The sequence below is a fragment of the Silene latifolia genome, chromosome 8 (genome assembly GCF_048544455.1).
Source record: "Silene latifolia isolate original U9 population chromosome 8, ASM4854445v1, whole genome shotgun sequence".
Taxonomy (NCBI): domain Eukaryota; kingdom Viridiplantae; phylum Streptophyta; class Magnoliopsida; order Caryophyllales; family Caryophyllaceae; genus Silene; species Silene latifolia.
In genome coordinates, this window is record NC_133533.1 from 69,532,141 (window position 1) to 69,603,809 (window position 71,669).

A 71,669-nucleotide genomic window follows, 5' to 3' on the forward strand; every position below is an offset into this window, starting at 1 on the left:
TTTGTGACTCGATTTCATGAAAGAGCATCCTAATGTGAGGAGGGATGATGTTTGGAATAAACACGAGGAGCAATTTCCATCATGGTTTAAGAAGCATGTTATTGAGTTGAATATCGAAGATGATTTGATAAGGAGTTTAGCCTCTGGTCCTTCACGAATGGTTAGAACTTGGAATCGATACCTAGTTAATGGATTCAATTTTCATACATTCAACTATGGTAAAAATAAGGCTAGATGCAATTATGGTGTCACTATTTCTTCTCTTGATGACAATGACTATTATGGTATAGTAGAGGAAATATTTGAGATGTGCTATAATGGGCGTGAGCGTGCTTATAAGACTGTCTTATTCAAGGTTGAATGGAAGGACAATTCTATAGCCGGAACAAGAGTACATGAATGTTACAAACTCGTAGAAGTGAATCATACTAGAACATATTCTAAGTATGACCCTTTTATACTCTCACATCAAGCTCATCAAGTGTATTTCTCTTCTTATCCATGCACGAGGAATGATAGAAATCAAAAGCAATGGTGGGCAGTCTTTAAGACAAAGGCAAGATCAAAAATAGATACCTCTTTTTCCAAGAAGAAGTAGTATCAAGTAGCACCATTTTGTCTCCAATTGAAGAAATCGATTCGAGAATGGGAATGAAGAGGGTGAAGAGTTGGAAGATGAGGAAGAGGAGGAAGAGAATGGAGAAGATATAGAGTTGGAGGAGTGGGAGGAGGAAATAGATAATGATAATGATGATGATGATGAAGAAGTTGATGATGATGATGATGAGGAGGAGGATGAAAATGAGGATGAGGATGAGGATGAAACTGATGAAGAAGATGATGAGGATTAGTGTTAGTTATTTTGGTAAATTTACTAACAACATTGTTTAATTTTATTTTATATTTTATTGCAATTATGTTTTTATTTTACTAACAACATTGTTTAATATTTTTTTTTTTTTGCAATTGTAGATGGCGGGGAGGTCGCGCAGACGAGGTAGACGGCGAGGCGGGGTAGTCGCGTCGTAGTACGTCTTCTTTAGAGGAAGAGGAGACGGAGATTGAGCGGGCGTCGGTCGAGGAATCGACCAATGATGACTCATCAGATCAGGGACCCGAGATTGATGGACTAATGATGGGAAGATGATACTTGATCCATTTGGTCTTTGGTAAGATATATGTTACTCATATGTTCATTTCATATACTCCATTAAAGTTACAATATTCATTCTTTGTTTAATATAAACTCGTACTTGTATTTAACATATTGTATTTCAGGTTTAACTGCAGAACGGTTGTTAGTGGTTGTTCAAGTACGAAGCAGAGAAGATGACGAGGGGATGTTCCTACTTGTTGGCGTGACGCTACGCCCAACAAAAGAAGAATGGTTCAACATCTTTCGGGTATATTTTTGTATATAATTAATTTGTTAATTTATATCTAAATTTCAATTAGTAATTTATACTAATAAAAACTTTTTATAGAAATCCTTTGATTGGCCGGCGGGATTGGAGTATATGGTCCGTGAAAGGTACAATCATATTTGTACTAAAAGATACAGAGATGTCATCTATAAGTAGTGAAGAGGAAAAAGGAGCCCGAGCATTTGAAAGGTGTGTATTATTTTATTAGTTTGATTACTTGTATTTAGTTATAATAAATTTACGTAACCATTTTATTTTTTCTAACACTATTTTGAATTTTAGGTGACGCATATGAAGGTCTAATGAAGAAACGTGAAACCCCGGAATTTAAGATAAAGTCGGAGCGAGGTTCACTCAACAAAAGAGGAGGAAAGAAAGAAGGCATTGTGGAGGCTACACACTACGGGGGATCTCGTTCTTTCTTTGATCGTGTTTTGGGAGTAAGTATACATAACAACACCTTAGATTATTATTAAAAAAAAATTAACCGTGAAAACCATGAATTTATGCTTTGTTTGTTTTTAGAAGGGGAAGAGAAAAGGTAAGGTAGAGATGACGGCTCCCGAGCTCTTTGCAGACACGCATAGCAAGGTTGATGATAAGGGTATTAGGCATTGGATTAAGGCGAAAGATAAGGAACTATATGTATGTTTCATTTAATTAGTCAATTTCCTTTGATAACATTATATATTATAGGTAAATTTTTCATGAAAAAATAACCTTTAATGATATTTGGTTTCACTTGTAGGATGCTTATTTGCGTGAAAAAGAGAACACCCCCGATAGGCCCGATAATGATATTTGGTTTGACTTGATTGAGGGGTACAAAAAGGGCTCGGTATATGGGCAGGAGAAGCTCATGGAGTTTTCTTCAAGGCGCCAAAAGCAAGGACTTCTTCAAAGTCCAAACAAACTTATGAGCCGGGAATTGTAAGTGTCTTACAATCACAACTTGATGAAGAAAGTCGCAAAAATGCCGAAGAAAGGCGCCTAAACGCCGAAAGGGATCAACAAATGCGGGAAATGAAAGCAAAGTTCGATCAAATGGAAGCCTTCTTCGGTTCGTGCAACTCCGGTCCTCGTCCCCATTGGCAAGATCCTAATGATCCATCCGGAGGAGGTGGATTTCGCGCGGGTGCTTTTTTTCCTGTTGCTTGACTTATGTGCCCCTTTCCCAAAACTTAAGAACATGGTAGTGGGTAGTGTTAGTTAGACTTGTGACGGATTTGGTTTGTTGAGGATTTGTTGGTAACTTGGTTTATTCTCATTTTATATATGAGATTTGGTTATTGGTGTTCCATTTGTGTTGTGTTGTGAGTTTGGTTTGCTCAAGTTGGTCTTTGTAGTAATAGAAATGCAGGTACGAGCAATGAAAAGGATAGGGTAGTATGAAAAACCGAATTTTCATACCAAAATTACAGTGGAATTGGCGACTACTTTCAGTCGCCAAAACAGAGTATCCAAAACAAAACCTCCTGATATGCCAGTACCATTGGCGATCATCTTTGGCGATCGAAAGTAGTCGCCAATTTGGCGATCGATAGTAACGTAGTCGCCAAATTGGCGATCGAAAATCAACAATGGCGATCGATTTGATCGCCAATTTGCGACTACGTTGCCTATCAGTCGCCAAATTGGCGACTACTTTTAGTCGCCAATTTGGCTATTTGGCGACTACTTTGTCAGTCGCCAATTTTAGCGACTGACTTCAGTCGCCCGATTTCCAATTGGCGACTAAGGTTTGCTACTGTGCTCTGGCGACCAATTTCAGTCGCCATTTTTCTTTTCGCGACTGATTTCAGTCGCCAATCGTAGTCGCCCGAAACAGGATTTCTTGTAGTGGATTACGGCACTGACCGTGGCCGAGGTAACTGATAAGTATAGATATAGCGTCTCCCCCAGCGTCGGCCTGGACAGGGTCGGTAGTGTCAGAAGGTGGGCTTTCAGTTGCTTGAAAGCCGTGCTCTGTTCCTCCCCTCAGCTAAAGTCTTTATTCCCTTTCAGCACTTTAAAGAACGGAGTGCCCTTGTCGGCCGGCCGAGAGATGAAACGGGCGAGAGCCGCCATCCTTCCGGTCAGCATCATAACCTATTTTCGATTTCTCGGCTCTGGTAGGTCTAGTATTGCTTGGACTTTCTCTGGATTGGCATCAATTCCCCTAGCGCTGACAAGCACGCCGAGGAACTTGCCGGCCCGGACACCGAAGTTACATTTCTTTGGGTTAAGCTTCATCTTATATTTCCTTAGTGAACAAAATGTCTCGCTCAAACCGGCTAAGTGCTCGCTGTCAGACTTGCTTTTTACAATAGTATCGTCGACGTAAGCCTCGATGTTTCGCCCTTTTTGATTTTGGAACACTTTGTCCACCAACCTAGTGTAAGTTGCGCCAACGTTCTTCAAACCGAACGGCATCATTTTATACATGTATGTGCCGTGAATGGTGATGAATGCGCACTTAGGCATGTCTTCCTCGGCCATGAATACCTGATGATACCCTGAGAAGGCGTCTAGCAGGCTTAGCATAGTGTATCCTGCCGTGGCGTCAATTAAACTATCTATTCGAGGCAAGGGATAACAATCTTTAGGGCACGCTTTATTAAGATTGGTAAAATCAACACACATCCTCCACGCCCCTGATGACTTCCTCACCATTACAACATTTGCTAGCCACTCAGGGTAAGTACAAGGCATGATAAAGCCCGCCGCTAATAATTTGTCTACTTCAGCTTTGATGGCCTCATCCTTCTCGGCCGAGGAGTTCCTCATCTTATGCTTGACCGGCCGAGCGGTGGAGAGTACGTTCAGCTTGTGAACGATCACCTCCCGGCTCACGCCGACATCTCGGTGAGTATGCGAAGACATCTTTGTTCTTCCTCGGCGGATCTAGGAGATCGGCTCGAATTTTGGCTCAGGTCGACAAGCGATTCACGGTGCGCCGGGTCAATTTCCACTTCCTCGGTCTCGGCTCCTTCGACCATGCCGATATTAGTGTTCATCGGATCGCCCTCCTGCTGCAAGGATGGGCTATTCCCTTTCTCCGACTTCTTCGCCACTTTGAGGGATTGCATGTTGCACCCCCTGGCAGACACTTGGATATTGACTACTTCATCTCTCTCGTCCTTTGAGACGAGCTTTTGTGCTTCCCCCCGGTCCGAGACGTACATTAATGTCAGGGCCCGGATGGACATCACTGCATCGGCCTCGCTCAAAGTGACTCGGCCTATGAGAACATTGTAGGCAGACGAACCGTCGATAACCACGAACTCAGATAAAACATTTTTAGCCGCATCCGCTTGACCGAACATCACCGGCAGTTCGATTGACCCCAGGGGTACCAGGCCGGCCCCAGAGAAGCTGTATAGCGGGTTAGCGCAGGGGCTCAGGTCTCCAATCTTCAGACCGAGATTAAGAAAGCACTCCCTAAACACGATGTTCGTGTAGGCGCCTGTGTCAATTAGGCACCTTTTGACCAAGTGGTTGGCTATATCTAGGTGGACTACGAGCGGGTCGCTGTGCGGGGCGACGACTCCCTCGTAGTCCTTCTTTCCAATGGTTATATCGGGGATGGTGGAAGCGGGGATCGCTGTTTTGGGTACAAAGTTGATGGCTTGGTATAACTCATTCAGGTGCCGTTTGTGCCCATTAGCTGACCCACCGTTCTCGTTTCCCACGAATACTGATTTTCTATTCGCCCCGTCGGCACTTGCTCCCGGGCCTCTAGCTACATACTTGCTGAGGCTCCCCTTTCGGATTAGCTCTTCGATGGCGTTCCTTAGATGTCGACAGTTGTCAGTTTTGTGGCCGGTGTGGCCGTGGTATTCGCAAAACTGGCTCGTGTCACCGTCCCCCCTCGCCTTGGGGGGCCTTGCCCACTTCTGTCCATCATTCTTGCTTAGGGTGAAGACCTCGGCCGGAGAGGCGACCAGGGGGTGAGACTGCTGTACCGCTTCTGGTTGTATGGTCCCGAACTCCCTCCGGCGCCCGCCAAGTGTTGTTTCCTATTAAATCTCTCAGGCCGTGACCTATTCCCGTCACGACGACTTTCATCTATGTTGTCCCGGCGGCTCTTCCTCTCTGGGTGCCCAGCTTCACTGTGGCCTACCCAGGTTTTGTGATAGTCCTCCACCTTTACGGCTCGGTCGGCCATCTTTCTGGCGGAGTCTAGGTTGAGGTCTTCGCATTTGATCAGCTCGTTTTTGAACTCGCCTTTCGGGAGGCCTTTCATCAGCGCGAAGGCCGCCAGTTTAGTGTTCAGCTCACGGATCTGCTGAACTTTTGCGTCGAATCTCTTCACGTAGCTTCGGAGGGACTCGTCCTCCCCCTGTCGGATAGTGAGGAGATCTGATGTTTCCACGACCCTTCTCTTGTTGCAAGCATACTGGGCTATGAAATTGTCTCTCGTGTCGGCATAACAAAGATACCGAGCCATTAGGTAGCCCCTTGTACCAACTCTGAGCCATCCCATGCAGGGTCGTTGGGAAGACTCGGCACCACACCTCATCAGGCTGCTCCCATACCGACATGTACGACTCGAAAGCCTCGGCATGGTCGGTTGGGTCACTATCTCCTTTGTATGATAAGGACGGCAGCTTCAGCTTAGTTGGCACAGGGATCTCGAGGACATAGGTACTGAGGGGCTGTCTGACCACGTGTCGAATGACACGCGGCGATCGGCTCCTCGCAACCTTAGTCCGGCTTCTCTCCCTCTGGCGGGAAGGGCTTCTTGTTGTCCGAATTTGGTGAGTCGGACTTCTTTCATTCCTTCGGGGGTGGCCTCGTTGTTGCCGCGGCGACGCTGTCCTTCCGCGAGTGGGGGAAGGACTCAGATCTGCCACTGGCACCACGGGCTCTGCTGGCGTTTTAGCATGGCCAGCTCCTTGTATCGCTCCGGACAAGTTGTTCGGAGTCACTTTATGGGCCCTGGTCACCTGTGGATGCGCTGCCGTCACCGTCGTCGTGATAGGGGTGATCGGCGTAGTACCCATCAGGTCCATGAATAGCTTTAATTTGGCCGCATCGACCACATGTCCCATGACAGTGACTTGGCCGGTAGGCAGCGGTGTTTTTGGCTCTTTTGGCATCCCGTACGCCGGTTCAGTGACTCGGCCGGTGGAGGACTGCCCGATCTCAGAATTACGGAACGTGTCATCCTGGAAGAATGCAGTTCCTTCACTCACAGTTTCTTGTTGCTTTGACATCTTCTTAGCTCGCTGAATGGTTTTTTTTTTGTAAGGTAGGTGACTAGCTTTTAGTATCTTCTCCCCACAGACGGTGCCAATTGTTCCGGGTGTAATTCCGGAGCAGGATTGTGACCACTTAAGCTTGTAGAATGATGTCGTTACTTGTCTCTTCCTTTCACTTTTTCCTGTCAAGATGAACAAACTGAGGGCTCGGCTTGGGGCCGAACGTACTCACTCCAACGCTCAAGTCAGTAAACTTAGAGAGATAAGTTGTATGTTAACTTGGCAAAGTATATTGTAGAGAGATAAGGGAGTTTTTACCAGATTATTTCAGTTAGTTTCTCAATGAGAGGTGATGAGTATTTATAGAGTTTCACCTTTTGTCACGTAGTGGCCAAGTGGCTAGCAGGTGGAAAGACTATCTTACCCTCGGCCGAGGGACCCATGACAGGCTGGCAGACCTGGTTGACTCCATGCCGAGGGGACTGGATGTGAGTACGCGGATATGCCTCTCGGCCGGCTAGTTCGAGCCGAGACCAGTGACAGAGCCGACTGAGGCTTTGTCGTTAAATTTTGTTAATATGTTGACTTGCTGTCTTTTATCTTTGACCTTGCTCAATATGTTGACTCGGTCAGCGGGTGCAGAATATGCCCCATCAATAGGTAATTAAAATATGAATAGAAGATAGGAATAAGAATTGAGTTGAGAAGAGAGGGTAATTAAATAGAATAGAAAACATGGAGGGACCCACATGTAGAAACTCAACCGCCAATCAGAAGCCAAGAAAAAACTTGAATTTTATTAGAACTAGTTTTACACCCGTGCAGAAATTGCACGGGATGCTTCTAAAATTTTAATATTAAAAGTAAATTAATTTGTCAGGTGTATGAATAAGATCAAAATAAACACAAATATAAGCATGTGATGAAACTCGTCTTATTTTACATCTCATTTCAATTAATATACTCTCTCAATCTAATTTTTACAGTCCCCATTTTCTCTAAATTGACTAAATTTTTAAACAAAAATGCATGAGTTTGCTATCTAAGTCCTAACCCTCCACCACCATTCCCCGCCCCTAACCTCACCATTTCAATGACAACCCACAACCACCACAAGTCCACAACCACTCCCTTCAAGTCTACCCAACATTCAACAATCTTAGTGTTAAAAATAATGTTAAATAAGAAATGTCTAAGTTAAATATATTTCATTTATTTCAAATGGATATTTATGTTTCATTGGTAATCCTTATGACCTTGTAAAATATCCGATTTGATAAGCTTGGGCTAAGAATATAAATTATACAACTTATAAATGATCTAAAACATGTATGATACAACCCAACCCAGTCACGACCTGAAATACCCGTAACCACTTATCCTTGTTTAGATTTTTTTTGTCAAATAAATAGTCAAACGAACTCGTTTTGATTATGGAGTAATAAATTTTTTGGGCTACGTACGAAGACAAACTGGGGTAATTGACTTAAATACAGTAACAATTAGTAATCAATAATGTTTGTCATAATAATGCATGTATATATTATAACAAATTAGAAGCAAGTCGACCAACAGATTCGATGATAAGTAGTGTCTTGCATTTACTATAACAAACTCGTACACTTACTAACCGTAGATCTACAGAAATTAAAGCCAACATCAATGAGTCAAACATTCATTAAATTCATATTTTTATTGTTACAAAAATTAAAATGATAGCTTCAAAATTAAAAACCTTAATAATGCCTCAAATTGAAGTACTTAAGGTTTCCACCACTTTGCTCCGATAATATATTTTGTCCGCTCGTTTAATTTAGTGTACTTCTCCAACCCGACTTTTTACTCCCCTTAATAACACAATCACATATTGAATTTAAACCTTTGATAATATATTATTCCGTATTAAATATATATTATTCTGTATTAAATATTAATCTAAAAATATTTCAAATATGGAAATTATGCTGATTATACGGATATCGAATACTTAATTCGCAAATGACACGTGGCAGAAGCCATCTGCCGATGACACGTGACAGATGGTTTCTGCTTTAATATAATATATAATTATTAAAAATGCATAATTAGAATAGGTTATATATAAGACATGGATTTTTAATTTGTCTTTTTTTGTTTGTTCATTTTCTATTATTAATATTTATGCAAAAAAAATATATACCGACTATAATATATGGTTACTATAAAAGACAAAAAATAGGAGAGTGATTTAGAAAGAGAGTAATTAAATCTAAAATGAACATGGAGGACCCCATATTTGAAAAAAAAAAGTGTTTCAATTTGCTAAAAAGTAGCAACCAATAGAAATTGTCTAAAAAACTTAGCTTTTATTACTGGTAGATTATATTAAAAGTATTTGACATGTTAGACCCGTTGAATGTATGTAAATTGCAATATTTTATGTAAATTTTGACATTTTAACTTAACATAAGTAATTAAAATATGAATAGGAATTGAGTTGAGGAGAAAAGGTAATTAAATAGAATAGAAAACATGGAGTGACCCACATGTATAAACTCAACCGCCAATCATAAACCAAGAAACAACTTGGCTTTTATACTATGTAGATATCAAAAAATTATTGCAGACGGTTTTTTAAGAGACATGTTAAAAGTTCAGCGGTTAGTTCGATTCCGACACGAAGACGTTTGTTGTGAAGGTTCAACTAGTGGGGTTTAATGATAGTGTTAATAAGGGGAGTAGAGGTTCTCGCATGAAAGGTGCGGGGGAGTCTCCGTCAGCTGCCGACCACGATGGTGAGGTGGTGAAGATTTGGTGTCAGAGTCGGTGGTTTAGTTGGTGAATGGAGAAGCGAGATGTCAGTGTTATGTCTATTATTATACTATGTACAAAGTAAAAAAGTTAACAAATTTTTTCTAGGGTTTCTTCTCCTATGGTTTCGGTCTAGGGTAGGTCTTAGTTTCTCCTCCTTTTTTTGAGGCTTTCTCACGTATTTTCACGGAAGATTGGCTTCGTTTTTGCTTTTGTTGTTTGTTTTCTTGCGCAGGGTCAGAGAACAGTTTGATTTTATGGCTTCGACGTCGAGCAAGGGCAAGGGTATCATGATTGACGATGCATGAGAGAGCATGAATGCGGTTATGTGGGATGAGGGCACAAATGAGGAGGCTGAGAAAGGAAAACTGATGTTGGTAGGGCGCATCTGGGCACAAAAATCCATCAATGTTAAGGAGGCAATCGAAACCATGATTAAGTTGTGGAACCCTATAAAACCGATAATAGGCAATGTAGTGGACGCAAAGGAGAAAACTTTCGTGTTCCGATTTGGGACTTTACGTGACAAGGAGAAGGTGCTTGACAATCAACCGTGGCATTTCGACAAATTTTTATAGTGCTTCAATGAACCCAATCCATCGGGTAAGATTACTGATATCCCTCTTCATCATATTCTTCTGTGGGCAAGAGTTTATGACTTGCCTATATTAGGTCGGTCAAATGAGACGAATGCTAAGAAAATTGGGTCGGCTCTTGGGACATACATTGGGATAGAATTGGGACCTAATCCGGAGATGGATAGGGCGATAAGAATTCGCATTTTACATGATGTTCGTCACTCGCTGAAGGCCACAATCCCGATTGCTATGTCGAAGGGTAGGGTTGTTTTGTTTGATGTCAAGTATGAAAGGTTGCCAACCTTTTGTTACGGCTGTGGTCAACTCGGGCATGGGGAAAGGACTGTGAATACGGTCCGTATGATGAGAAAGAGCTTCAATTTGGAGAGTGGCTTCGAGCGTCACCATGGAAAATCATAAAAACAGTTAAAGAAGGGGTGGGGAAGGCTGCAAGGTCGCTTCAAGCGGACTTTGAGAACCAGGGAAAACGAGATGAGGAAGACGCAGTGGCTAATATTATTGCAAAACTTCAAAATATTGCGGTGGGATTGCGGAATAAGAAGGGTGCTGAACAGTTGAAGGGAGCAGGGGGAGTGGGACAAGACATGGGTTTATGCGTTGAAGAGGTGGATTGTAATAAGCAGGGAGAGATGGTGGTGGTAAGGGAGAATGAGGTGGCCACAAAAAAGGGGGAAGCAGGATTGACGGGGGAGGAGACAGTGTGGGAGGGGGGAGTGGCAGGGGCAGGGATGATGAAAAAGGGAGGTGATGATGCGTTGTGGGTGGCAAGGGAGGAAAGTATGGAGGTGGAGGAGGGGGGAGCTGGTGAATGCGGGGAAGGGAGAGGGGGTGTGAGAGATAGACAGGAGACCAGGAGTAAGAAGTGGGTGCGTGTTCCAAGGGAGAAGAGTTGTGGGGAGCAGAAAGAGACGGTGGGGGAGCTAACAAGCAAAAGAGGGAGGGAGGAGATAACGGGTACGGTGTTGGGGGGAAAGAAGTTTAAGGTTACAACAGACGGGGGCGTCATTCTACCCGAGGCGGAGGTTGAGGGTTCTCAACCCCGCCGGGCCCAATGAATATCTTAAGCTTTAACTGCCGAGGTTTGGGCCACCCCAATGCAGTTGGTGGCCTTCGTCATTTAATACGAAGGGAGGCCCCGACCATGATGTTTCTTAGCGAGACGAAACTAAGTGGTCGTGAATTACGGACCGTCCGAGCGAAGTTTGAGGGCTTTGAGGGGTTGGAGGTTGATAGCGTGGGTCGGTCTGGAGGGCTCGCTTTTTGGTGGAAGAAAAAGGTTAACTGTGAGTTTGTGTCGGCTTCAGTTCATCACATGGATTTTATTATACATGAGAAAACTGGAGATTGGAGAGTGACGGGTTTCTACGGGTGGCCGGTTGTAGCGGATAGACATCTTTCGTGGAAACTTTTGCGAATTCTTAGCAGCCAATCTTCTTTGCCATGGATGCGCATTGGTGACTACAACGAGATTCTTTTCGCGGATGAGATGAAGGGTGGACAGAGGGAGCAGTGGCAGATGAATAATTTTCGCGAAGTTGTTGATGATTGTGGCTTGGCTGATATTCCTTTTGAAGGGTATAAAGTCACATGTGATAATGGGCAGGCTGGGGAGGATAATAGACAGAGTAGAATTGACCAGGCTATGGGTACTCTGGAGCGGAGAGAGAGGTTCCCTTATGCGAGGTTTATACATCTTGGTCGTGACTGGTCTGATCATTCCCCTCTTAAACTTGTCTTGGATAGAAGGGATCACACGGGTGGGGGCAAAAGACGGTTCAGCTTTGAACAGGTGTGGGTAGGGGAGGACGGGAGTGAGGATGCGGTGAGGAGAGGATTTGAGCGTGGGGGTGACATTGTGACGGCGTTAGAGGAGAGTGCATCTCAGCTTCAGGCGTGGAAAAGAGTGAATATTGGGAAAATTGTCAAGGCCATTGCTACTAAAAGGAGACAGATTGAGCGGCTAAATGAGGGGGACCGGACTGTCGAGGAGGTTACGAGGAGGAGGAAATTGGTGAGGGAGGTGGCTGATCTTAGTCGACAAGAGGAGCAGTTTTGGAGGCAGCGATCGAGGGCTCTGTGGCTTAAAGAGGGGGACCGCAACACGAGTTATTTTCATAGGCAAGCTGGATAGCGGAGGGCAAAAAACTATATTAGCAAGCTTGTGGACGATGAGGGTATTATTCGGTCTGGGGATGAGGCTGTGTCTCGGGTTGCTACGTCTTACTTTATGGAGCTGTTTCGTGCCACACCTGAGAGAGATTTTGGTGATGTTTTCAACGGGTTGGAAGGGCGTGTGAGTGAAAGCATGAATGGATTCTTCGGTAGGAGTATAGGGAGGAGGAAGTGGTGGAGGCTTTGAACCAAATGCACCCGCTTAAGGTGCCTGGTCCGGATGGTATGAATGGGCTTTTATATCAGACTTATTGGCATATAGTTGGGCCGCTTGTGTTGCATACGGTGTTGGGAATTTTGAACGGTGCCCCTATGCCGAGTGAGATCAATCATACTCGCCTATTAGTTTATGCAATGTTGTGTATAAATTGGTGTCAAAAGTGCTAGCCAATCGACTTAAGCAATTCTTGTCTGAAATTGTGTCGGAAAATCAGAGTGCCTTCACGCCGGGGAGACTGATAACGGATAATGTTCTTATAGCTTTTGAATTGTTTCACTATATTAAGAACTCGAGGAATGGGGATGGGCATATGGCACTCAAACTCGACATGGCAAAGGCATATGACCGGGTTGAATGAGATTTTCTTGAGGGTGTGCTTCGCATTATGGGTTTCGAGGAGCGGTGGATAAATAGGGTTATGACTTGCGTCTCCACGGTGTCTTCGGCTGTACTGATCAACGGTAATGTGAAGGAGGTTTTCCGTCCTGAGCGAGGTTTCCAGCAAGGTGACCCGTTGTCTCCGTATTTATTCATCCTTTGTGCGGAGGTGCTGTCAAATTTATTGAGAAGAGCGGTCGAGCATAACTCGCTTCATGGGTTAAGGATTGCGAGTCAGGCGCCTACTATTTCCCACTTACTTTTTGCAGACGATAATATCTTTTTCTTAAAGGCAAGTGAGGAGGAGGCGGATATGGTGAGCTCTATTCTTCGGAAATACGAATATACCTTGGGGCAATTAGTTAATTTGAAAAAGACAACGGTCTCATTTAGCCGTGGGGTTCCTCAACCTCGTAGAGTAACGGTTGCAGGACGGTTGGGAGTGGGAATTGTGGAGGAGCAGGAGAAGTATTTAAGGCTGCCCACGGTTGTGGGGCGGTCGAAGAAGCCGATAACTGACATTGTGCGGAAGAAGCTCAATAATAGATTACAAGGGTGGCGTGGGAAAATATTGTCGAGGGCTGGTAGGGAGGTTCTTATAAAGGTCGTTGTCAATTCACTCCCTACCTATGTGATGAGTGTGTTTAAACTTCCCGCTAGTTTTTGTGATGAGCTGAGGTCGATGGTGTCAAGGTTTTGGTGGGGAAATGATGGAGATAAGAGGAAGATCTTGTGGGTCTCGTGGAAGCTAATGTGTCGGCCAAAGTGTACGGGGGGGGGGATGGGGTTTCGGGATTTCACATGTTCCAATCAAGCTCTCTTTGGGAAGCAGGCATGGAGGCTCATTACCATGCCGGAATGTCTATGGGCACAACTTATGCAAGGTAAATACTACAACGGTGCTTCGTTCCTTAATGCGGAGTTGGGACATAACCCAAGTTATGCATGGCGTGGTATTGTGGGAGCACGAGAGGTGGTAATGCAGGGTCTTCGCAGGTACATTGGAGACGGTAAGGGAACATACATTTGGCGAGACGCATGGATTCCTAGAACCCATACAGGTAGGGTGGTGTCACCGTGTTTTGGGGATGGGACTGTCGAGAAGGTGGCGGATTTAATGACGGCTGATGGGCGTGACTGGGATGGGCAGAAATTGGACACCTACTTGTTACCTTTTGAAAGAGATCGAGTGCGCAATATACGGCTGGGTCGCGAAAGGAGGGAGGACTCATGGTTCTGGATTTGGGAAAGGGATGGTGAGTATACCGTCAAATCGGCCTATCGCCTTATTACGGGGAATTAGCAGATTGAGTCTGAGCCATCGAGTTGGGAGCAGAGTAAGTGGCTGTGGAACAATTTGTGGAAGGTGGACGTGTGGCCTCGAATCAAACTGTTCTTCTGGCAGCTGTGCAATGAGGCGTTAGCGACAAAGGTAAATTTATCTCATCGTGTCAGTAGTGTCGATGTCTTGTGTCCTTTGTGTCAGAGTCGTGTCGAGTCAAGTGTCCATTTGTATCGGGACTGTTGGGTTTCTATGGGTGTGTGGGAGGAGCTGCAATTAGTTAAGGAGGAGGTGGCCAATATGATGGGAATTAGGGTTGAGGGATGTTGGAGAGTTATGGACAAGAGGGAGTATGGGCTTATGATGGTAGCTTGCTGGGCGATTTGGGAGGCACGAAACATGGTAGTGTTTGAAGGGGGAAGGGCGGAAGTCAGTGATATTTTGCGTCGTGTTTGGAGAGTTATGGAAGAGGTAGAGGGAGCGAGAATGGATGGGGATAAGGGTTGTTGTGGAAGGAGTGCGGGTGTGAGTTCTGTTGTTGGAAAAGACGTAGGTGGGAGGGATTGGCAAGCACCGGAAGTGGGATGGGTAAAAGTTAACGTGGATGCCGGAGTGAAGGAAGGAATAGGGGTTGGGGTTGGTGCGGTGTGTAGGGATGATACGGGGAAGGTGTTATGGAGCTTGGCGCATAGTAGGAGCGAGGTGTGGGAGCCTCATGTGGCGGAAGCTGTGGTGATTCTCGATGGTCTCGATGAAGCGGCAAAGGCAGGACACACATCGGTGGTGGTGGAGAGTGATTGCTCTCAGGTTATCGATGCTCTCAGACGGAAGAAGACGGGACAAGGCATCTTTTCTTTTGTTTTAGTTGATATTTTAAATATTTGTAATTCGTTCAGTTCTATTATGTGGTCGTTTACGAGTAGGGCTAACAATGTGATAGCTCACGAGCTTGCACATGTGTTACCAGCTGGCACGGGTAAAGTTGTTTGGTACGAGAAGTTACCCGAGTCTGTCGAACGCTTACTCGCTTTGAATCAATGATTATATCTACCCCGTTGGGTTTCAAAAAAAAAAAAAGTAAAAAAGTTGAGTTTATTATAGAATAAATCTTAGTTGGGATTATTTTGAGGAGGACAATAGTTTGGATTATTACCGTCAAATAACCCTTTATACTCCATTCGTTCCGGTCAATTGTTGTCCATTGATTTTGGCACAAAGACCAAGGAAAGAGGAGAGGGTCAATTACTAAATGACAAGTGGATCAAATGGTGTGTGAATGTTCAAATTGCTCATCAAGTTCATTCTTAAAATAGAAAGGACAACAATTGACTAAGACACTCCAATATGGAAAAGGCCAACAAATGACCGGGATAGAGGGAGTATTAAATAACCCTTGAAACAAATAGACATCAGAACTCAGAAGGTAAAACTCAGTAAGACCATCCGCATCCATCATCATATATTTTTCATCACTTTACTCTTTTTTATCATTTATCTATCCTAATAACCTATCCACCTCAACTTTTCTCCCATCACCAAATTTTACTCATTCTCTCCCACATCAATTAACCATCAAATTTTCCATTTTCTTACTTTATCTTACCCCAAAAAAAAAAATAACACAAAAAACTAACATAAATCTCATCCTACCCCACACATTCTTTGGTTTTCTTGCTATTAATTAAATAGCGGGCTCCACATAATGCATCAACTTATTCTTCGCTTTTACGATGGCCATCACCTTCATTTCATAAAATGATGGCTGATGTGGAAAATGAAACCATCAAGTTTCATCTTTTGCATCACTTTTTCCAAAGTGATGGACCGATGCAGATGGTCTAACATGCTCACGCTCATGAATCGTAGGGTAGGGAAGGTTTCATAAAGCATGTACTATGAGGGCAAACAAACACAAACATGTTCACTGCATAAATCATGTAATCTATAATCAACAGTAATTAAAACTCGACTTTGAAGAAATAAGCTTGTCTCACGTCAAATTCACATATACCGGGATATAGTGATATACAATAGTATTACTCGTAGTATTTATATATATCACATTACACATTTTCTCACTTTTTTACTTCCACAAAGAACTATACAAAGAGTAATGCAAACATGTTTTGAACCTACGTCTTCTTGTAATCAATTTTTCATGTTCTTGGCTCCACCACCTCCGTGTAGCTTAACAGGTTTGCTCTTGACAACCTGAAGCACTCCAGGATGTTCTGCGGAAAAATGGGAGAGAAATCATGTCAACTATTCTTGTATATAAATACAATCCAATTAATCACGGATTTGCCAGAAACAAAAAAGTCGAATAACCAAAACTAAAACCAGTGAGAATCTCATGCACAACACCCCATATGTCGGAGTTATGGACTTATGGCTGCTCGGCTAAAATGGAGATATAAGAAGTTTAAAACAGCAAAAACAAAATCTGGTCCAATGCATGAATGAAAAAAATACAAGCAACCCCATCAATAAAGACATGAAGTATACATTCAAGGAATTTGAGAGATTAAAAATGCTTCTGGAAGATGATTATATAAATGAAGATGATCAGAACAGAACAGGTTGTTAAAACTACTTAAAATGTAAATGTTCAAAAAAAGGACACATATTGTAGAAATTGCAAGCGTACAAAGATTATCTTTTCTCATTGAAAGTTGGGCTCTGCGTTCCCATTTCCAATAGAGCTAAAGACTCGCTGTCCTTAGATTCTTGGATATGATGGAATAAAGAAAATGGCCCACTAAAATGGTTGTGCTTCTTTCTATTGTGAAGTATCAGTCATTCAATGCAATTCACAACGCAATTTACGGGAGCCAATGAAGGCTTTGAGACATTGGAGTAATGTTGATATTGGAAATTGGTCACTGCATTTAAAACTTATATTTCCATGCAAAGCATAGTAGGACAGAAATATTCTTTCAGGCCACATTTTGCCTACTAGAGATATCGATAACAATATCAAAGAATATTAGTCAGTTTTCATACTTTCAAGCTGTGATACTTGCTCAGGAGTCAACTTGGCCGAGAACCCAGTGGCTGCATTCTTGTAGACATAAATCAAGGAATTCTTTGCAGCCTCCTCACTGCAGAAAGGGATGTAGTCAGAATTTTAATTTGTTGTATGGTTGATAAGTTGAGTCGTTAATAACAAGTACAAAAAGAACGAACCAGTTATAACATTATGTCAGCCAATAAGTGAAGAAAACATGAGCTGCAGAGTCATACACATGTGAGACACAAGCGTTGCATGGTTCAGATTTAGCCTGGGTAACGGGCGTGAGTTCGTAGAACAATATACTAGGTTCACATATACAGAAATCAGACAATCTAGTTCAGAAATGAACTTGTTCTACTATGACAATTTGGTTTGAGGATTAGCCAGCCAACCAAATCCTCAACATTTCAAATTAGAACTTGGGCTGAAAACGCAAAAGAAAAGAAGCCACACAGAACTAGATACTAAATGGCTCACTGGGTGAGCCTTGCATTAATGTTTGAAACTTCCTGCTTTTACATTACAGATTTACAGGATTATTCAGCAAAACTGGAACTTATATTGCTTGCTAACAACTTCTAACCGCCTCATGACAGAGGAAAACAGATAGGACAGATACACATTTTTAAAAATATTTTAACTATTTTCTCCTTTTGCAAGAACTTAGCAACTTTAATTCATCCATATTAGGGAAAAAGAGATTATAATCCTACAAAGAAAAGACTACTTAGTATTTACTACGAGGGATTAAGCATTGAAGATGCCGATAATATCCTCCTCTATACATTTTCCTATCCAAGCCCCACTATCCTAATTCTAACTAGGAGTTTGGTTTTGATACACTCCAGTTGCTTTCGTTCTCTATGCCTAAAACATGTAAGCATCCTGCATTCCGCCTGATCCAAATCAGTTAGCAGAGATGTAAAATTTCAGGAATCTTCTTTCCTTACAAGACAGATACTTCTACATCTGTTCCCTCTTCTCATTCCATTACATCGCCTGCTAAAGTTTCTCCTGTTGATGAGAATGATACTTCTATTCCTCCTCAGTTGTCTCCCTCACCTGATCCTCATCAAGACACTGATAATTCAGAGTCTGATCATAATCCTTCTACTTACTCCCATATTGATAATATTACACAAGAAAATACTACATCACATATACCAAATACAAATAACAAACTACCAGCTGTTATATTCCGATAGTTAGACAGTAGAATTTAATTTATGCAGCACCATGCCCAATGATGCTTTCAATTTGACGTCTCAATTTCATATTTAGAACATAGCCTCTAAATATTAAATTGAGGTCTCTGATTGCAAGAAACTCATATTACATATAACAATAGGAGTTAATTCGTTACTCACACAGTCACACTTGACGCATCAATTTTCAAAATTCCCACCTTTTCTAAATACTTCTAATCTAAAACTCCCGCCAAAATCCCTTTTCTGGACAAAATTACCACTTTTTCAGCAATATAACTATATAAGCCATGAATGATCTTTCCACTATATCAAACATATGATTCATATCCTAGAAATAAAGTCTTTTATCTCGATGAAAATCGACTTGAAAATGTTTAGAGAAGGCCAGAGTTCTGGAAATGAAGCTGGCACATTTCTGAATCATAATAATCCCCAAATTTCCTTCAAAACAAGAACCTTAAGATATAAACGATCCAAATCACAACCCCAGTTCAATAATCCATCTAAAAATAAAAGAAAAACAGAAATAGAAACCCAAATGAAAATAATCAACAACAAACAAGTACCCAAAACAAATAACACCAAAATTAAAACAAAATAGAAGAAAGAAGGAAAGAAAAAAGACCAGCCAAGAAGAGAAGATAAGGTAGAAAGATGGAAGGAATTGGGGTCAGCGCCACCTGCTGGTTCCTCCGTGTACACGATGTAAACAGCAGTAGATGATGTTGATGATGATGATGAAGATTGTGTGTTTTCCGCCATGATCACAGATATCACGCTAATTGTTGCAATTGAAAAGATTACAAGTGATATGATTATCAGTTTTGAACATGGACTTCTCTTCATTTGTGTTTCTAATATGGCTTCTTCAAGGTTTTGTAGATTCAGTCGTCAGTCCTCACTCGTCCGTCACTGCTTTTGGAAATTCTCTCGTGTACCCCCGAACTTTTCCGTTTCCTATGGTGTACCCTCGTTTTTTGCAAAAAATAACTTTGACCGACAATAATTCTCTGTTACGAGTTCAGAAAACGGTAATTTTTTTTTCAAACCAATTATCTCGTCCAGGCCTTCAATTTGAAAAAAAAATTCACCGCTTTTTGAACTCGTAGCCAGTAGTTAGGGTTGGTCAAACATTTTTTAACGAATAAACTTTGACCGACCGTAATTCCCGACTACAAGTTGAGACGTCGGTGAATTTTTTTTCAAACGAAAGACCTCTTAAAGACAGTCAGTTTGAAAAAAAAGTTTATCGTATTCTGAACTTGTAGCCAAGTGTTATTGACAGTCAAAGTTTTTTTGCATGAAAAGAAGGGTATATCATAGAAAATGAAAAAGCTGAGGGGTACACGAGAGAATACTAAACATAATTAACTCATTTTTTAAATTAAAAACTGATGCTCATAAAAAAATGTGCTTCCATGACTTAGTTGTATCACTTGTATGTGGCAAATGGGTTAGCCGGGTCAACTTAAATCGATTATTTCAAACGTCAAGTTGTCAGATAATTTTAATGATTAACGATTATTTTTGGTCTAGTGATTTTGGACAGCGGGTTAAAGTTATGAGATAAATTTCTCAAATTCTCATTATAGATGGGAGATATCCGTTTATAGTTATAGACGGACCAAATATCCACCAACTTTAACTATAAGCCAAGTAACAAGTTGCATGGTAGGCCCAAAAATATTATCACTTTAAATTTAGACGGATATACTAGTGAAACTAACTGTTAATTTTATGCCATAAACTACATCAAACCGACTACATAGATGGATCTCAATATCTTAAATCTAACACGTTAATTTCATATCGGATTCCTGTCATTTTCTGGGATTGATCAATTATTGTCATTTGCCACCTCAAAAATTCCGAGTGTTATCCCAAAATATTAAGCAGGTGAAAAGAAGGGAGTGATAATCTACGTGAGCACAACTAATGATTCCAGATTTCACACAAAGCAGTGAAAGCACACAGTATTAATTTTGTTAATTAAATACTCACCTTCATTGATAACCATCGTTTTCTTCACAAAAATACCAGGACTCCTTCATACTATACCCTTCACATTTTGCAGATGGAATTTGATGTCTCTATCCAAATAAAATCAATGATTTTAGGTCAACTTTAGGGTTTCTCTTTTTGGGTTGTAAATTTTTTTGCTAGGTACATGGGAGCTCACTAACTAATGTCTTATACTGCTGATTTCAAGACTTAGCTTTCTGGGTATTCTGATTACAAACCCCCAAATTTTAGACAAGATCTGGGTGTTGTTTTGATTGAATGAGATCTGATATGGGTAATGGAATTTGGAGTATAATTTTGTTGTTTTGTTCATGTTTGATCATGATGGTTAGTTCATCCTTTGCTCTTGTTGACTTGGAGGGTGGTGATTTTCAATACACTTTTGATGATGTTGAAGCTAACTTTGGTGAGTCCTAATACTTGTTCTTTCGAATTGAAATACTCCGTATTAGTAGTTCCTCCGTCCCAATCATTTGTTTATCTTTTATATTATTCGTGATGGGTATGTTAATCAAATGTGACAAATGGGGTATGTTTTAATGGCCACACTTCAACTCCATTGAATGACTTATGCAATTGTACCATTAATAATCTGCCAATGAATCCCAACTATCCAAGTATGAATTGATTTTGATTTGTTGTCATGTTAGTGTAATGCAAGTGAAAATCTTCGGAATTTAATAGTTGTATGGTTGTACCTTGCAATTTGCGGGAACCCTTGAGGTGCTGGGCATGTTTGTTTGATGTAGTCTATTGTTCCAAAAGTCTATAGCCGTATGCCTGTAGTCCTGTACAAGGGTTGGTTTGAGCTTCATTTTAAAGTTATGTTATCTGGGTCGTCTATTCTTATTCCAACTCTCGGAGTTCAAATGTAACGCTCGAGTAGCTCGCTCACCTCCTCTTTGTCTGCTATATGTTAAAGTGGTGGATATCTGGTTGATAATCTTTTTAAAGGGCATAACTTGATTGCTGTAAGTACAATTTAGACTTGATTATGAAGGTATGTTTTATTGGTAAAGATTGAGGTCGGGTTTTATCGAGTGAGATATGATACAGTCATACAGGTAGAGAAGTGGGGACAATCACTTTTGATGGGAGAATCATTCAAGGATCTGTGTTTTTTCTATATTTAGGGTCTATAATTTGAAAAGATATATAATTAGTTGGGGATGTGAGTCACAGGATTAAAGCAGGGTGGTTGAAGTGGAAGAGTAACACATGGTTTTTATGTGACCCCCACATACCTCGTAGACTAGAGGGTAAATTCTACCGCATGACACTTAGACCTGCACTGTCATATGGCTTTGAATGTTGGGTTGTTAACACTATCACGTTCAAAAGATGAATGTGGCTGAAGTGTGTATGCTACGATGGATGTGTGGCCATAGAAGGAACGACCGACTTAGAAATGAGGTGGTTAGGGAGAAGGTGAGAGTTACCCTGATGGAGGATAAGATGATGAAGACAGATTAAGATGGTTTTGGCATGTGAGACGATGGTTGATTAATGTCCCAGTAAGGAGGTTCGAAAGTTGTGGGGTATAGGAAAACCTAAGAAAACTTGAATAAAGATGATTAAGAATGATATGATCTTTGGAATATGGGATTGAAGAAGATATGGTGATAGAGAGAAAACTATGGAGAGAAATGATACGGGTGAACGATGGAGTTTGATTCTTACATGTTTTAAGTATTATATGTACTTTTAATTTTACTCTTTCATTTTTTATTTTGTACTTTTATTTTATATAATTTGATTTTCTTAATTATTTTTTTGCCATTATTATCATTATTTTTTGCTATATACTATTTGTTCCTATTGGATGTCCTGGACGTTTTCAAATGATAATTCATGTCAGCTGACTCAAAATCATTTTGGGACTAACGCTCTGATGTTTTGTTGTAGATATGAGTCATATAACATGGGTAATAGAACTCACAGTATAATTTTGCTGTTTAGTTTATATTTGATTATGGTGTCGGCTCCTGTGCTTTTGTGGATTTTGAGGGTGGCAATTTTCATTACACTTTTGAAGATATTGAAGCTAACTTTGGCAGGTTCTTATATCTTGTGTTTTGGTTGAACATTTCAGCACCACCAGTGAAAACTGGCGGTATATGCGGGAAACTGTACATAGCTGAGCCTCTTGATGCATGTTCTCCATTGACAAATATAGTTGATCATGGTGGTAATTATAGTGCTCCATTTGCGTTAATAATAAGAGGTGGTTGTGGCTTTGAGGACAAAGTTAGAAAAGCACAGAAGGCCGGGTTTGAAGCTGCAATTATCTATGACAATGAGGATGATGGTATATTAATTGCGAGTAATGCTCTATCCTTGTGTAGATGAACTCTTTTTTCCCCCCTTTTATTATATTGGAAATCTTACTCCATACATCCAATCCCCTCTTACCCCGAAATTTGTGGGAGCCATTGATTCGCTGGGGTAATGTTATTATATTGCAAACCTTACCTCCTTACCCCGCATTAGGGTGTGAGGCTTTGACGTATTGGTCTAATGTTCTTGTCTTCCCCCTCCCCACCTCCACCTCGTGGGAGGCATTTAAAAAAAAAAAAAGAGTTTAGGATAATAATAATAATAATAATTCTTTGATCATGTTCACAGCTTCAATAATCAATATGTCAAGATCTTTTACCTTGGAGTCTGAAATTACACATGTGAGTATGTGACAATTAGTACATCCTGTTGTGTGCTATGTTACTAAGACCGGCTGTTGGATGTGGAGTGCATGTTGGAGTGTCGGATACGACTTCTTTGTAAGATATTCAATTTTCGACCGAACATGAAGTGTTAAAAGTGTAGTATCAGAATGGATGAGTGGCTCGGCGACACGTTTGGAATGTCGAAGTAACATGGCATCTATATGCTAAATTTAAGAAACTTGCCAATTATACAAAATTAGTTGCGTTCTCAGTTGGATGAATTGGAAAAATAACTAATGATAGTCTCCCTTCTATGTCGTACTATTAGGTTGGATCAGATAGGCAAGAATCTTCAGCAAATTGACATGTCTTCCACATGTACTTGTGTTCACCTTCCTGTGTGTTATTTCAGAGATCATTACCTAGTACTTGTCAGAGAAAGATCAAATTACTTGAATTTTAAAATTAGATTGTTATTGTAGATGACTTTACTGCTAGCAATATGAAAATAAGCAGATACTATCTTTCCAGGGTTACAATGCTATCTTGACTTATGTTTGAGTGTTTGACCAGTTGTGTAACCATTGTGTTCTTGATTTTAATTGTTACTCCATTCACATGGATTCACTGTATTTCCATATATCACAAGCTTCGAAATATGGGCAAGTGTGAAGGGTATATATTTCAAATAGATTTGGAGTGAAAGTAAAAGCAAGTGGATTGACTACGCCACAGGCTTTTGAGATGATAGCTATGATCTTTCTGCAACCAAATTTTTTTCAGAATCGGAATTGTAGTGAACTTGTTTGAATGGTCAAAAGAGGAATAGTTCTGGAGTGGTGAATGCGAGTAAATGGAGGGGGAACTTTATGTCTTGTCTGCATTTATGATTTAATTGCTGTTTTACTTTATAACGCCAGTTTTTTTTTTTGTTACAGTGGCAGGAAATTCTGCTGGAATAAGGATCCATGCCATATTTGTTTCCAAAGCAACTGGAGAAACCCTAAAGACCTATGCTGGCCTTGATTACGAATTGTGGATAATACCAAATGAAAGTTCTGCATGGTCGATAATGGTAATTTCATTCATATCTCTACTGGCGATGTCTGCAGCGCTGGCCGTTTATTTCTTTGTTAAGCGGTTGCGCGTAAGACGTGAGAGGCCTGAAGCCCGTATTCGAGAATTTCATGGAATGAGTGATCGTTTGGTTAAAGCTATGCCAAGTTTAATATTCACAACAGTAACAGAGGACTATTGTACATCATCAACATGTGCCATATGCCTTGAGGATTACGTTGTTGGGGACAGGCTTAGGGTTCTGCCGTGCCGTCACAGTAAGTTACATTTCAGATCTACTCTTGTTCTATTTGCCTTTTTATTTTATTTCTCGTGTCTCCGGCATTTGTGGAAAGTTGGCAGCGAGGATGTCTCGTGTTACAGTCTAATGCCAATAACTTGCGGTGAAACTGTCACATTTGAAACTAAAATGGTTATTTACACTTGTCAATATTGTCACTGGTGATTTAAAATGGGCCCCCAAGTACAACTGATCATTTTCGATGATAAATGGTTACTAATAGGACATCGGCGCAAAGGGTCATTGGTGATGATAAAAGAGTTACTGTTAATGCATACAAGGTCAATATAATTTCCAAGTGAAGTGGTTTCTAAAAATAATTTTATCATGTCTCCTAAGAATTTGTTATTTCTAAACATGCTTTATATCGCAATCGACTGCCAATCGTCATGACGTCATGTCGGAGCATTGCACTCTAGTGATGTTATTATATTGTACAGTTGTAGTACTGAGTATCTGTTTTCACAAAATTTCTCATTAAAATCACCCTTTTTGCATAGTGTCCTATATCTAACCCAATAATATTAAATTTGGTTCTGATGGCAATCTCCCCTTTTGTTTTTCACTTTTTCTTTTCTATTTTTTCGCATTTTGAGGTGTGCGTTCACCCATGGACGGTTCTAAAGGATGATTCATGTCAACCGACCCCAAATCATTTTGGGATTAAGGCTCTGATGTTGTTGTGATGGCAATCTCATAGCTGACAATTATGTCTACTGCATTTTCTAATTTCTTGTTCTACTTTTGACGACTTGAATTCTTGCAGAATTTCATGCACAATGTGTGGACTTTTGGCTTTGTACATGGAGAACATTTTGTCCCGTCTGCAAGCGTGATGCAAAATCTAGCAATGATGAACCTCCAGCTTCTGAATCCACACCATTACTATCATCCAACCCATCATCTATTGCTTCTTCTCCATCGTCTTCATTTAGATCTCGTTCCTCAGCCATTCGAATAAACTCACCAAGTCCACGAACCCATGCAACTCCCCTTAATCACTCTATCCCAAGTAGTCCCCAAATCCCCCGTCATTCAGACCCATTACATCATCAACATTTCCCCTCAATGAGTGTGAGTCGAAGCTCTATGGATCTTAGGAATTTGTCTTCTCAAAGATTGCTAGCTTCTCAATTTTTCTCTCCTAATTCTCTTTCAAGAAGTCCTCTAGTCCCCGGCCCTTTACGTTCATTTCATCATCAAAATCCCCCTTCGATGAGCGTGAGTAGAAGCTCAACAGATCTTAGGAATATGTCTTCTCAAAGATCACTAGCTTCTCAGCTTATATCTCCTCATTCTATGGGCTACCCGTCTGCATCACCTTTCCAAACTCGATACATGTCACCATATATTCCAAGTCCTAGTGTTGGTTCGCCGGCAAGTTATCTTGGGTCTTCTGTAAGACACCAAAATGCATTACACCATAGTGAATCGGCAACAAGTTTCTCTCCATATGCTTCTGCACAATCACTTCCTGGGTGTGATTGAATAGTAGTATATGATTATAAATGGTGTCTTGACTTCTGTGCAGCTCTGTCACCTCTTCGAAGGCTTTAACATGACTTTTTTTGATAGTTTTAGTGCCAGCTTTCTCTGTATATTGTAGTGCAACTGCTGGAGTGCTCGAGGTAGGGATTTTTTTTTGAGGTAGTCTTCAATTTGATATAACCTTCTCTTTTGGTTTTCTAATGTTAACCTTCGTACAGTTGAGTGCTTTAGTTGCAAAATTATTTGTGAGTACAAGAATTCATGGTTTTGCAACTTCCTTTGGTGAATATAGTAATAAAAAACGAAGAAATACAGGCCCAATTTTTTTTGCTGTCTCGGTTTTTAGAATAGAAATCAGGGAAGAGAAACCTCAGAAGAAAAGGGGTGGTTTCATCTCTCAAGTAAGGGTACTATTGGCGTAAGAACAGCTTTTGAGACGTGTGTAATGTTTTTGAAGTCCAAGTATTTGATCGGTTTTTCCTTTCCTAGTGCTTTATGCAAGGGGAATGGGCCACTGGGGAGCCATCGTCAGGCTTTAATCTTGCCTCTCACTCTTACGAGCTGCAGCCTGCAGCATGGCATCATGACAAAGGGGTTACTGCGACCGCATTATGACAATGCGGGGGGCCTTAATGGCTGAGATCAGTTCAGTTGGCGCCTCAAATTTTAACGGATTTTGCTGAAGATTAGGAGAAACGATTGGGATCAGTTTAGTTTTGGGCCAACTGAACTGATGCTTTCAGCTAAATATACTCATTAAGATTTGTGGATGTGTACAACGGTTTTCAACAAGCATTATAAAGGTCTTTTGTAATGATAGGTAGCGTACCACAAAATGACCTTACACGAGACTAACTACCCTTTACGAGACGAGTTTCTGGACCAAATCCACCAAATCCTTCTCCGTTTTGTTTAGAGTTAATCATATCTTATATAGAGACAAAGTTTATGGAAAATTTTGCCTTCACCGAAGAAAAAAAAAAAAAAAAAAAAAAAAAAAAAGTAATTTATGGAAGTAGAAGACTGTTGTTACATTAATTGTTGCCTCAAGTTCAGCTCACCTTGACCTAATTACCCTTTACAAAACTCCAAAAATCTATGTCTCGAGGAATTAATGTCATGGTTTACAAGACTTTTGGGTCTGGACGGCCCCAATAAATTAACACCAAACCAGAAGAGAATAACTTTGGGTAACATCTCGCTCAGTCAAGTCCGTCAGAGGGTCGACATTTGAGTAACCAGGGAACAGCTTGGTCTACTCAGTACACCTAGTCTTCTTTGTCTCCTGGCCTCTCAACCTCACTACTAACAGGCCTGGAGGGTGGTCTATTAGGACGATCCTCCTCGTTGTTACCGACAAATTGAATCATCATCATAAGGGCAATTGCAAAGACAATTACGATGATCAATTTAAAACCGACCATGGAATTTAGGAACTGCATGAATGATGGCCCACTGATCTTCTTCAACACTGTTCTTCCATCTTTATATCCTTCAAGGAAATGTGTTACTTGGGAACCTTGATCATCTTCACCAATTCTATCAGAATCGATTACCTGGCCACAAACAAATGTGATGCATTAGTATTTGAAACTATGTCAACTAGCTAAGATGAGTGAGCTAGGTAAAGTTACTCAGTGGTGTCATTCATGAACTGCGCTCAAAACACTTCAACATTAAAACTATCCTTATCGCTTTCCTTTTAAAACAACATCAAACTCTGGTTTCACATAGCATGGGTATTCTAAAAAAGGGTGCTCAAGCAAGTGTGCAAGTATTCTATAACCGCTTCAAGGGAAAAAAACTTAATGTAGCCCTGACTTACAGTGAAGTATTCTTCATTCCCATCCCAAACCACCATTTTTGGCAACTCTGAGCTCTTACTGATCCCAAATGTTTCAACAAAATCCGGAAATTGCTGAAGTTCGGCATAAGCAAATAAATAATCACGGTTTGCTGACGCAGCTGCCTTTAATATTTTGACCAGCTGCTTTGACCTCTCCTCTTGTAGATTGTCCACTAATGTGAGGACAATTTTCCGCTCTTCATCTCTTAACAACTTCAGTGTTTCCGAGTTGATTGGCAAACACAAGGGGAATAAATTTTGTTTGACAAATTCTTCCAAAAATTGATCTGCGCATGGAGGAAGGACAAGTAAGCAAACTCATCACTGAGATTCTAGGCTGATTATAGACCGCTTTATCATGATCCTATTAATTACATCATTCGAAAAGACGAACAAGGATGACCTGTCACAAGGCTATCTTGTACGAACTTTTACCCTTCAAAAAGGAAAAAATAAAAATAAAAAAAATGAAGGATGCCATACCATCAAATGGCCCATAAAATATGTTTCTCTCATCATACTTAGGATGCAGTGATACCAAGGCTGGAACTTTATCAAAATCATAGGACTCCATAGTACTATCTGAAAACCCTTTCGCAACAGCAAACCAAGCCCTTTTCTTGTATTTGATTGCAAACTGGGATATCATGGATTCATTCATCCCAAACCCAAGGTACAAGGGAAAAACGGTTCCGGCTTCTTCAACAAAGTTGCTAATATCACCATCCGACTCAAGTGTGGCTACATCTGGAGCAACAAATTTCTTCAAAAATCGGACAAGCTCATTAGCCTTCCTGGGTCCATAGTAATCCGTGGGGACACCGTGCATAAAAACCTTGAGAGTTGGAAAGCCACTGTATATTCAGAATTATGCATTAACATTCACAATGATAACTCATCTAAGACAAGGTAAAAGCCAACAAAACACTCAAATATCATGAAAAAGCGTAAATAACTTCACTGGAAAAGTGTTGATTGACTAAGATTAGCAAAAGGCAAAATTGCATACTCGATCTCATATTTATCACCAACACGCCGGAACTTGTCGGCATCAATCTTTGCGATTACAATAGGTTTCTTCAATTGAGCAAGAACAGGGGCTGCTGCATCCAACTGCGCTTGAAATTTGGATCCATCAGAATTACCAACAACATTAACAACATCTAGAGCAGGAGAAATTATTCTCCCTGTTTTCAATCCACTAAAAGTTACGGAGTAGTATGGATTATGATTCTTGCACTCTTCATTTAATGCCAACAATCCATATTTTCCCCTCAAAAATAGCTTGGTCCTTAGGACACTTGGGGATCATGTTGGATATTTTTCTGGTGGTTATTCTAGCACTAAAAGCATCGATTTTCTCATCATTCCAATCCACACTGAGCTCATATAAATAACATCAATATCTCAACTTTCTACAAATTCTAATTATAGAATCACTCTATAGCCCCAATCTTAAAGCTAGAGCCAAAGTCTAAAGGGCACAAAGCGAAGCATAGCCAGCATAGCAATACAATGATCCGGCCAATAAATCGACAGCGTTTGAGATCATCAAATCTTACTTCTTAGTCATTAACTCCCTGATCGGAATCAAATCTACCTCAATTTCACAATGGCAAAAGTTGATAACACAAATCATCACTAATTCACCACATATACTCTTAATTTCACAATGGTACAAGTTATCCGCATATCATATAAACCCTAAATCGAATTAGAACATATAACAAAAAGATATTTGACCCAAATTTCGCGCGTTAATCAATCGCGAACAATGATTAGAGATGAAAAAGAGAGAAACCTCAGGAGAGAGGCGTTTGCAGTGACCACACCAAGGAGCGTAGAAATCGACGAGGAGATAATCGAAGGTAGAAATGGCGGAATCGAAATTAGAATCGTTCAGCTCGATGACGTTACCATCGACGGCGAACTCGGCGGCGGTAGACGGTGGTAGCGAGAAGATGAGGAGAGAGAAACAGAGTACCGGAAGGAAGCTAAGTGTTGTTCCGGTTAGTATTGATCGTCTTTTCATGGCGGTCTCTCTTTTTCTCCTGTTTTGAGTTTCTTTGTGTTGTTCACTCTTCACTGTTCACCTGTGCGATCGACGGGATAAATGGGTGGATCGGCTTTCGTTCGGGCTAATTTGGGTTGTTCGGTTTTGTAAGAATTGGGGTTGGTCGGGATATTTTCTGGTGGGTAGTTTAAGTGATTTGGGGATAATATCCAGTATGCGATAATAAAAATTTGGGTTATTTGACAAGAATGATCCAAGTTATACGTGGTCTTCTTATATTAATCTCAACTTTGTTTTATTTCAGAATAAACCAAACTATAAACCTTCTCTTCTTATAATACACTCGGTGACCGACTACTCGCTAATCATGTCATCTTTAAAAATTGTAAAAAAAAAAATCTAAAATAAGTATTAACCATAATGAGTTAACAACCCATTATTAACCCATGTTAACAACCCGCCCTATTCTTTACCTTTCTTAGTTTTTTCATCACAGAAAACTCCACCTGTCCCCTATTGCCGACCGCCTCCCTACCGTCGACAAATCCGCCAACCACATCCATTCATAATACAGCCAACACAACATTCTGCTCTTTTCTTAACTAGTAATGGTGAAACCAATCCAACCACCATCACTTATCTTTGCTCATTAAAATCCTCTTACCACCACACAACACAAGTATAAGCATCATCGTAGTGTAGATGGTGATATCGGGTGGGTGGATATTGGTGGTGGTAGTGGAGATGGACTGTAAATGATGAGTTGTTGCCATTACTATTGATTATCCTAATCTATTTGAGCAGTTGTGAATCTGGGTGATTCAAATTTGTAGACTTTTGTGTTAATTTTACTTAACTTTGAAGTGTTTGTCTGTTTGATGCTTTTTAAGTGATGGGTTTGACTCATTAGATGAGGTAGGATGAAAATTGATCAGTTTTTTTTGGGTTGTGGAGTTAGAAAATGGGTGGCTAGAGTATGATTATAACTTGTGTAAGAAATGGGTCGTTGGAGGGGTGTTGGAAAGGTTGTGTGTGGTGAGCCGCCGGAGGGGGTGGTAGACTGATCTTGGGGTGGTGGTAGACTGATGGTGGACTGGTGGGTGGGTGAGTGTAACACCGCCTTCTTACCCGGCCAAGGTAATTGGAACTGTTACTGTCTCGGTTTTCCGATGCAGTGAAATCGGAGTTACAATTAAGAAACTCTTTAAATAAATGACAAGTTTAGTGATTACAAACCATAAACTAATAAACGAAGGGAAGTACAACTCATGACAAGTATACTCTTTTAGCCAACTATACCTCAGATGTCATCAAGACTCGTCTCGTCTCCCCTGCGCTATCAAAGATAACCTGTACATAACCTGCTCCTCATATGATCCGAAATATCATATGGATCGACACAGGCCACCCCGAAAATAGGTGACAATTACACAGACACACAACACGTCAGTTTCAATACTTCAATATGAGACACAACATAGTAAATGAATATGCAACATGCTAAATATGTAAATGAGAAACAATTACCATGTTGGTACCGGGACACGCCCAGACATACCCATAATCACCGCTGCCATGGACACGCCCACGACACCACATCTCACCATAAGGTATCGGGACACGCCCAGACGTACCGGGTCCGGAAGCCAACCGGATCCTCTGCCAGACGCCGTGTCTAACTCACACGAGTCCCTCCTAACTCAAGACATTAATGTGCACACCCCTCTTCGAGTGCGAAGCTCCAAGAGGTGACCCAAGGGTAAGATGGTTTCCCAACCGTCTTACGTCTCCTCAACAACCAAGTAACAACACCAACGATCTCCAACACAACACAACAATAACCACACATGGAAAGTGTAATAAAACACCAATTATATGACTCATCATGAACTCAATCCCAACATATGAAGGATAGAATTTCCTCAAATACAACATGATACCCAAATCGACTCATACATGAAATGATGATGAAAGACACACAAATATGCACACACAAAATATTGAAACCGAGTAGGATAACCTACCTTTTAGCATTCTTCATAAGTTACTCGAATCTCATATGGTTCCGTCTCGCAAAACCGTCTTATTCCTAAACAAATCATATAATACCATCACCAATACATCCTACACTAATACACAATACAAACCCCTTATTATTACCCACTAATTACCCATATTACACATACTAATTACTAATTAATTAACCCAAGTGAAAACCCCCAAAAATTAGGGTTAAGACTTAAACAAGGATGAGTGGAAATTGACTTACAAGTGTGGATGATAACACTACAAAATAAACACGGGAACCTGACGGAAATAATCCGTCAATAACGCGCTTTTTTCGTCAGAAACACGGGTTCCTGACGGTTTTTCCGTCAGGAATTGACGTCACTACGATTCATCACGAAAAACGGGTTCCTGACGGTTTTTCCGTCAGGATTTTCCATCTGACGGATTACTGACGGCTTTTCCGTCAAAGGCCTAATATAGGATGGTCCAGAAAGTCAACAGAGTGTTGACTTTCCTGATGGAAAAACCGTCAGGAAATTGGCATTCCTGACGGAAAATCCGTCCGGAAAGTCAACATTCTGTTGACTTACTGGCGGAATATCCGTCAGTAGTTTTGACAATGCAGCTTACTGCCCAGCGACAATGCCGATTTTGCATTGTTTTACACCAAACGAATACAACGAAACCTGCAAAAAATCATATACAACCGTCAACCGCTAAACGGGAATCCATTTTCATGTCGACCGCAGGAGCGGGAATCAAGAGTAGACAACGAAATTATTTATAGAAAACCGAACACGATTGGAAGAACAAAGTTGTTACATAGAAAATTTGGTCAAATTTGTACAACGTCTCATAAAATAATGTCTTTTACATACCAACTAAAATATTAAGCCACAATCATAAGTTTCTAACCTAAGATAAAGTCTTAACATACTAACATAAGATAAAGATTAACATAATAACATAGACGACGATGCTAATTATTACCTAGAGGCTCAACGTGATCACTACCTCCAAAGCCATGCCCGTCATCCGCATAGTCGTCTCTACGAAAAGGGGTGGGGAAACCTGAGCACAAGGGAGGGGGTTGAGATTGCTGCATCTCAGCCAAAGCCCTTTGCATGGCTGCCATTTGCTCAGCTTGGAGACGGATTGTTTCTTGAGTGTTGCGAAATTGTTCTTCAAGAGCTAGTCGTACGTCTCTCTGTGGACAGCGGGGGGCCCACGGGGGCGCTTGGGAGGAAGAGAACAAGCGTTTGCATTTTGTTGGAGTCGCCACCAATTTTTATGGGAAATTGGAACCGTTTGAATACCTCGTGTCATGTCAAGACACAAAGTAGAGACATGAACACTAAGCAATCGTTACCCTTAGCATTCTATGTCTAGAATGACTCTCGTGGATGCCAATGAACACGGATATTCACAGAGATCTGGAGTAAGGGGTGAGGCTGCGTATTAGGAAGCTCTTTTGATCGAACACCTAATCCCGCCCGCCTCGATAGCGGTCTCTACTAATGATTAGGGACATCATCTATACTCGATATATCGTCGATTATATGCAATGCAACATCCAAGTTTTAATCCTAGCATGTGAGAATTAGGCTAAGTCGGTGAACAATTAATTTAGCACACAATTAATGTCGAAGTAGGATTTAATGTTCAATTACATGTGAAAACATACAAATGATGCAAGAAATATGATAAATAATAAAGAAGATTACAATAAAGAGAATTACAATAATTACAATGGATTTAGCGATTTATGTCGAAAACCTTTAAAACGGATAATTTGAGAAAACGAATAAAGGAATGAATCAATGAACAAGTCAGAAGGTGATAATACGGATAATAGTTAATTATACGTATGCTAATTAAACTAGGTCAAGCAACAACGGAGTTCAAAGACAGAACTCATCCTGGAACAGGCGCAGTAGAGCTGCGCCCTCTGGAAGAGGCGCATCAGTTGCTGCGTCTGTTCCAAGGGTGAGTTCTGGCTGTGAAGCCGGAACTGCAAATCGTTAATTTGAATTGGTGAATTTAAGGATCAATATTTACTCGGATGAAAGTGATTAATAGGTTATTTACATGTGATTGATGGTCATAAAAGCAATAAAACATGGATGAGACGGAATTAAACGAATTATTTACATGAACGAATGATTGATTAGTGACATGAGTGAATTAAATAAACTAAACATGATGAATTGATGACAAACTAATGACGAATATGCGATGAATATGACAATAAACAGATGAAAATATATCAAAGGAGCGAATTCCAGAAACTCAATATGAACAAATCGAATTTCTGCAACCCGGATTGAATTTAATGACGAAAACCCGCAAATATGAGATTATAAGGGATTTAAGTCGAATTTAATGACGAATTAAACGTGTGAATGAACAAAAAATAATCACGTGAAGGAATTAGGGTTTCGGAGAGTCTTTGGAAGTGAATCTCGGAAAGATATAAAAAAGATACGAAAATTACGCGAGAAAGGACTGGGAAGAGGCGCAAAGAGGCATCTGCGTCTCTTGGAAGAGGCGCAAAGACACTGCTGCGTCTGTTCCAAAGTGGTTTCCTCCTGCGGAAGAAAGATTTCCGTGTTTAAGTTATAGAAGGACGGAATAATTTGGTTTTCCTTAATATCTTGTGTGAATATTACGGGAAATTGTTTACCAAAGAATAAAAGATTGTGAAATATTTATAAAATATGGAATAGAAATATCCGAAACATTCCAGAACATTCTGACTCGGGATTTAACGGTTATCAGAAAATGAAGACGGTTTTAGGCCCGGACTCCAAATGTACTCTAATTACTGTCAATACGACCGTATCGGCACGTAGATGACAACTAAGAGGTAGACATCAGTATTTGAGCAATCACTTGACGATAAACTTACGAACTGTCACAAATCGTTCCGCGTAGCAAACATGCGGCCCAATCATCACCGGGTGGTTTGCGAGAGGTGCAGAAATGAGGTGTCTACAGAGCCCCCACTTTGACTGAGGCTTGGACAAGGCGAAAGTCAAAGTATATCCATCAGGTCAATCGAAGATTACAACCTGACGACTATGGCGACGCGAGGCGGCTCAAGGGGTTTGAACCAAGGACCTGTCGTCGGGAACATTTTAGAGTCTGTCGACTATCGGGGAGGGTCGTTTAAAGTCCATTAGACTACGTAAGGAGGCTCGCCAGCCATAAGAAGAGATTATACCTGAGACTTCTTCTCGAGATGCTTCCGGAGGTGCATAGGAGCTAAGGGTAAGACCTAAAAGATAAGTAAGGATTGGTGCTAAGGTGTGGGGCCCTAAAGAAAAGCATCAACGGGAAGGAGGCCCGAATATAAGTTCAAACTAAAGGGTAAATAAGGCTTGAGTATAGGAACTCTATCGGTTTGGGAACTTCTGGAGAACGACACCTTTGTCGCTTTCCGAGGGGAAGCAAGAAATATTGTGAGCAGCAGGACACGGGCGGGAACTGCTGGAGAAATCTGTTCGTGTTCAGCTTCAAACAAACTTCGGAAGAAATAGGGGCTGATGTTGACCTCCATGTCTCGAGAGGGAGTGACCGACAGTCGTGAACTCTCGTTGGGGAACATAATCGGGAATTAATCTCCATGTCTCGAGAGGGAAAGTATATCCGTTTACTCTCGTTGGGGAAATACGATGAAGGCGTGTCGAAACACCTGTGAAGGAATAAATGCTTGTTGTGACGAGCAAAGTCTTGGAAGCGATAAATAATGTGTAATAGTCTGCTGTTTGGCTTAGAAATGCGGGCCGGAACAAAAGATAATCGCCGAACGGACCAAAAAGATAAAAATAGCAATGAGGAAGAGGCGCACCAAAGAAGGGCCCACAAATAACGAACTCATAACGAATTTTTGAAAACTCGTTATGGAGGGAACACCAGGAAGAGGCGTAGCAAGAGCTGCGTCTCTTGGAAGAAGCGCAGCGCCTGTTGCGTCTATTCCCCAAGGTGTATCTTCTGCGTAAAAACGCGATAAACAGAGGGATTGTTTCATTTGTTTCGAAACACAATCCTCTAATTTCTCTCTCAAATCCTAACCATTTCCGCCAAGGTTTGATCCAAAAGCTTGCATTAATCATGACTAATCGAGGTATGTGTCTCATTCTTGCATTAATCTTCTATATTTGCTCAATTTGAATCGAAAAAATTAGGGTTTATGACCCAATTAAATCGAAAATTTGGGGCTTTTCCCCCAAATGGATTTGCCTTGTGAAATTGGTATTAGAAACGGATAATTGGTAGTATAAGGAACATAACCATGTGTTTCTTTCGAATTTTCGTTGAGTTTTGAGCATTTGAGTGAATTTGAGACGGTTTCACAGCTAAACCGTAAATTGCTTCGAAAATAGCCTTAGGATCGCCCATTCGCGATGAAACTTGATATTTGGGATCCTTGGATGATGGGTAAACTTCCTACCATCTCGGAATTTCGGTTTGTGACGGCTTTTTCAGGACACTTTTCTAGGGCATAATCGCCGTTATAACGAAATGCTGCCGAAATTTCGACTCGAACCCAGAATTAGGCTTCAATTAGGCTTGACTTGACCCTAACTACCACATGAGTGATCGAGTTTGTGAGAATATGGCCAAAGATGGTAAGAAAAGAGCAACTTCAGGGCTTCCGAAGGCTCGAAAAATCCCTTAACTAAGGCTCGTCGTCACGTGACGCGGCCTAAAATTACCTTAATGCTGCAGGTGATGAGGCTTCTACTTCTTGGAGAGCTCCCATGGAGATAGACGCTGCTGTTGTCGAGGAGGCTTTGGAGCAGGCCTTCACCGCTGCGGTGATGGCTGCTGGGGACGAGGCCCACGAGGAGGAGGCTATTAAGGAGGAGGAGGCCCCGAGACGGGCCAACGTTGGACGAGGAGGTCGTCAGCTGAGGGGAGCACCCGCGTGGGCTGAGACCTGGGAGAGTAGGCACCTTCTTTGGGCTGCAGAGGGTCACCTGTCCTACAAGACGGTGAAGAGTTTGGTAATTTTGAATTCATTACTCGTTACTCATCTTCTTTCATTCATTTCGTTCATATCTCTTCCAATTTTCATTCAAAACTAAAATTAGCTTTTGTTTCAAATCACAATAGGAGGCCGGGAACATCAGGTCGTTCTCGGGTTACACGACAACGATGGAGTGCTACAAGCGGCTGTCGGCGGAGGAGCGCGCCATGATCGAGCGCGGAGCGTTCGGGGCCTTGGTGCAGGCCTGGAGGGATATCGCGAGGAGGAAGTTGCGGGCTAACCTTAGCATGGTCCGCGCTTTCTTGGACCGATTCTGGGACACGACTTCCACTTTTCACTTGCCTTTCGGTGAGGTGGGAGTCACTCTGGAGGACTACGGCATGATTTCTGGTCTGCCGTGTGGGACTGAGGCTGTGGAGTGGCCTGAGTCTGCCATGAGGGTGGATTCGGCCGAGGCTAGGAGGTTGATCGGCTGGAACTTGTTGCCGAAGGCTGTCACAGTGCCTGGTTTGGTGCCCAGTTCCTACGTTCGAAACTACTTTGCGGGAAAGATCCCGGCGCTGGTGACGATTGACGGGAGAGAGACGGCTCCTCCTCCCTGTACATCTGAGCAGAGGGCTCGTTTGTGGCTCTGGTGGTTTTTGTCTTCGATTTACCTCGGAGACAAGGGAGAGAGGCTGTCGACGAAGCTTCTTCCCTTCCTTTCTGACCTGAGCTTCCTAGGGCGTTGGGACTGGGTCACTGCTGGTTTTGCGGTCCTCATCCGCTTCATGAGGGCCATGGTTCGTCCGGAGTTGATGGAGAAGGGGACTTCTCCTGGCGCTGTCGGACCTGGACTGCTGTTGGAGGTATGAACCTTCATTTGGACTAAAATCAATTCCTTTCTTTATCAAATTATGAAAGATCGTCATTGACTATCTCGCTTTGCAGGCGTGGGTGTACTCCTACTTTCCGGGCCTCGCGCCCAAGAGGACAGAGCCGCTGCAGAAGGCCTATCCCGTGGTGAGGGATTGGGTGATGTGCAGGACGAAGAGCAAGCGTTCCTCTCACGGTGTTTACCGGCGGGACGTGAACGCTCTTCAGCTGGAGCGTAAGCATCTCACTTATATTCATTTGCTTCTATATTGCTTTTAAATTGATCATAAGAATGATCCCTTGTTTTTATTGTCCCAGTGGGTGCCCAGGCCTTGGGCGGAGTACGCTGGAGCGCCTCCTTTTGTGGCTGAGATCCTTCGTCCTAGGAGCTCGAGCCGGCTGCTGCTGAGGACGTCGATGGGTCCTGTGTGGTACTTGGGCGAGCGCTTGGCTCGTCAGTGTTCTCGGGATGTGTTGACGGTTCCTATCGATCCTCCTAGGATGATGTTCAGGGAGCCTTCTGAGGCTGAGAGGGAGGCCGACTTGGCTGGCGTCGGTGGTGACGTCCTCTTTCTTCCTGGCGAGGACTACTCGGCGTTCCTCTACGGGAGGTTGGCGTACTGGCCAGTAGTGGTGAGCATTTTTACTCTTCTTTATTCTTGATTTTGAGAATATGATGAAAGATCATCGATTAATGAGAAATATTTGGTTTTGCAGGAGGTTGAGGCGGCGGGCATCGAGCCCCCAGAGTACTCCGAGACCCTCGAGTACACTGACGCGACCGGGAGGACGACGATCTCCGAGCTGCGTGACTTTGACGTGGCTGTGACGGATGCTGGCCTGGACGATTGGCAGCATCTGATTCGGAGGGTGAGCCTCTCATTCGCATGATTTTTGTGTAAGAACACATTTGGTTGATCTTATTCAATTAATGAGAATTCCTTTTGAAAATGCAGGTTGCGCCGTCTCGGTTCGTGGCATTATGGAGGGTGGCCAACCGGCTGCGAGCTACTCTATGGGAGCTCTCCCAGAAGTAGAAGCCTCATCACCTGCATCATTAAGGTAATTTTAGGCCGCGTCACGTGACGACAAGCCTTGGTTAAGGGATTTTCGAGCCTTCGGAAGCCCTGAAATCGCTCTTTCTTGCCATCTTTGGCCATATTCTCACAAACCCGATCACTCATGTGGTAGTTAGGGTCAAGTCAAGCCTAATTTGAAGCCTAATTCTGGGTTCGAGTCGAAATTTCGGCAGCATTTCGTTATAACGGCGATTATGCCCTAAAAAAGTGTCCTGAAAAAGCTGTCACAGACCAAAATTCTGAGATGGTAGGAAGTTTACCCATCATCCAAGGATCCCAAACATCAAGTTTCATCGCGAATGGGCAATCCTAAGGCTATTTTCGAAGCAATTTACGGTTTAGCTGTGAAGCCGTCTCAAATTCACTCAAATGCTCAAAACTCAACGAAAATTCGAAACAAATACATGGTTATGTTCCTTATATTAGCAATTATCCGTTTCTAATACCAATTTCACAAGGCAAATGCATTTGGGGGAAAAGCCCCAAATTTTCGATTTAATTGGGTCATAAACCCTAATTTTTTCGATCCAAAATTGAACAAATACAGAAGATTAATGCAAGAATGAGACACATACCTCGATTAGTCATGATTAATGCGAGCTTTTGGATCAAACCTTGGCGTAAATGGTTAGGATTTGAGAGAGAAATTAGAGGATTGTGTTTCGAAACAAATGAAATAATCCTTCTGTTTATCGCGTTTTTACGCAGAAAATACACCCTTAGGAACAGACGCAGCAGGCGCTGCGCCTCTTCCAAGAGACGCAGCTCTTGCTGCGCCTCTTCCTGGTGTTCCCTCCATAACGAGTTTTCAAAAATTCGTTATGAGTTCGTTATTTGTGGGCCCATCTTTGGTGCGCCTCTTCCTCATTGCTATTTTTATCTTTTTGGTCCGTTCGGCGATTATCTTTCGTTCCGGCCCGCATTTCTAAGCCAAGCAGCAGACTATTACACGTTATTTATTGCTTCCAAGACTTTGCTCGTCATAACAAGCATTTATTCCTTCACAGGTGTTTCGACACGCCTTCATCGTATTTCCCCAACGAGAGTAAGCGAATATACTTTCCCTCTCGAAACATGGAGATTAATTCCCAATTATGTTCCCCAATGAGAGTTCACGACTGCCGGTCACTCCCTCTCGACACATGGAGGTCAACATCAGCCCCTATTTCTTCCGAAGTTTGTTTGAAGCTGAACACGAACAAATTTCTCCAGCAGTTCCCGCCCGTGTCCTGCTGCTCACAATATTTCTTGCTTCCCCTCGGAAAGCGACAAAGGTGTCGTTCTCCAGAAGTTCCCAAACCAATAGAGTTCCTATACTCAAGCCTTATTTACCCTTTAGTTTGAACTTATATTTGGGCCTCCTTCCCGTTGATGCTTTCCTTTAGGGCCCCACACCCTAGCACCAATCCTTACTTATCTTTTAGGTCTTACCCTTAGCTCCTATGCACCTCCGAAAGCATCCCGAGAAGAAGTCTCAGGTATGATCTCTTCTTATGGCTGACGAGCCTCCTTACGTAGTCTAATGGACTTTAAACGACCCTCCCCGATAGTCGACAGACTCTAAAATGTTCCCGACGACAGGTCCTTGGCTCGGACCCCTTGAGCGCCTCTCGTCGCCATAGTCGTCAGTTGTAATCTTGATTAACTGATGGCTATACTTTGACTTTCGCCTTGTCCAAGCCTCGGTCAAAGTGGGGGCTCAGAGATACCTCATTTCGCACCTCCCACGAACCACCGGTGATGATTGGGCGCATGTTTGCTACGCGGAACGATTTGTGACGATTCGTAATTTTATCGTCAAGTGATTGCTCAAATACTAATCTCTACCTCTTAGTTGTCATCTACGTGCCGATACGGTCGTTTTGTGATAATTAGAGTACATTTGGAGTCCGGGCCTAAAACCGTCTTCATTTTTCGATAACCGTTAAGTCCCGAGTCGAATGTTCGGAATGTTAGGATATTTCTATTCCATATTTTATAAATATTTCACAATCTTTATTCTTTGGTAAACAATTTCCCGTAATATTCACACAAAATATTAAGGAAAACCAAATTATTCCGTCCTTTTATAACTCAAACACGGAAATCTTTTTTCCGCAGGAGGAAACCACTGGGAACAGGACGCAGCAGTCCGCGCCTCTTCCAAGAGACGCGATGGGCGCTGCGCCTCTTCCCAGGCCCTTTTCTGCGTTTTCCTCGTATCTTTTTTATATCTTTCCGAGATTCACTTCCAAAGACTCTCCGAAACCCTAACTCCTTCACGTGATTAGTATAAATAGGAGCCTTTGCTCCTCATATTTCTCACGCGAGTGTCGCCCTTCTCTTCTCCCTTTGCATTCTAGACCTTTGTTCTTACTTTTTGGCGTCTACGTGCTTGAACATTCGACCACGTAAGCTCGGATCCTTCTGAGTACCAGCCTCGTTTGCATGACCGACCAATTTGACCAACTCCACAATCAATCAACTTAATTAATCTAATCGTTTTCCTCTTACGAGGGCACTTTCATATTTGCATTATAGTTCGAGTCGAGCATCGCTAATCGATAACTTAGTCCTTCTCGTTTCGTCAAACATGTAAGTCTGAGGGTGTAAATCTCTCTTTTATTATTGTTCTTTAATTTTTGTATCATCATTAATGTAAGATTTATGTCGAAAATACTTGTTAAAACCGATTTCTAAAACCGTGCTTTAAAACCCCTTTTTACGGATTTCCAGAAGACAAACCGTCGAGAAAGGACGCAAAGAATCGCTGCGCCTCTTCGAAGGAGCGCAGTTCCTGCTGCGCCTCTTCGTGAGGCTGCCGCAGTTCCTGCTTCCTTTCTTCTTCCTTCGTCCTCTGTAATTCGTTCGTCTTTTATTTATTTGATTTGTTCTCTCTAATTCTTCGATACAATAGTCTAATAATTTCATGTCTATTATTTATCATTCATTAGTGTATAATTCGTCATTAAATCCGACTTAAATCCCTTATAATCTCATATTTGCGGGTTTTCGTCATTAAGTTCAATCCGGGTTGTAGAAATTCGATTTGTTCATATTGAGTTTCTGGAATTCGCTCCTTTGATATATTTTCATCTGTTTATTGTCATATTCATCGCATGTTCGTCATCAATTCATCATGTTTAGTTTATTTAATTCACCCATGTCACTAATCAATCATTCATTCATGTAAATATTCCGTCTCATCCATGTTTTATTGCTTTTATGACCTTTAATCACATGTAAATAACCTATTAATCACTTCCATCCGAGTAAATATATTAATTGATCCTTAAATTCACCAATTCATATTAACGATTTGCAGTTCCGGCTTCACAGCCAGAACTCACTCTTGTAACAGACGCAGCAACTGCTGCGCCTCTTCCAAAGGGCGCAGTCCTGCTGCGCCTGTTCCGGGATGATTTCTGTCTCTGAACTTCCGTTGTTGCTTGACCTAGTTTAATTAGCTTACGTATAATTGACTATTAGTCGTATTATCACCTACTAATCTGTTCGTTAATTTATTGTTTTATTCTTTTTCTCAATTATCCGTTTCAAAGGTATTTTCGACATAAATCAATAAGCCCGATGTAATTATTGTAATTTTTATTATAGTTTTCTATTGTTATTATTTATCGCATTTGTATGATTTATTTGCATGCTTTCACATGTAATTGAGCATTAAATCCTACTTCGACATTAATTGTATGTTAAATTATGTGTCCACCGACTTAGTCTAATTTTCACATGTTAGGATTAAAACTTGGATGTTGCATTGCATGCATATAATCGACGATATATCGAGTATAGATGATTTCCCTAATCATTAGTAGAGGCCGTTATCGAGGCGGGCGGGATTAGGTGTTCGATCAAAAGAGCTTCCTAATACGTACCCTCACCCCTTACTCCAGATCTCTGTGAACATCCGTGTTCGTTGGCATTCACGAGAGTCATTCTAGACATAGAATGCTAAGGGTAACGATTGCTTAGTGTTCATGTCTCTACTTTGTGTCTTGACATGACACGAGGCATTCGAATGGTTCCAATTTCCCATAAAAATTGGTGGCGACTTCAACAAAATGCAAACGCTTGTTCTCTTCCTCCCAAGCGCCCCCGTGGGCCCCCCGCTGTCCACATTTAGGTAGATAATGAGAGCTTTGGAGCCATATTTTGTCCACTTTGGATTGGTGACGGAGGTCATATTTGAAGAAAACAAGCCTTATTTTCGTTTGACCCGAAAATCCCGACATGATGCGTCGGCGTAATTGTGGAAACTACGAGTTCCAAGGTCAAACGAAAAGTCTCGAATTTCGAGTTTGTGAAAATTGAACAAGTTGAATGAAAATTGTTGAAAAAGAGCTGAATGTTGGGTTCTGTCGGTAGGCCGGCAGACGGTGCCCCTACCGGAACCGAGCCCAAATTGTTTTGAAGAAAAATTTGAAGAGTGTTGTGTTCTGCCGGTAGGCCGGCAGCCGGCTCACCGGCAGGGCACACATGATATTGCTGAAGACTTGACGAATGCTGATAAGGAGTGTGTTCTGCCGGCAGGCCGGCAGCCGGCCCACCGGCTGGACACACCCGAAGACTTGAGGAAATTGATTAACTGTGGAGAGGAGTGCTCTGCCGGTAGGCCGGCAGGGCACACGTATCAAAGATGTTGAGAAACTGAGCAAATGAGTGGAGTAGTGTTCTGCCGGTAGGCCGGCAGCCGGCTCACCGGCAGGACACACCTGTCAAAGAAAAATTGGAAATGAGGAGAGTGTTCTATCGGTGGACCGGCAGCCGGTTCGTCCACCGGTAGCGAGAACAAAATTTTTGGAGGAAAAATTCGAAAAATTAGAAAAAGGAGGGGTGTGCTCAGCCGGCAAACCAGCTGCCGGTCTGCAGACCGGCACAACGCAACAAACAGACCTAAATTAAAACACGCACACCCCTTTTCTTCTTTCATTTCGACTCATATCTCCTTCATTTCTCATTCATTTCTCCTCCATTTTCCCTCTAACTCCCTCAAATCTCAACCAATCTTCAATCTACCTTCACCAAACTCTCTCTAATCTTCACAATGGCGGGAAGGAGAACAAGAGCCGATGTTGCAAGGGACCAAGCGGAGTTAATTGCACGAGCCGCCAACGACACCAACCCCGATCCAGATTTTCCGACGGTGGAATTTGCCACCCAAACTCAAAAGGGTAAGTTTATTCTATTTAAAAATCGTCCCCTAACCCCCACTAAGTTTATACATCATCCGTCCTTATCGGCCCTCGGGTTAGCTAGGGAGACAGAACCTCCTTTTACCGGGGTAGGAATGAGGGGAATGTACACAATGCATGAATATACTTACCCCCGACTCACATGGGAATTCTTGAGTAGTTTGTGGATTAGGAAGCACCGACAAACAAATTTGGTGGCTACCCTTAGTTTCCGTCTTATGAACCGGGACCACACAATTTCACTGAGCCGGTTGGCTAATATGTTTGGGTTAGAAAATGCCGCATCACATAACCCACCCGCTACTTTTCATTATTCCCGAGTGTGGAAGGCGATTTCCGGTTTAGAGGATAAGGTTGGGGTAAAAAGGGCCGCAATTAGTTGCCACAACCCCGTCATTCGGGTGTGGCATCGATTTATGGGATGCACTATTCTTGCGGTGGATGAGCCGTGGGTATTTCGGACCAATGAACTTGAAATTTTGGGGTCCTACTTGTTTACAAAACCCACCGCCTTCAAGATTAATGTGGCTCACCACCTTGCAATTCATTTGTCAAAAATTGCCAATTCTCCGGGGCAAAAAGTCCAAATACATGTGGGTGACATCATCACCCGTATTGCTCGAAATTTGGACCATCCGGTAGACCTTTCTACCATGAATTGGATACCCGGGAAGACTTATTTGACCAAACAATACTTGACCACCAAGCTTAAGTGGCTTAAAGTGAACCTCATTGACGGCCGAGAGTATTGGCAAATCAACTACAAGAATTCAATCCCACTCCCCAATGTCACGGCAATCAAAATTGAGAAAGACAAAGATGACTACCTCCTCCAAATTGAAGAAGAACCACCCACCGACTAACCTCCTCCTAATATTCCACATGTGTATTCACGGGATCGTAGAGTGGATACTCCTTCCTCCCTCCAATACACCATGCCACAAACTCACCAACCCCCACCATGGCAATTCCAACCCGGTGAGGGGTCCTCCTCAAGCCAACCTTCCTACCCTCCCTTACCACCTTCCCTTACCGATTGGATGGAGAGGATGGACATTGCCACGGCCAAGGCCGCAAGTGAGAGGGATGTATTGGGGCGGAAATTGGACCGCATCTGTTATGATCAATCCACCGGTTCCTACCCGATCTACGACGACTTTTGTAGACGGGACTACGTCCCCTTTGATGTCCCACACCCTTCCTACTTTACTTGGCCTGACGGGAACTACCCTAAGGACGGGACGATGGTTCACGGAGGTCTTAACCTCCAACCGGACTACTTCTTCGCCCCCATTTTCCCCCCTAGGCCCGAGTATCAACCGGAGGGGCATGACGCCCATTGGGTGGAGGGCATCCGCCCCTTCTTTGCTAATGACGTGGGTGCTACGGGGTCCGGTGGCGCCTTTATGGGAGATTCTTCTACGGGGGTGATGGCGGTGTGATGATGATGAGTGGAGACTTTACGGGAGGTCTCATGGGCGGCGGTAGTGGAGGTGACCGCACCTTCAACCCCGATGACTTGATTCAAGGCTCCGAGTATTGTACCGGAGAGAATGATGATGATGATATGGACTCCTAGCCCCGAGGGGCCGAGTTGGTGGCCCAACCTCCTCCCTATTCAATCCAAAATGACAAGTATGATCTCTCCCTTAATCCAAATTCTCTCATTCATGTTTAATTTTTCGCATGCATTTAGTTAGAAATTCACATAATTGCATTCATATAAGATTGCATTAGATTTCGAATTTGTAATATATCGTCACATTTAGACATTGCATTCACATAGTATACCTTGCATTGTAATTCAAATTTTGCATATAGAATAGTCCATGCATTGCATTCTTATTTTTAAAATCACAAAAAAATTGAAAAAATGACAAAAACCAACAAAAACATGTTCTTTTATTTCTCTAAATGCCCTCCCATATCTATAAATAAGTGTGGGGAGGGCCTAAAAAAAAAGCACCAAAAACATGCACTTTCATTTTTCATTTCCTCCACACATTTATTTCCATTTGGAACTAATGTAAATAAATTAGTGTGGGGAGGAAATTCATATATTGAAAAACACCAAAAATATGTCCTTTCAATTTTCAAAAACAAAAAAAATACCAAAAATATGTTATTTTTATTTTCAAAAATCAAAAAATACAAAAATATGTTCTTTTCTTTTTCTTATTCACTCCCTATGCTTTTGTCCATTGAGGACAATGTACATCTCAAGTGTGGGGAGGGAAATATCCACTCTTGTGAATATTTGTTTATATTTGTAAATACTTTTAAATTTGACAAAAATTCAAAAAATGCCTAAAAATTGAAAAAATTTCAGAAAAATTACAAAAACATTGCATTGTATATATATGTTGTTTGTTGGCTAACCTTTGGCATAGGCATCAACCGTTTGAGGCAAAAAGGAGACTAGAAGACCGCTTGGTATACACGTTCCTATCTCTTTCTCCTTTTTCCCATTCTCTCTCTCTTTATATTGTTGTATAATATGGAGGAGAACGGGTTTTTGTGCCTTGGATGTTCCTTTGGGGAACTGTTGGATTACTGGTGTTGATGTGCTGTTAGGTTTAGTTGACTTGTTGCATGTTTCTATCCTTGTTATATTCAATTCCCGCATGCATATGTTCTTGTATATACATGTTTTTCAATTTGAAGTCTCGCATCCATTTGTAAATAAATGTTTTGCATGAACATGGTCTAGGAAGGGAACCAAGTACCCCCATGATGAGTTATGTGTCCAATTGTGCCTTTCCTCTCCCCGTGACTCGCACCCGTGACCTCTTAGTTAGCCGAGGGAGGCGGGCTTGACCAATGAGTTTAGACCGATCTTGTGAGACCTAGGGCCGTAGACTAGACCTTAGGCTCGACTTAGCTACTCAAAGGAAAAGGTATAGCCTCCTAAGGTGGGTACATTCATACCCCGCCCTCATCTAGGTTTGAGAGTAGGTCTCCTCGCGAGGCGTGTCACATCAAGACGCATAAGCGTGTCATTTCGTCCTTAGACTGTGAAATTGCATTACATTTTTGTGCACATGATATGAAGCAAAAATCCGTTTGCATATGAACCTCACATAGCCAAATAGCCTTGTTTTATCCCCTCCACCATCTCCCTTTTTTATTCACCCCTTTGAGCTTTGGCCTTTCCATTTGGCAACCCACCAAAATAGCTACACCCCATAACCACCCTTCCTTAATCAAGAATTGGTCGGTTTTGTAGTTGTGTTGTAGGAGGTGATTTGGGTCATGATGGTAGATAGTATACATGTCCACTCGGGTCAAAAGCTTGGTGTTTTCGGCATTGTAAATAAATAAGAGGTTTTGAAAAAGAAATGAAAAACAAAATAGAAAAGCGAAAAAGTCATGAAAAAACAAAAAAAAATGAGTCATGCGTGTTGTATATATGTTGTCAAGAAAAGAAAAAGGCAAGCAACACCCCTCCTCATCATTAAACTGGGTAGAAAAAGCCGTTTCTAAATAAAAGGGCAAATTGATGTTTTTCCAAAATGAGTCGGGTTTACACATTTTTTGCATGGCTTGGGAAACCAAGCCTTTGTTACGGTGTAGACGTTATCATTTGTTGAAATAAGAGGAGTACTTTTAAGTTTTTCCAATTTGAGTTGGATTTATGCAATTTTTGCATAGTTTTGGTGATCCATGCTATGTTAGGGCATAGACGTGTCTCATGTGTTGCAATAAGAAATGGGTTACGATGTGTCGGCAATTCTTGATTTGAACCCCACATATCCAAACGGTGCTTGCACCAATCCCATTTTGACCTACTCCCCAGCCCCGTTACAACCCTCGTTTCATATTGTGTGCATTTTACCATTGTTTGCATTTCATTGGACATAGGACGGTCTTACACATTAGATTGCGGGCACGTTTTCGCTAGTCGAGTTAGGAGAGTGATTTCGGTTACTATTTATCACAAAAATCACCCTGTTCTTTCAATGAGTGACGAGTGAAAACCGTGAGGATGTCGTTGCCTAGGTCCCCTTGGTCATGGGTCTTTGGGTTGAATCTCGTGTCGGTTTAGTAATTCTCAGCGGACTTGCCTACTTCCCCTTACCCCGCTCTTAAATTTTTTTCTTGAGCATTGGTCACACTAGGGTTGCTTGAGCCATGCTTAGGGGGTTGGCACCTCCGTTGGAACTCCTGAGACAGTACTCCCGACCAAGACCATGTTTTGTTGTTTGAAAAATCCGGCCACTTAGATGAGGAAAGTGGACCATTTTGTTAGATGCATTCTATTGATTGATTACGTGCTTTCATGATAGATGCATCGTAATTTTGTAGCAAAACCCAACTTGCCTTGCAATAGGGCACTCTTCCCTCATGAGTGTCAAATTGTGAGTTGAAGGGGCGTTGAGTGCGCTAATACTCATTCGGCTATTATTCTAGAATAATTGAGTGATGCTTATATTGTGCACGCACTCTCAAGGGTAACTATAGTTGTCTCTTGTGCATTGCCTTTGGACTTACTCGAGGACGAGTAAGGCTTTAGTGTGGGGAGGTTTGATATGTAATTAGTTTACGCCTTTTTACTTCCCGTTTCCCATGCGTTTCAACCTCTTTAGCACGGTTTTAGCTCTCTTTCGCTCATGTTTTGCCCTTTTATTCCATGTACCGCTATATTACGGTTCCCCGCGATCTTTTGCAGGGAATTAGCCTTGAAAAAGGGAAGACGGAATGAAACCCGAGTGAAGGGCTAAACCGTGTTAGCTTGAGAAGAAAGAGAAGTGAAGGATGCTGAGAAGAGTGTTCTGCCGGCAGACCGGCAGCTGGTCTGGCCACCAGCAGAACACACTCCCCACAATGCCAAGAAAAAGGAGGAAAAATGCTGAAGGCTGTGTTCTGCCGGTAGGCCGGCAGCCGGCCCATCGGTAGAACACAGCAGCTAGAGTTGAATTGAAGTTAGAGGAGAAAAAGAATTTGGCCTCGCTACCGGTAGGTGAACCGGCAGCCGGCCAGCCGGTATAACGCATCACAAGGAATAATTTGAACACCTGAAGGCAGTGTTCTGCCGGCAGGCCGGCAGCCGGTCCACCGGTAGAACACACTTGCCAGCTATTTACAAACTTCAAATTTATTTGACCGCGCTGTCAGTAGGCAAACCGGCAGCCGGTCCACCGGCAGAACGCAACAGTTGACGGATTTTGGGCTTTTATCCTCTGTTCTTAATAATCTTATGAAAGACTATAAATACCCCCTCCCTTAACCATTTGTACACACAACCCTAGATCTAAATTAATTTCCCTTTCCAAGTTTGAATCTTGTTAATTACTTTGCTAATCTTTCCTTAATTAGAACAAGTTCCTCAATTATTTAGTAGTAGAAATTGGGTTGTAAGAAGATTGAAGGTTCCTCTTTCCTTATTTTGCAATCCAAATTCCTTTCTTGCTATTGAGTTGGTATTATTTCTCTTCCTAATTTCATTAGTTTACATTTGCTTTTCCATTAAGTTTTGTTTAATTGTTTATGTTAAATTTCCATTCTTGTTGTTTGATTGTTGTTATTTTCTCTCTTGTTCATCTTTCCTTTGTTCATCTTTGTTATTTACACCCAAAGATTGAGTCTTTGATTTCCTTGTGTTAAAGATTGAATCTCTGAGTTACTTGTGTTAAAGGTTGTGTCTTTTAGTTCAATCTTCATCATTATTAGATTAAATTATCTTTCCTCATAATTATTGTTGGATATTTGCATGTTTAGAAGTAGAATTCATTTTCCCATTATGTTTGTGCTTAAAGACTTCATCTTTATTGTCTCTCTTGCCTTTAGAAACATGATTAGTGAGTAGTCTTCTACTAGGACTCGGTTTGACCCGGTATGGGTAATTTCACCAATTAATTCTCATTTAGGCTAATTTGTTGGAGGAAATTGGTGAGGGTAGCTTAGAGGAATGAATTGTTTATGGATTGATTTTGGGTAGTGTCAATTTGTGACCCTTGTCCACCAACGAGAGTTGGTTAGGTTGGAAATTGGGTACCCGGAACTTGACCATATTGCTAACCTCGGTTGAGACCGAAAGGGAGAACCGGGGGAGGGTACCTCTAAGTTAGCGTTTGAAATCGACCCTCGAAAGAGGGAGTGGGATGACCCGGAGTTTGATGGGGGCTTAATGACCTTAGTTAATGCTAGGCTACCTTGAGAATTACATGTATTTTCGGGTTGTTGGGCTTTAGACTTGGGATACCAACTTTCGAACCCGAGAGGGTGGTTAGTTGGGGTAGCTAGTGTCCTATTGCGAACCCGAGAGGGAGGTTCTAAGCAAATTAGAGCCATCTCCCCCTTACCTTTCTACCTCTTAAGATTAGCCGAGAGAATTAACATGTGGAATTACGTATATTCGTGGGAGAACCGAGTTCTAGCCTTTCCTATTATTTGATCAACTCTTAATCCTTTTTAGCTTGTTCTTTGCTTGTCTAGTTTATTAGCCTTTCAATTTGCTAGTTTAGTCCTAGATCGTTACCACCTCTCAATTTTAGTTTGACTTAGCTAAGCTCGTGAACTAGAACGATTAGTTGTCTACCTACTCCTTGTGGGATCGACCCTCTAAAGTGTGCATCGACAAATCGTGCACTTGCGAGGTATACCTTGATACCATCACTTACTGTGGCTTTCATGTTTACATGAATGATATGTTTGTGAAGATGCATCTGTGGGGTTAGACGTGTGAGCTAGCGAGCACCTTGGACTAGTAGTCGGTTTATTAGGATTGCTTAGACTCACCTTTTATCGTTTTTTCATTCGAGGGATATATTTTCCCTCATCTTTGACTATCACGTTTGTATAAAGTTAATTTTATTTCCGCGTTCTTTATTTATGTTTTAGATTTTAATGAACCCGCGCTTTAAACTTTAAAAGTTTCAAAATTTTCCTAAAATTCCGCATTTTATTATTGTATTTTTCTTACCCTTTTGCGGGGTTTCACAGTAGATAACATCGCGGTAAAAATTTTAACAAGTTGACAGAGTTCTTCGATGCATCATATTCATTTTCACTTTCACGTTCTGAGTCGTCACAAACTTTGCTACGTAATTAACTTGGTAGTTGTATACAGTAACGGTATAGTGATGCAGTGGTCGTCGAAGCTATGTCAAAGATGTTTGAAACCTAATATCATACGTGTCTTAAACTTTTGTTTGGTGCTCATTGTCGTGAAGTGATAGGTCTTTTCTTAGGTGTGTTGTCCGTTGTTTTTGGGAAGTATGGAATAAACTTCGGGGACGAAGTTCCTTTTAGGAGGGAAGACGGTAATACCCGCCCGGTTTAAGGACTCCTTGACCGACCATTTGACCAGAGGAGACCCGTAGCAAGGGATATAAGAGAGGATAAGGGACCTACGTATCTGTTTACTCGACCTAGTAGGGATTACTCGGTCGAGTAGTGGTAACACTCGACCGAGTATGGCGTACTCGGCCGAGTATGAAGATACTCGACCGAGTATCAAGACTGTTGACGCGTAATTATAAAACGCGAGATCGTAAACCTTATTTCAGTTTTCGATGGTTCCTTATCTTTATAACCCTAATTTCTCTCTCTCCAACCTATCGCCCACCTCTCTACACACTCTCATCTAGCCTAGACACTAATCCAAGAAGGAGGAATGGTTCATGCTTGGAGTATTCGAGTCAGGATGTCATCGTTGCCGACTTCGGTCCGCGTCGGAAGGTAAATCGTCATTTTGTTGTTGTCTTGCAGTAGGTTTCTGGGGTAGTCTAGTAATAGGATATGGTTACTACTTGTAGGATTCGCCTCGGAGTCTTGCCTGGCTAGTTGTTAGATGCACTTTCACGGATTATCGATAAGGTAGGGTTTCCTTACTCGGTTTACTATTTAATTGATTTAAGATATGTGTTGTAATTGTTTGTACGATTGATATTGTGATTAATTGATGTTGTTAATTTGGAGTTTGGTGTTGAGATGGTTGATGATGTTCGCGAGGTACGTCCTCGGGTGAGTGGAGTCACTTGAGGGCGTGGCTTCACGCCCTAGTTTCGCCCTATGTGGAACCCGCCACAGGAGGGGATGTGCACATTAATGAACAGGGTTATCGCTCATTGTTGAGCGGGGGCTTAGGTGGGCAAGGCTGCGGTCCCCCACTGGCATGGCTACACACTTTAGTGTGTAGTCAGTTACGAGATGTGATTGGGAGTTGGAGGTGGACTGTGGACAGCTGATTATCTTTATTGTACTTGTCTTATTTTGTTTATGCAGTGAACTGACCCCGTGCCGGTAAACACCGTGAGAGGAACGCTTGCTCTTCGTCCTGCACATCACCCAATCCCTCACCACGGGATAAGCTTTCTCCAGCGGCTCTGTCCTCTTGGGCGCGAGGCCCGGAAAGTAGGAGTACACCCACGCCTACAAAGCAAGCTCGAAAATCCCTTAACCAAGGCTTGTCGTCACGTGACGCGGCCTAAAATTACCTTAATGCTGCAGGCGTGGGTGTACTCCTACTTTCCGGGCCTCTCGCCCAAGAGGACGGAGCCGCTGGAGAGGGCCTATCCCGTGGTGAGGGATTGGGTCATGTGTAGGACGAGGAGCAAGCGTTCCTCTCACGGTGTTTACCGGCGGGACGCGAACGCTCTTCAGCTGGAGAGCGTGAGCATCTCACTTATATTCATTTTGCTTCTATATTACTCCTAATTTATCATAAGAATGATCCCTTGTTTTTCTTGTCCCAGTGGGTGCCCAGGCCTTGGGCGGAGTACGCTGGAGCGCCTCCTTTTGTGGCTGAGGTCCTTCGTCCTAGGAGCTCGAGCCGACTGCTGCTGAGGACGTCGATGGGTCCTGTGTGGTACTTGGGCGAGCGCTTGGCTCGTCAGTGCTCTCGGGATGTGTTGACGGTTCCTATCGATCCTCCTAGGACGATGTTCAGGGAGCCTTCTGAGGCTGAGAGGGAGGCCGACTTGGCTGGCGTCGGTGGTGACGCCCTCCTTCTTCCTGGCGAGGACTACTCGGCGTTCCTCTACGGGAGGTTGGCGTACTGGCCAGTAGTGATGAGCATCTTTACTCTTCTTTATTCTTGATTTTTGAGAATTATGATGAAAGATCATCGATTAATGAGAAATGTTTGGTTTTGCAGGAGGTTGAGGCGGCGGGCATCGAGCCCCCAGAGTACCCCGAGACCCTCGAGTACACTGACGCGACCGGGAGGACGACGATCTCCGAGCTGCGTGACTTTGACGTGGCTGTGACGGATGCTGGCCTGGACGATTGGCAGCATCTGATTCGGAGGGTGAGCCTCTCATTCGCATGATTTTTGTGTAAGAACACATTTGGTTGATCTTATTCAATTATTGAGAATTCCTTTTGAAAATGCAGGTTGCGCCGTCTCGGTTCGTGGCGTTATGGAGGGTGGCCAACCGGCTGCGAGCTACTGCCGTTGAGGCACTTGTCGGCGGTCGAGGTCGTCAGGTATGAACCTTGTGCCTATTTCATTTTTGAATTTTGATTTTTCTTGTAATTGCTTGAAATGATTGACATGAGCCAATTTGTTGTTTACAGGGGGACCGCGAGCTGGAGCGAGAGTTGACCCAGTCTCGGGAGGAGACGGCTCGCTTGTTGAGGGAGCTCGAGGTTTGCGACGCCGAGATTGCTGCTCTCGCGGCAAGAGTTGCGGAGCTGGAGGGCGACCAACAGTAGTTTTGTCTAGTTGTATTTTGTACATTTGTACATTTTGACCTTCATTTTGAACATTTCTGGACTTCGTTTGGGGCTCGAGCCCCCAGTTTGTTGTACATTTCCCTTTTTGATTGTATATATAGTGGCCTGAGTGCCTTTGTTGCTGGTTGTGTTGCTTGTATCTGCAGGTTAGTTTTGAACAGGTTTGGTAGATGACGGTTTACGCCATCATGCTGCCGAAATTTACATAGAAATCACGCAAAACATACATTTGTATGGCCTTAATTAGCGCAAAACGAATGACTCAAAAGCACGCAAAAATGCAAAAAATTTGCCGGAAATGACCGGACGGTAGGGAGGGTTACCCCTAAAAAAGAAAAAAAAAATAGAAACCTATAAGTTATAAATGAAATTATTAAAAAAAGAAATGAAATAAATGTTGGAGCTCGTGTCCTCCACAAATTAGTGTGATAACATTTGTAAATCTCTTACAGGTTCACAAGGGTATACTTCGTATATTTAATCAGTTGATTAACGTTTACCTTGTAACACCCCGTATTTTATTAAGTTGGATAAAATTCTTTTAATTGCTATTTTGAATTTAATTACATCATTTAACGATTTATATATTTATGCTTAGCTAATTAATTAATTTCATCATAATTCGATACGTTAATTTTAATAATCATTAATAAGTTTATTTAAAGTTAGTTCGAGTTTATTGAAATTAGTTCGAGTTTATTTATTTAATAATTTCCGTTTCTTTACGAGTCCTTATGAAAGTTGCTTTAAGTAAACCCGAGATGGATTTTGGGAACAAAACCGTCCAATTAGCTATTTTGAGCTTATTTCACTAAATTAGCAATTTTTATTAATATTCGTTAGTTTTGTAAACATCGCTAATAATTCCGATTCAAGCTGATATTGTATTATTTCCGTTAACTATCTGAGTTTATTTTATTTTTCATTCTTTAAATTTATTTATTATTGATTCCGTTTTATTACTGAAACTTTTACTTAAATCGGTTAAATTTAACTCGAAACGGTTTTAATAACGATCGAAGTTTCTTAACGACGAAGAAACGTACGTATAATAAATAGCAGGCTGGCAGGCTGCTGCCTCATTTCTTCATCCCTTCACGTCTTCTTCTTCCCTTCTTTGTTCTTCTTTTCCTCCGTTTTAATTTTGATCTTCAAAATTGATACTGTTGCTCCGTTTGTCATCCGTTTTCAACTATTTTTGTTCCATAGCGCTCCTTTCGTCGTTCTCGTCAATCCGTTGTAAGTAAAATTCATTTTCGTCATGTATTTTTACAAACCCATTTATATTTTCAGCTTTATTTATTATAAGACGGTTGTATGTACTAAAATAGACGGTCTTGTAGAAGATTTGTTAGTCATAAATGATTAGTTCAATCGGAAAAAGGTAACAATTATAGATTACTCGATATTACTTGTAAAATATGTTTATTTCGAATGCTGGTTAGTCTGTTTTATAATTAAGACGGTGTATAATTATATATAGGGATCCTTATGGATGTTAATTAGTCAGTTGTATAGTTGAGACGGTGTATACTGATATGTGGAGATGATTGAGACGGTGTATACTGACCTCTAGGGATCATTTGGGATGCTAGCTAGTAAGTGGTATATTTAAGACGGTGTATGCTGACATGTATGGATTGTTTTGAGTGATAATTGGTGTGTTTTATAGTTGAGACGGCGTATACTGACATGTAGGGATTGTTTTGGACCGATTTGGACTCGTGTTGGGGCGATTTTTGTAGTCTTTAGGGTCTGTATTTGAGTTGCTTTATACTTGTGGATTTCCGCTCTAAAACCGTTTTAAATGCTGACTTAGTTGGCTCACTAGACTGTTTTTAGGCGCGAGAATGGAGTCTTAAGGGGACGATTGGTACTCTGTTTTGGGCGGGGGACGAGAGCCGTCATCGTGGGTTTTCACTTTGCATTTGAGGACTGGAGTTGGGGTCGAACTTAGGCATCTTTTGGGTTCTGTTTTGAACTGATTTTTGGGTCAGGTTATGAAGTAGGGTGAAGGGTGGCTATGGGTAGTCGGGTGGTGGTCGTGTCGGACCAGTGGCCTAGGCGTGGCTGGCCGTGGCCTAGCTAAGTCACGAGTTTGAGGCCATGTGTAGTTGGTGGTTAGACCGAGTTTGAGGTTGTCATAATAACTTTTGAGCCGTGTCCATAATTGTTTTGACGTTAGTTTGGTTTATTTAAAATATAATTAAATTAATTTCCGTCTCATATTTTATATAAAGATAATTCGTTAATATCGTCCTTTCACATAATTATTTTAGGTGACTCATATGTGGTTGAAGATGAAGAGTAATTTTGGGTTTTAGAAGCTTTCTCAAGTTCTTACTTGTCTCTTTGCTAGCGTAAGGTAACTATTCCGAGTTACTCGACGAATTAATGTCACATTAGTAGTTAATGTTGTGCCTGTTGTTTGTTAAGTGTTTAGGTGATTGATAATGTGTTACTTTCGTTTTTCACATGATAGAAATTAGAAATAGCATGAGAATTATATTGTGATAAATTTTATGATTTGGGCCAAAGTAGGCAAAGACTCGAAAGTGGGCGTTATTGACCGAACGAGTTTGGTCAAACTAGGTTTAAACCGGTCAGCCTCGATTTGACCGATGACCCGTCGCGGGACTCGGGTCGAGGGTTTGTCTTTGAGGTAAGATTGGTTGTTATTGGAGGTTTTATGTTATGCCTTGATATTTGTAATTATCATTTCACATGTTGGTTGTTGGATGCTTTGGATGCCTTATGCTTGAGTCTTGTTTGCCTTTAGCCATTGTAGTTTATTCTCATGGACTATGATATTGATGGTTAGCTATAATTTGGTTATTGATGACATTGAGGATATGGTTGGATTGTCTGCTGATTAGACATGTATATAGCCTTTCACATGATAAAATGTTAGCATTTATGTTGGTAAGTTGGACTCTTTGCCCCTCTTATGGTTAATTGGGTATCCTACTTGTCTTGTGTGGTGTGGGCTAAAGTATTCAAGCTGGGACTAGCTGGGACTAGGTCCTAGGTGAGTATTTCGGCCTTCATCATAGATAGGTTATTATAGTCTTTGACGAGTGTATGTTCACTGCTTAATAGCCTCTGTGTTCCTGACTTGGTGGGTTTATATCCAAGTTGGGGCATGACCTCGTTACTTATTTTGAGAGTAAGTGGTCAGCTTAAGTACTAGCCAACCCTTTGGTGGACTCCTTAGGGTACTCACTTTGTTTTAAAAAAATTGTGGGTCTTGGGTGCGGTGGTGTGTATCCGCATGTCTAGGTCTGCGCAGATTTTAGGCTAGGGTTGTGTTGTGTCTTGGCCATGTTTTGATAGAACCTCTGAGCCAAGATACCGGTTCGATTACCTTCCCTACCTCGTGGTATAGACTCGAGTTACAGAGTGACTATTGACGGGACTAAGAACTTATGCATGTCTTTGATATATTGCCCTTTCTTGTTTGATGATTCTATGAATCATAGAAGGTGAGATGCAAGCCGGCTATGGTTGATAGAGTTTGGATTCCTGGATGTTATGTGATTCACATGATAGTGTAGTATGAGTCGGTCTAGTATTCACATGCTAGGACTATGTGTTGTTATATTATTGTTCACATGATAAGCACGATTGTCTAGCATCTATATGCTAAGGCTATGTGTGATTCGTATTCATATTCTTATGTTTACATGTTATATTAATTATGACATTTCGTGGCTGTGAGAACTCGGAGTTACTCCCCATTGACTGTGGCTTTCGTATTTGTATAAAATGCGAATGACAGGTATGTGATGCATATATGGGGTACATGGACGAGCTAGCGAGCAAAGTAACCTTGGGACCTAGATTGGCTTTATTTTATTGTGACCCTTAAATACTTTTTATGTCACATACATTTTAGGGACATATGTCTCCCTCCTTACATTTGGTTGTATAATTTGCTATTCGCGACTTTAGCGGTGGTTATGTTGTGAAACTTCTAGTTAGACCTTGTATGTTTGACACCTTCCAATTTGGATATCTTTATAACAGGTTCAGGTTTTAAAAATTACAGGTTTTTACCCAAATGAACCTATTACAAACATATCCATGCAGTTTTATTCTAGAATTACGTGTTTATTTTTCCGCAATTAATGAGGGTGTCACATACCTAATAACGGTTGGCTTGCTAGAAAGTTTGACGTTATTATCATACAGATGGCGGTGATCAACTGGTCCCTAAAGGTCACACCTATAGGATGTGTTTGAGAAATGTGGTTATAGAAATATGATCACATTGATGCCCAAAATGACTAAAAAGTTAGTCAATGTGTTGATGAGATAATTATTTAATAAAATTAAATAATATTAAGTTGAGACGAATTAACTGTCAATTCGTAAGATAAATATAATAAGTTATATTTAATTAAATATATTTAATGTGAGCTTGGACGAATTAATCTGTTAATACGTAATTAAATATAATCAGTTATATTTAATATCAACAAGATGAATGTGTCATAGTGGTAATAATGAGGGTACATATACCAAGAGGTCATGGGTTCGATCCTCACTAGATGACAATTCAACACACTTTATATATTTTTGGAAAGACCAAAAATAAGGAGAATAATCTCCTTATTTCGGTCAGTTGAATTATTTCTACCCTAATGCTTTTTCTTGACCTTGCCTCCTCTCTCTCATGACAAGAACACAAAAACAACTAAATTTTACAGAAAATTTTAGATCGATTTCTAGCATAATCAAGGGGCATATCTCATATCGTCTTGGGTGCAACTAATAGGCGAATATCAATTTTGATATTGTTCTTAGGCCAATTTTGCTAGGACCGAAGGTTAATTCTAAATCCTTTATACTTTGTTTATGTATTTCGTTTATGACCATTAATCATCATTGTTAAACTCGTTACAATTCTTCTAGTTTAAGGGAAGTATAAAGATTATTTCCCACAAGTGGTATCAGAGCGTTAGGCCACGAATTTTTAATCTTGATGATTTTCATAAAAGTGTATGTAAACAACATATGGATTTTCGAAAAGAAGAAAAAAAAAAATTCGGCTGTAAAAATTTTTTTTTGCCGTGAGTTTAATTTTTTTTACCGTCTGTTTTTTTTTTCGGTTTTTCCTTTTATTGTTGATGATTTATTTCCATTTGATTCATACAAATTATTGTTTTAATTAGTTAAGATGATGACAAAATGAATTTGTAGATACCTTGATTTAATTCGGATTAAATTAAACTGTATATGGAATAGTCATATCGATGATACAAGAACTTGTTTTTGCTATATAGTTTTAGCATATAAGATTAATCATGTTCATTAATTCATTTGCTAAATCATGTTCTAAATAGCAACTGTAAACATCTTCTTCATCGTTCTTGTATTAGGGCTTTATGCCGCAAAAGGGGATTAATTTTGACGGCTAATTTAGGGTTTGGCGTGGAAAAAAAAATTTCTGTTTTTTGTTTTTTTTTTTATATGCCGAGAAAAAAAAAGGAAAGTTTTTTTTTTCCTTCTTTGTTTTGTTTTCCTTATTGCCGGATAAAAAAAAAGAGGGAAGGGGGCTGTTTTTAAAATTCAGCCGTGAGCAGCTGAAATAAAAAAAAAATGTTTATTTTTCAGCCGAGACCAAAATAACAATTGGTTTTTATTTTTTTTTTATTTTATTTTGGCCAATTAGTTATTGTGAATCGGTTCACAATTTAAAGATACCGAGTTATTTTAAAGCAGTTTAAAATTTTGACGGATAGAATTCATATTACAAGTTTAATATGGATTAAAAATGAAATTAATGTGATTAAATTGCGGAATTGTCACTTAATTTAATTTAAATAGGTGGTTTGGATAAATTAATCAACATAATTAAGGAATTGTGTAATGTATGTTTAATTTATTTTAGTTGATGCTTTTAATTTTGTTGAATGAATCGAATGAATGAATCTTATTTACGTATTTAATTTTGCAATCGGTTGTAATTTGTAATACTTAGTGTGGCCTTAGTCAAATTATGTTTTCGTAATGAAGGAAACATGATTTTTTATGTAATTATGAGATCTCGAATCTCCTTTATTTTAGTTTTGGGTTTTGAAATTAGAATGTAATAAATAGGTCAATTATGTAATTTTATTTATTGTAATTTCAAAGAAGACTAAAGATGAAGATTCAAGCTCACTCCCGCTACATGGATCAAGATGGAACATCAAGACAAGCTTCTCGGGTCCAAGGATGGATTCCAAACTTGTATTTATTGTTCATTTTGATAGGATAGGCCACACTAGGATTTTTACTGTTTTTTTTACGTTTTTCATTTTTTTGCTTTTCATTCACATGCTAGTAATTGCATCATATTCCGCCTAAAACCAAACCACCTACTTCTAAAATGTATGAAAATTGACTCATATAGGTTGTATGTTAGTTTTCATGGACATGCAGATGTCACAGTCTATAAGCCATAACTTTTGTTTATTCATTCTCGCATGCTAGATAACAGTTCACTTAAAATGAATTAAAATAAAGATGATGGGGTCTTCCTCTAAAACCGAAATTGAGATTAGTCTTTATAAGGGCAAACATCTATGAATCTCTTCTTCGTCGGTAGGCCTAATATGACCCCTTCTACGTTGGGTAAGTAGTTGTGTTGACTTAGTTTACCTCAACATCATAGTCCGAAGAGTTTCTCGTGATTATGATGGACTAAAGATAGTATTTAGTAAATTTATCGACCAAGAATTCTAACGGTAGAATTAGCTAAAAGGTTAGCTTATCAATTTACAGAGAATTGAGTCTTGGGGTCATTTATATAATTCTTGAGGGAGGTCAATTGTATAAATGTTTTGAGTCTTCGCGTTATGACATTAGTTCATTAGACTTAAAATCAAAACGATGCACATGCTTATTATTTTTATTCTTCTTTCGCAGTATAGAACACGTTTATTAGCAATAATACGTTTACAACAAATGGCTGGAAATAATGCAATCCCAATGCCTAGTGCCACACTAGATCGTTCGTCTTGGCTAAAAATGTTCATGGACCAAATGAATCAGTCCACTCGACTGAAGAATGATGGGTCCAATTTTTTGCGTCGGGAGGCGGCACTACGGAATGCCGCCCATCACGACGGTAAGCTCGGGTATTTAATCGAGCCATTGCCGGTCAACCCAGGCCCAAATGCAGGAGTCAACGAGTCACTCGCTTATAGTGATTTCGTTATGGAAGCGGGTGCGATAAAGAACGTACTCATCTTTGCAATGGAAACCAATTTGCAGAGACGCTTCATTGCCCAAGGTGCAAACAAGATTTTCACCACGCTCACTAACGAGTTCTCAAAGGCACCGAGAATCGTTACATATGAGCATACCTGTCGCTTCTTTGATGCGAAACTCCAGAAGGGCCAACCGGTTAGCCCACACATTCTTCACATGATTGAGAATGTCGAGAAGTCGGAGGCACCGAATTGTAAAATCGGTGAGAGTATTGTCATTGACCGAATGCTTCATTCTCTTCACGATGGTTTTGCCCTTTTCAGGGCGAACTACTACATGAATGACTTGACAAAGAGTCCTCATGAGCTACACCCTTCTCGTATGACCGAGAAAGATATGAAATTGAGTGGGAGCATGAAGCGGGGATGTTCTCACGATTTACAACAAAGGTAAAGGTAAGGGCAAGGCTCATGGCGACCTAGCCGTAGGTAAGCCAAAGTTTAAGAAGCCAGGAAACGGTAAGAGTGCGCCTGGTGAGACTAGTGGCTCACGGGGCAAGACAAAGAGCAAGGGCGGTGACATAGAGTGCCACCATTGTCACAAGACTGGACATTGGAGGAGGAACGTCCCGTCTACCGTGAGGACATCAAGCGAGGCGCGTCGTTCTGTTGGTATGTCATCTTATATTCATATGATTGAGATTAACCATGCAAGTTTGAACTTGGGTACTAGATACGGTTGTGGTTCTCATCTGTGTAATCATTTGCGGGGCCTAAAGAACATCATACCTCTCGAAAAAGGTGATGTGGACTTGCGAGTCGGGAATGGAGCACGAGTTTGCTTTGCCTCGAAGGGAACATATGTAATCCAACTCCCTAGTGGTTTTGAGTTATCTTTAAATAATCAAGTTACTATGTACCCAGATTTATCTAAGAATATTATTTGTTTCCGTACTTGCTAAAGACGGTTTTACATTTTCAATAAAGGATAATAGTTGTATTTTCTCTTTTAATGAAATGATTTATGGCAAAGCAGTTTTCATGAATGGAATTTATATCTTAGATCAAACCACGGAAGTATTATACATGAATAATAAGAAATTAAAGGTTGGTGACAAAGATCAAACCTATCTATGGCATTGTCGAATGGGACATATAAATGAGAAACGCGTGAAGAAACTCGTCGATAATGGGACTATTCCCACATTCGGATTTTCTACATATGGCACGTGTGAATCATGTCTCATTGGCAAGATGACTCGAATTTCCTTCAAAGGTGTTGGAATGCGCGCTAGTGACCTATTGGGACTCATACATACGGACGTATGTGGACCTATGTCAATTACCGCTAGAGATGGCTATAGATATTTTATCACTTTTACGGACGATTTGAGTAGATATGGATATGTCTACTTAATGAAGCATAAAAGTGAGTCATTTGAGAAATTCAAGGAATACCAGAATAGGGTACAGAACCAACTGGGTAGAAATATTAAAGCACTCCGTTCAGATCGGGGTGGCGAATATCTTTCAAATGAGTTTGATCAACACCTGAAAGACCGTGGAATCGTTTTGCAGTTAACTCCTCCTGGAACACCTCAATTGAATGGTGTGTCCGAACGGAGAAATCGAACCTTACTTAACCGAAGTCCGTCTAAAGCTGTCGACAAGACTCCATATGAAATGTGGAAGGGAACGGTCCCTAACTTGTCCTTTATTCGGGTTTGGGGCTGCGAGGCTTATGTCAAGTGGAGACACGAGGATAAGCTCGGCCCGCGATCGGTCAAGAAATACTTTATAGGTTATCCAAAAGGAACATTTGGTCATTACTTCTATTCGCCTACCGAACATCGAGTTTTTGTTGCGGCTAGTGCGACGTTCTTAGAGAAAGAATTTCTCGAGAACAAGTCGAGTAATAGAACCTTCGAGCTGTCGGAGATTCCAGAACCAACAACCGAGGAACATATGGAGGAAGTCAGCCTCCAACCGATGATACGGTTAATATTCCTGAGGAACCTAGGAGGTCGGGTAGAGACTCTCATCCTCCGGACAGATACATTGGTATGGTCGAGGAGAATGACGTTTTACTTCTAGAAAGTAACGAACCCGCAACCTATAAAGGTGCTATGGCCTGTTCCGACTCAAAGCTATGACTCGAAGCCATGAAATCCGAGATGGACTCCATGTATGAGAATAACGTATGGGATCTAGTTGATTTACCTAATAAGGTAAAACCTCTACAGTGCAAATGGCTTTACAAAATAAAGCGTTCTGTAGACGCGCAACCAGATATCTATAAGGCACGACTTATGGCAAAAAGTTTCACTCAAGTGCAAGGATTGCATTATGATGAGATTTTTGCACCTGTAGTCATGCTACGTTCCATTCGGATAAACTTAGCGATTGCCGCATTTCATGATTATGAGATTTGGCAAATGGATGTGAAAATCGCCTTCTTAAACGGTTATTTGGAGGAAGAGTTGTACATGGTGCAACCCAAAGGTTTCATAGATCCTAAACATCCTAAGAAAGTATGCAAGCTTAAGCGTTCCATTTATGGACTTAAGCAAGCTTCTCGGAGTTGGAATCATCGTTTCGACCAAGTGATAAAAGAGTATGGTTTCACTCGATCGGTCGAAGAACCATGCTTATATATCAAGTCGAGTGGGAGCAAGATTGTATTCTTGATATTGTATGTCGATGACATACTCTTGATTGGGAATGACATTCCTCTCCTATATTCGGTTAAAGAATTGTTGAAGAACCATTTCCAGATGAAAGATCTGGGTGAGGCACAGCGCATATTGGGAATCCGTATCTACCGAGATAGATCACGACGGACGTTATCACTTAGTCAGGAGTCTTATTTGGATAAGGTTCTTGAGAGGTTCAGCATGACCAACTCCAAGAAGGGGAACCTTCCTATGACGACTGGGATGCGGTTGAGCAAGTCTCGATCACCCACGACGCCCTGAAGGGATAGAGCGCATGAGTCGTGTTCCTTATGCATCCGCAATAGGATCAATCATGTATGCCATGATATGCACACGCCCGGACGTGGCATATGCATTGAGTATGACGAGTCGGTACCAAAAGACTCAGGTGAAAACACTGGATAGCGTCAAAAATATCCTCAAGTACCTACGGAGGACTAAGGATTGGGTATTGACTTATGGAGGCGATACTAAGCTATGCGCAACCCGATTCTGTGAGATGCTAGCTTCCAAACGGATCGAGATGATTCTAAATCTCGATCTGGGTTCGTCTTCACTCTTAATGGTCTTCTTTGTCGGTGGAAGAGTTCCAAACAAGCAGTGTTGTAGCAGATTCTACTATGAATCCGAGTACTATGCCGCTTCGGGAGGCAAAGCAAAGGAAGCGATATGGATGCGTCAATTCTTACAAGGGCTTTCGGTAGTTCCTAGTTCGAATGACCCGATCACCATCTATTGTGACAATAGAGGTGCCATCTTCCAGGCTAAGGAGCCAAAGTCTAGCAACAAATCTAGACATGTACTTCGGAAGGCTCACCTGATCCGTGATTACGTGGAGCAAGAAGAGATAGTGATTGACAAGATTGCGACGGATGATAACATCGCGGATCCTCTCACCAAACCGTTAAATTATGATAAGCATGTAGGGCATGTTAATTCCATGGGAATTAAACATGTTCCTGAGTTGTAGTACTTGATTATGGATTTGATACATTATCTTTTTCATATACTATTTATAACTTCATCGTTTTATGTATAATATTTTGTTTTTCATGTGGATTGTACTGACAACTTTGAACGCCACAAAGTGAACTGAATTACATTATAATTTGTTTTGGTCCGTAATAGCCAATGTGAGCTGATAACTCCGGCTATTATATTGTGCAGTCGATTGATGGTGGGTTCAACGAGCCATAAGTCAAACGGTTGACTGATCGATCACATACGATATTATGACGATACCTCGTAGGACAACTTTTTGTGACAACGTAATGGAGTCCTAAATGTTTAATAAACATTCGGTGCCAGGTCGTGGATAGGACATCCATTGTGTTCCTAGAGTCGATTCTTTTGACTATCAACTGTCTCTTGAGATTAAGGCAGTTTTTGGGTGACTTTGGTTTCTTTCTCACGGTCTGCCGTAACTGGAGGCTAAGTAGATTTTTTCTGGGTCATTTCATACTGTGCTTACATCTGCAGGATTCGAGTTGAGGAAAATATCCAACCCTTATCAGGTATAGTTATTTCTCAGGGCCACTCGAGGAGTTGTAACTGAAATGCATGGCCATGCTCGAATGTTGATTCGTTTATCAGTTAAGTTACTCTCAGGTCAGGGAAACCACTCTTGATATTGATCGCTTGTAAAATACGACCTTTGTGAATTCGGATTTGCAAATTGTTTTACATTGAGTGGGAGAAATTTTATAAGATATGAGAATCGGTTATCGCACATACACTTGTGAGGACAAGTGGGAGTTTGTTGGAGCTCGTGTCCTCCACAAATTAGTGTGATAACATTTGTAAATCTCTTACAGGTTCACAAGGGTATACTTCGTATATTTAATCAGTTGATTAACGTTTACCTAATAACGGTTGGCTTGCTAGAAAGTTTGACGTTATTATCATAAAGATGGCGGTGATCAACTGGTCCCTAAAGGTCACACCTATAGGATGTGTTTGAGAAATGTGGTTATAGAAATATGATCACATTGATGCCCAAAATGACTAAAAAGTTAGTCAATGTGTTGATGAGATAATTATTTAATAAAATTAAATAATATTAAGTTGAGACGAATTAACTGTCAATTCGTAAGATAAATATAATAAGTTATATTTAATTAAATATATTTAATGTGAGCTTGGATGAATTAATCTGTTAATACGTAATTAAATATAATCAGTTATATTTAATATCAACAAGATGAATGTGTCATAGTGGTAATAGTGAGGGTACACATACCAAGAGGTCATGGGTTCGATCCTCACTAGATGACAATTCAACACACTTTATATATTTTCGGAAAGACCAAAAATAAGGAGAATAATCTCCTTATTTCGGTCAGTTGAATTATTTCTACCCTAATGCTTTTTCTTGACCTTGCCTCCTCTCTTTCATGACAAGAACACAAAAACAACTAAATTTTACAGAAAATTTTAGATCGATTTCTAGCATAATCAAGGGGCATATCTCATATCGTCTTGGGTGCAACTAATAGGCGAATATCAATTTTGATATTGTTCTTAGGCCAATTTTGCTAGGACCGAAGGTTAATTCTAAATCCTTTATACTTTGTTTATGTATTTCGTTTATGACCATTGATCATCATTGTTAAACTCGTTATAATCCTTCTAGTTTAAGGGAAGTATACAAATTATTTCCCACAATAAATATATAAATTTAAATTAAAGTTATTTCCTAAAATGAATTATATTAAAGATGAAAATTATTTCCTAAAACGAATATGTGCAAGTGTGGTAAAATGTCGACGTCGTCTCGAGATGCGTGCCCGCGGAATTAGGAAACACGAAATATGGTAACTTCCACGTATTTACCAAAATAATAACCCGTAGGAATAGGAAATTATTCGTCGAGGAATTAGGAAAGATCCAACGCGGAAAATCACAGAAGCTTGGCTGAGGAAGAGGCGCAGCAGGTGCTGCGCCTGTTCCCAGGTGGTTCTGTTCTGGCAGATTTTTGGAATCAGAAATTAGTATAAATAGAGACGTCGATAGAGCTTTTATTCACACAATTCTTCCGTCTCTTCCTCGTCTTATTACATAAAAATTCTTAGAACAATTCCTCATCATGAATACTTTGGAGATTCGCGTAAAAGAATGGACCAACGAATTTTCAAACATGGAGAAAAACGATATGGGCGCCTATAATCTTGGTTCTTTGTTGAGTTTGAAGCTTATCAAGGTTGTCAAACCATTCTTGGATGCTTGTCTTGATTATTGGGACCCGAATTACCATGTTTTTGCGTTCCCTGGAGGCGACATTTGCCCATTTCCTGAAGAAATTGCTGCGATTGGTGGGTGGGACCCGGAACACTTGCCTGCCATTCCTTCTACTTCGCAAGGGTACAAGAGCAAATTCAGAGACTTGCTTGGGTTGACTAGACTCGAGGTGGACCGTCTAGTGACCTTGAAGGGAGTGCGAATGTTGGACTTCATTGATCGATTTATTAATAGGGCCGACCCCACCGTTTCTTATGTTGCTAGGCGAAGGGCATTTGGGTTTTGCTTGTTGCATGTGTATGTCTTCCAAGGGCATGTTGATGAAGACTTGAGAGGTGATCCCCGTCTTCTGGGCCTTGTTGAGCAAATGGAGCTGCGCAGGAGCCCAGCTTGTTTATGTCTAGGAGAGATCCTGTTGGGCTTGGATAATAGGAAAGCCAATCGCGACCTACCGTATTTGGGAAGTCCCGTCATTCTGCAGGTAAAAGAACATCTTCTTTTTTTTTTTTCTTTCTTTCTCTTTTTTGTTTTTTCTTTTTTTTTTTCGTTTTTTTTTCGTTTTTTCGTTTCTTTTTTTAATTTTTTTTTTCGATGTCTAATACCTGCTTTTGGTAGGTTTGGCTAATGGAACGGCTTCGATTGATCGAGCCCCCAGTTCATGTTCCTTCTTATCATGCTCGTTCAATTGCAATGAGGACTAGGCTGTACATGGTGGACTTCACTCGAGTCTGCGATTACTGGAAGAACAAACTGAAGAGTGATGATGGCCCTTTGATTAGGTGGATTGTACCATGGTGGTACCTCAAATATGTCACTGGAGTGTCTTCCTTGGACCCTACTCGATTTGTGCGCATTCCTGGCTTGGAATTTATGGTGTGCATCTTCCCGGAAAGGCTAATGAGACAGGTTGGACTAAAGCAGACGATCCCGAAGCTTGATACCGTCCCGCAGACTGCCGTGGCGCTTAATACAGAGAGCCGAAGGGAGTGGGCCATTAAATGGGCCCAAAGAAACGTATGGTTCTTGAACTCTTCTGCTAATGCCTTATGGGTGTCGGATTCTTATATGCGATGGAGGAAAGCTACTACTCCGGAAGAGCGCGAGAGATTGAGGAAGCGCGAGCCCGTTGACTACAAGGTGTGCGAGGTGGAAAAGGAGAAAGAGAAGCATTTGACTAAGGGAGAGGAGGAAGCCGGGTTTCGAGTCGTTCATCCTTCGAAGAAACCGAAGACCTCTCCTGTCGTGAAAAAAGTGATTGACAAGAATGGGAAGTCTAGGCCTCGAGAAAGACCGTTGGTGATTAGGTCTGAAGTGGTGCAAGAGCGTCCGGCTCGAGGTCGTGACAAAAAGTATGACAAGAATGACAAGGGCAAAGGGAAGATGGAAGAAAAGCCCGAGTCTTTATTTATTATTATTTATTATTATTATTATTATTGTTGTAATAAAAAGGTGGGGTTTTTAGAATCCTAGCCTATTTTTATTTTTATTATGTAGCGTACTATTACTAGAAAATGAATGAAATAAAAAAGGTTAAATGGTTATGAAACCGTTGTGATTTTTCTATTTATTATTCTTGTCGAATTCCAAATGCAATGCAAATGTCTTTCTATTTACATTTTAAAATAATGGGTTGTATCCTGTGAAGGATTGCCTACGTATTCATTTAGAAAATGAAATCAAACCCTTGCGCGTAGTTCGAGTAAATGTAAAAGAATAATTGTTCTAAGCAAGAGCTTGTAATGAACTTAGAAAATAAGCATGAGCTTTTGCTTACTTTGAAGGTGCAGTTTAGTTTATTTGATGATATGAGGATGACAAATTTGTCAAAATGCAAGAGCAAAGTGACATTAGCTTATTTCAGCTTGGCCAGGGGCCGTTTATTTAGCGCCACAAGAGCGACACGTGAGGTTACGCGAGGCTCGTTTTTGTTCCTATTCTAGGCATAGTACCGTTTTAGTTGGTCAAGGTTTGTTGGGTTGGAAAACTCATTTCCGTCTAGGTCTGTGATTCTAACCGCACCCCCTGGAAGCATGGACTTGACTAGAAATGGTCCGGCCCAATTGGGTTTGAATTTTCCCGTGGGTCAACAGGTAAAAGAGCTCTAACCGATTTGAGTACTAAGTCTCCTTCCTTGATGTTTCTTGGCCTAACCCTTTTGTTGAAAGCTCGTTTGATACGTGCTTGATATGTTTGGACATTATGTAAGGCGCGTAGCCTACATTCATCCAGGAGGATGAGTTCTTCATATCTATCCCTCCTCCAATCGGCTTCTGGGATTTGACTTTCGAGTAAGATACGCAAGGATGGTATCTCTAGCTCGACTGGTTGTACAGGTTCCATGCCGTAGGTCAAATAGAAAGGACTGGCCCCAGTGGGGATCCTAACAGATGTACGATATCCCCACAAAGCAAAGGGTATCTTGCTTAGCCAATCTCGATAGTTGTCAATCATTTTCTTGAGAATTGTGACAACGTTCTTGTTTGCTGCCTCTACCGCGCCATTAGTTTGTGGTCTATAGGGCGAAGAGTGGTGATGCCTAATTTTGTACTTGGCTAGCAATTGCTCAGTCTCAGCTTGGAAATGTGATCCATTATCACTAATGATCTCATGTGGGCAACCGTATCGACAGATGATGTTATTTTGTATGAACTTTGCCACATTTTTAGTCGTGAGACTAGTGTAGGAAGCTGCTTCTACCCATTTGGTGAAATAGTCGATTTTCACTAGGATGAAACAGTGACCTCCTGTTCCGGCTGGGGTTATCTTCCCGATTATGTCAATTCCCCAGGCAGAAAATGGCCAAGGAGATGTCATCGTATAGAGCAATGAAGGAGGGACGTGTTGTACGTTCCCGAAGATTTGGCAATTGTGGCAATGTCTTACGTATTTGATGCAATCGGATTCCATTGTGGTCCAGTAATACCCCAAACGTGTGATTTTCTTTGCCATCATGGGCCCACTCATGTGAGGACCGCATTCTCCATCGTGGACTTCTTCCATCACTTTCCGTGCCTGTGAATGATCAAGGCAACGTAAGATTACACCAAGAGGTGTTCTTTTGTATAACTCTCCTTGCATGAGAACGTATTGGGAAGCTAGTAGGTGTATATCACGTTGTCCCCTCTTGTCCATATCAGGTGGATAGGTACCGTTGAGCTTGAAATTTAGGATTGCTTGGAACCAGGGTTCCTGTGCGATTTCCTCTTCATCGGTGATTTGATGGACATAAGCCGGCTCTGACCGTCGTTCGATGCATAAAGGCATTTCCACCATGTAATCTAGCATATTAATCAAAGATGCGAGTTTTGCAAGAGCATCTACAAATTGATTTTCTTCCCGAGGTAGGTGTAGATAGGTCCTGTGATCAAAGAATTGGGCCACTTGGTCTATTCTGGCTTGATAGGGTGCTAAGCTTTCGCTTCAAATTTTCCAAGATCCCATAACTTGATTGATGATCAGGGATGAATCCCCATGTACTCGGAGGTTCTTAATGCCTAAGCTCACTGCCGCTTGTAGTCCAATTAGACAAGCTTCGTATTTTGCAGCGTTATTTGTCACCTCGAAGTCGAGTTTGACAGCGATTGGTGTAGGCTCACCTTCAGAAGAAATGAGCAACACTCCTATTCCAAATCCTTTTAAGTTTGATGCTCCATCAAAGTAAAGGTCCCAGGAGTCTACATCAGATTGGAGTATATCCTCGTCCGGAAATGACCAAGTGTCTATCGTTTGTGCATCATTGATGGGATTTTCTGCAAAGAATTCGGCAACGGCGCGACCTTTTATAACTTTTAGAGGCACGTATTTGAGATCGAATTCTGAGAGCATCAAAGTCCATCTTGCTAGGTGTCCGTTGAGGACGGGTTTCTCGAAGAGGTATTTGACTGGATCCATTTTGGAGTATATTTTGACGGAATAGCTAAGCATGTAATGGCGTAGCTTCTTCGTTGCCCACACAAGAGCGAGGCATGTCTTTTCGAGTTGTGAGTATTTGCACTCGTACTCCAAGAACTTCTTACTAAGGTAGTAGATAGCCCTTTCTTCACTTCCTACGGTTTGAGCTAACATGGCACCCATGGTTTTTTTTGATTCTTGTGAGATATAAACCAAGAGGTTGATCTCGTTGAGGTGGCATGAGCACTGGTGGTTTAGCCAATATCTCTTTGATTCGGTCAAATGCCTTTTGACAATCATCATCCCACATGGTGTGGTCTGTCTTCTTAAGCTTCTTGAAGATAGGCTCACAATCATGGTGAGTTTCGATATGAATCGACTTATATATTGCACTCTTCCCAGGAATCCTCTGACTTCTTTTTCTGTTTGAGGTTGTGGCATTTCGATCAGAGCCTTGATCTTGGAAGGGTCTATTTCTATACCTCGTTGGCTAACAACGTATCCCAAGAGTTTGACAGACGTTACTCCGAATGCGCACTTCTGAGGATTGAGCCTCATGTTGTACTTTCGTAGCCTTGTGAAAAATTTGCGAAGGTTCGCAATATGCCCTTCTCTATCCTTGGATTTGACAATCATGTCGTCTACGTATACCTCAACTTCTTTGTGCATCATGTCATGTAAGAGTGTAGTTGCGGTGCGTTGATATGTAGCTCCGGCATTGATCAATCCGAACGGCATGACCGTATAGCAATAGGTTCCCCATTGAGTGACAAAGGCGGTCTTATGCATGTCTTCTATGGCCATCTTGATTTGGTTATAACCCGCATACCCATCCATGAAGGATAATAATGCGTGGTCTGCAGTATTGTCCACCAATATGTCGATGTGTGGTAGAGGGAAGTCATCTTTAGGGCTTGCTTTGTTTAAGTCCTTAAAATCAACACAAACACGGATTCTCCCATCCTTTTTGGGCACAGGTACTATGTTGGCTACCCAGTCGGAATACTCGGAAACTTTGATGAACCCGGCTTTGAATTGCTTATCAACTTCTTCCTTAATCTTGAGAGCCCATTCCGTTCTCATTCGTCGAAGCTTCTGTTTTACAGGTTTGAAACCTGGTTTAATCGGGATTCTATGTTCGGCGATATCCTTGTCGATCCCTGGCATG

General features: G+C 41.3%; 5 protein-coding genes across 5 annotated transcripts; 3 read left to right on the forward strand and 2 right to left on the reverse strand.

The window, feature by feature from the left end:
* Positions 1-11,137: 11,137 nt before the first annotated feature.
* Positions 11,138-12,127, forward strand: LOC141595323 (uncharacterized). The gene has a single exon (XM_074415286.1). The coding sequence runs from the start codon at positions 11,138-11,140 to the stop codon at positions 12,125-12,127; it is 990 nt and encodes a 329-aa protein (XP_074271387.1).
* A 2,173-nt stretch (positions 12,128-14,300) lies between these two features.
* On the forward strand, positions 14,301-15,089 carry LOC141595324 (uncharacterized). The gene has a single exon (XM_074415287.1). The coding sequence runs from the start codon at positions 14,301-14,303 to the stop codon at positions 15,087-15,089; it is 789 nt and encodes a 262-aa protein (XP_074271388.1).
* Positions 15,090-15,986: 897 nt separating this feature from the next.
* LOC141596937 (subtilisin-like protease SBT5.6) lies at positions 15,987-19,189 on the reverse strand. The gene is made up of 3 exons (XM_074417220.1): positions 18,895-19,189; positions 17,052-17,149; positions 15,987-16,279 (listed from the first exon to the last, which is right to left on the reverse strand). The coding sequence occupies exons 1-3, from the start codon at positions 19,113-19,115 to the stop codon at positions 16,197-16,199; spliced, it is 402 nt and encodes a 133-aa protein (XP_074273321.1). The 5' UTR covers positions 19,116-19,189; the 3' UTR covers positions 15,987-16,196.
* A 950-nt stretch (positions 19,190-20,139) lies between these two features.
* Positions 20,140-26,016, forward strand: LOC141596935 (receptor homology region, transmembrane domain- and RING domain-containing protein 2-like). The gene is made up of 4 exons (XM_074417218.1): positions 20,140-20,697; positions 22,384-22,614; positions 23,893-24,288; positions 25,078-26,016. Exons 1-4 carry the CDS (start codon positions 20,550-20,552, stop codon positions 25,797-25,799), a joined length of 1,497 nt encoding a protein of 498 aa, XP_074273319.1. The 5' UTR covers positions 20,140-20,549; the 3' UTR covers positions 25,800-26,016.
* A 789-nt stretch (positions 26,017-26,805) lies between these two features.
* On the reverse strand, positions 26,806-29,761 carry LOC141596936 (protein disulfide isomerase-like 5-2). The gene is made up of 5 exons (XM_074417219.1): positions 29,447-29,761; positions 28,655-28,758; positions 28,129-28,499; positions 27,625-27,932; positions 26,806-27,355 (listed from the first exon to the last, which is right to left on the reverse strand). The coding sequence occupies exons 1-5, from the start codon at positions 29,675-29,677 to the stop codon at positions 27,068-27,070; spliced, it is 1,302 nt and encodes a 433-aa protein (XP_074273320.1). The 5' UTR covers positions 29,678-29,761; the 3' UTR covers positions 26,806-27,067.
* Between the last annotated feature and the right edge of the window lie 41,908 nt (positions 29,762-71,669).

Coding starts and splice junctions, on each gene's coding strand:
- LOC141595323 (XM_074415286.1), top strand. CDS start 11,138: ATGATGTTTCTTAGCGAGACGAAACTAAGTGGTCGTGAATTACGGACC.
- LOC141595324 (XM_074415287.1), top strand. CDS start 14,301: ATGGGTGTGTGGGAGGAGCTGCAATTAGTTAAGGAGGAGGTGGCCAAT.
- LOC141596937 (XM_074417220.1), bottom strand. CDS start 19,115: ATGAAGAGAAGTCCATGTTCAAAACTGATAATCATATCACTTGTAATC. Junction 17,150..18,894: donor TTATCTTCTCTTCTTGGCTG/GTCTTTTTTCTT, acceptor CCCTTTCTGCAG/TGAGGAGGCTGCAAAGAATT. Junction 16,280..17,051: donor GCAAGTATCACAGCTTGAAA/GTATGAAAACTG, acceptor ATTTTTCCGCAG/AACATCCTGGAGTGCTTCAG.
- LOC141596935 (XM_074417218.1), top strand. CDS start 20,550: ATGAGATCTGATATGGGTAATGGAATTTGGAGTATAATTTTGTTGTTT. Junction 20,698..22,383: donor TGATGTTGAAGCTAACTTTG/GTGAGTCCTAAT, acceptor TGAACATTTCAG/CACCACCAGTGAAAACTGGC. Junction 22,615..23,892: donor TGATGGTATATTAATTGCGA/GTAATGCTCTAT, acceptor TTTTTGTTACAG/TGGCAGGAAATTCTGCTGGA.
- LOC141596936 (XM_074417219.1), bottom strand. CDS start 29,677: ATGAAAAGACGATCAATACTAACCGGAACAACACTTAGCTTCCTTCCG. Junction 28,759..29,446: donor GCAAACGCCTCTCTCCTGAG/GTTTCTCTCTTT, acceptor TTTCAAGCGCAG/TTGGATGCAGCAGCCCCTGT. Junction 27,356..27,624: donor GGAATGAAGAATACTTCACT/GTAAGTCAGGGC, acceptor GTTTGTGGCCAG/GTAATCGATTCTGATAGAAT.